The following is a 72,089-nucleotide window of genomic DNA, read 5'->3' as shown; positions in this document are numbered from 1 at the left end:
TTAAAATATTAGTTTTCCGGGGTGCCTAGGTGCCTCAGTTGTTAAGCGTCTGCCTTTGGCTCAGGTTATGATCACAGGGTCCTGGGACTGAACCCCTCATCGGGCTCTCTGCTCAGCAGGAAACCTGCTTCTCCCTCTCCCACTCCCCCTGCTTGTGTCCCCTCTCTCACTGTCTCTCTCTCTGTCAAATAAATAAATAAAATCTTTAAAAAAATATATTAGTTTTCCTTCCCATCACAGATATAAATTCCACAGTAGTAGGAAAGCATTGACAGGAGGAGAAATAAAAATGCAAGTTATCTTTGAGTCCAGTTGCATTTAGAATGAAGCCCAAAATCCTTAGCAGGCCAGTAAGCTTTTGCACACTTTCTCACTGGCCTGCCTTTCAGCATCATGTTGCCCCACTACCCAGTTCTTCCCAATTCCAAGGTAATGAGCATCACCTTACTCCTTGAATTCACCATGCCTTTCCCATCAAATGGCTCTTGTTGTTCCTTCTTCCTGAAAGCTGCCTTCTCTACCTCCTTTGTCTTGCTAACTAATACTCAGTTGACAAGTAGTACTTCTTGGCAAAACAGTAAACACTCAATAAATATTTTTTTATCTGATATAGAGTGGCTAATCACTCAAGTGATTTGTCCTGCTTGACTATTGATCTTTAGGAATTGAGCCTGATAAAAATGCCCTTCAAAATGAGGCCACAAATTAGGAGCTATGCCCAGTCCCAGGGGGATTAGAAGCCTGGGGAGGCAGATAGCAGGATTATATCAAAGTATCTGTGGGAACCGGCTGCATTCAGGATCAATAGGGAAGGCCATCTTGGAGAAAATGTCCATCACTCCCAAAGCCTGACATGAATGAAAATATGAAAAGAAATGTCCTGTAAAGCAAGGCCATCTCAAGGGGACACAAGAGTCTCTTCATGGTCCTGCCAAAAATATCAGAAGTGGTGTTTTTATGCCTTCATCTGTAAAGTGTAAAACCAACAAAGCCCCATTTGGATCATTTGTGATTCAGCTAGCCAGATGGCATCATGGCATAGTCACAGTGCCTGGGTACAGTATCCAGAAGAGACACACAGACTCCCACATTTGAGACTAGCTCACCTCCCTACTTGGCTCTGGCCAGCTGGCTGCTGTGAGGCCCTGGTCCTCCAAGCAGCACTCTGTGTGGAGTTACCTGCTTACGCTGCCAAGCTGCAAAATCTCAGAAGACAGGGCTGCTGAGGGTGCAAGTGTCTGCTGGAACCCATGGCACTCTCGATCCCAGCATAGAACATGTCTGGCCAGGAGTTTAGGCTGACAGGGAAAGGATGATAAGGTGTTCAAATACTGTATCTCCGGAGCGCTGTGAATGCCCCCGTTTCTCTCAGCTGCCAAGCTTAGGTGGTCTGCATGTCTTGTCCTGGCATGCTGTGCCCTCTTGGGGCAGACTTCACACCGCCTAGAGGCAGTAGTAGCGGCTGTCTCCTCATGAGATAACTGGCCTTACATGTGCCCAGTTTCCTAAGCCTTGGGTCAAAAAGCCAGGTCCATCATTAATTAAATGCAAAGGCAAGAACCAATTACCCAGAATTCCATGATGCATTGGTTCCTATAGCCAGGACCTAGGATGTGGTACAAAGTTTGGGAATGTCAAGTCCTGCATCAGAATGAACGTCCACCCATAGACCCAGCACCCTTGGAGGAATTAGTCTGCCCACTGGAGTACGTGCTTGCCACTGGGATTTATAGTAAGTAGGAAAGTGGATGGGCCAGGGGTCCCAAGACTGTAGCCAGGGAATTGTGGACATGATACCAATGTGCTTCACTATTTGCAGTGAATATATCTATTCCGAAAACCTCAGGGCCTCAAAAACCTGATCTAATGAACCCAGTGAGACTTGAAGCTGGCCCATAGATAGTGCCAGTCAGCCAAGCCCTGCCAAGGTCTGTGGATGGCATTGTTAAACATCTGCATCAGGCCAGCCACCAACAGATTGCTTGGCTCAGGCTGGAGGTCCAGTTGTTTTCAAGTAACAGACAAGAACTGGTGGGGAGGTCCTACCCATTCCTCCTTTCCTACAGGGCAAGGACCTGCCATGCTCAACTCCCATGTAAACTTCTGCTTGACCTTCATACATGCAGTAGGGTTAAACAGATCTAGAAAGGGTGGTAAGACATCAGTGGGCAAAATGGGAAATGTGTCCGTTGAGAACCACCAAAGCCAAAGTAGACAGTGCCCTCATGTGGAAGAAAAAAATTTTTAAGGAGAAAATTCTCCTATGGGTGACCTGTTGCTATTGAGTATTTTTCAGAAATACGCAGGAGGTTGATACACTCCACCAACCAAGGGCAGCCCGCCGCTACTCCTCCATGGATCAAGATGGCTGAAAATCTGAAGCCAAACACTACATGACAAAATACGACACACAAAGAACAAACGATTAACTTTAGCATATAAAATTTAAGCCCAAGAAGTTGTATGGACTTCAACAAAACCAGACAGCTTATTTTTACTCTAGAGAAGTAAATATAACATCTAGCTAATAGAAAATTCATTTCTCCTGTCCCACTAAATAAGGGTGAAGTTGTTGTTTTTTTTTTTTTAAGGGCAGTTTAAATAAGTGTCCAATTATTCATCTTCCCTGAGGAAACACTTGCTGGTACTGGACCCTAAGGCATAGCCCCAGGAAGGGAAGAGCAGCAGGGTTTCACAAGCTCACTCCTGATTTTTTTTTTTTTTTTTTTTTTTTCTGGGAGAGGCAGGAACAGTGGCGCTTGAGAGCACTGGACACGGAGCCAGATCTTTGCTCAGTCCCCTCATCCCAGAGCACCTGCAAGAGGGGTGGCGGTGCTCTCTGAAAGGGGAGGCCATGTTGAGAGGAAGAGAGAGGAGGGTTTGAACTTGCAGGGAACTGAAGTCTTGTGCTGGTCTTCAGGAGTGCCAGAGTGACCTGCCAGCTACGTAAGTGTGATAGGAAAGATAGAGATAGATAGATAGATAGATAGATAGATTAGATAGATAGATGATAGATAGATAGATAGATAGATAGATAGATAGATAGATAGAAAGAAAGAATATAGTACCTCCATGGAAAGCAGCAAACCCTACAAATGAGGGGTTTTCTCCTGGAGAGCTGGCTGTTTACCAAAACACCACCGCTCCTATTAATTAGTCTTAAGCTCTCTTGCACTTTGAGTCCTGCTACCTTTGCTATTCATCAGCTCTACACTTGTATTCCTTTCCTCTGTCCTGTTTGCCTTGTGCAGACACCTCCTTCCATAGCCAGTAAGGACTCTCTGTTGCTTGCACTGTTAACTACACAGTCCTACCCTGTCTACAATTTCCCACCTATGAATCCATCGAATCTATGCCTTTTTTTTTTTTCCTACTTCATGGCGTCCAGTGGCATCCAAGCATTGCTGGAGAAAATGTCATAGCCTGAGTGTTGGTATCATTGAAATCTGTGGTATACAGCTTCACGGTCTCCTCGGTGCTTCCTGGAAATCTACTTGTACTTGACCAGCTTAGTTGTGGTGCACCGTACACCTAATATATGTTGCAGTTACCCCTCCTTCCCATTCTGTCATAGGATGAGGTATTGAATCATCTGACATGACGATGGTTATGTAGTGACATTTAAGATTCTGGTTGACACGGGGCACTGGGTGATTCAGTGGGTTAAAGCCTCTGCCTTCAGCTCAGGTCATGATCTCAGGGTCCTGGGATCGAATCCCACATCAGGCTCTCTATTCTGCAGGGAGCCTGCTTCCCCCCCTCTCTCTCTGCCTGCCTCTCTGCCTACTTGTGCTCTCTCTCTGTCAAATAAATAAAATCTTTTAAAAAATTTTTAAAAAAAGATTCTGGTTGACATATATTGACCAACTGCAAAAAAGCAATTATCTGAAACAAAATGATTATTCATTCCCTTTTTTAATGAATCTCAGAGCCAGGGGTCTGTAATATAAATCCTCATCAACGAAAACATGTACCAGCTTCTACCCAGGTCTGTTTTAGCGAGCCAGGTAGCTTTCTCCTTAGATTAGTCATGGGCTGTTTTACTTGCATCCTAGTATATGAACACAACAAGAAGTAATTGCTATAGCATATATTTTTCCTTCACTAGTTAAGAATAATTCTAAGGCTATGTGACTATCCACAATAACTCTAGCTAGTGAACTTAAATTTAAACTGGTTTATTATGCGTCCAGAGACAAAGGTGTATAATTCATAAGTTTTACTAAATTTTGACATTCTTTTTCAGTTGTGCTTTTTTTTTTCTTTTGAACTGTGGGAATTGTAACCTATGTAGTATGCGTAAAGAGGGAGGTAGTTTTCCTTATAGGAAATTTTTCCAAATAACCTGTGCTTGCTTCTCTTTACAGATTTCTGGGCATTATTTTCAAGGAAGCATGATTTCCTAGTACTTTTAATTTTCTGAAAATCTCTAACAATTATCCTCAATACACAGGTTACGTTAGCATGTGGCAAGCAGGAATATTTCACATAATTGTACTCTAACAGAGACAGATTATACTGAGAGCATAAGTATAAATTAATACAACAGGACCAGGCAAAATTTTTGTCTCTCAAATTGGGCAGATTCCTTGTGTGGAGTTAAACGGTTCCTGCAAAGTAGGTGCATCTCTGAAGAGAACAAAGTTGTAGGAAGAATGGCCTTAATATTAGTTCTTATTTTTGAAAGGCTGGGTTTTGCTGATACCATTATAATGATTTTAGCAAAAGCATTTTGCAACAGTGAGGTCAAGGTTTAATTTTTACAAGACTAAATAAAGGTTGGGATTAATGATGTGAGGAAAATTTAAGTTATGGAAGATCCTATGAAAAATAATCTACCTGTTGAAGCGTTTGAAAGAATGGTTATTAAATTTGTTGGCAGACAGTTAAATTCACAGCCTAGCTCTGAATTTGTGTCTCAGGTTTAATAAATCCAAGAAAAACACATCAGGAAGTTTGTTTTTTTTTTCTTAAGTGGCAAAAACCATACAAATCTAAAATGATAGAGTAAAGATAAGGGCGATTGTACTGAGTGCGAAGTCTTTTAGTTAGTTCATAGAGGATATCAAACAAAATACAATAGTAAGTAAGATTGATGGTAGAGTAAAGGAAAAGCAAATGGGTGATAAAAGATTAGAAAATAAATCTTTTGGGGGCACCTGGGTGGCTCAGTCACTAAGCATCTGCCTTCAGCTCAGGTCATGATCTCAGGATCCTGGGATGGCACTCCACATCAGGCTTCCAGCTTCGCAGGAAGCCTGCTTCTCCCTCTCCCACTTCCCCCTCCTTATATTCCCTTCTCGCTGTTTCTCTCTCTCTCTGTCAAAAAAATAAATGAAAACTTTAAAAAAAAAAAAAAAGAAAAGAAATCTTTTCTTGGGTGGAAGCTGCTTTTTCTGTAATTATGTTCTGTCATCTTGGGTAAAAAATTTCTGTAGTCAGAGGCTTCTGGAAAATTCCTTAAAAATATAAATTTAAGGTCTCTGAATGGAAAGGATATCAAGTTGTCAGAGGAAAGTAATACATGTCTTGTAAGTTGAGATCAAAACCTTGGAGTTTTACCAGGATGTCAGTAGTTAACATTACCAGGTAAGGTCTATTCCACTGGAGCTTGAGGGTAGTTTTTTCTCTAATGGCTCCTTTACAAGACCAAATATCCAAGATTCAGATCATGCAGAGTCTACCTAGGTAGATGTTTTAGAAATATAGCTTGTTGATAATTAACCTGGAAGCATCAAACAAGCCTCCAGTAGTGTTCCGTTTTATCAGCTTATACTGGGTTAGAATTTGGGAGGGAAACAATGCCCAACGGCTTGATGCAAACTGGTTTTAACTCACAGGGAGATAACTTACGGTTCCAAAAAGGAGAGTCATTGTTGCTATCACGGCTCATGGCAAGAAATCGGCCTTGAAAATGTAAGGTTTCTTCAAACTTTGATAGTTATAGTTTTAGAATTCCTTATGTTATCGTCATTTTTCCTGAGGTTTGTCAATGATAAGGATAGTGGAGATTCTGAGTAAAAGATAAGGCTAGAATGGAGTGAAACTAAAGAGGATTTCTACCCACTGTGAAAACTAAGAGGCTAAGAAAGTGAGCTGACCAAGAGAGATAAGGAAGCCACGTGCTGACAAAAGATATGGGAAGAGTCCAGTTTTTGCTTTCAGGTCTAAGACCCATCTATATTACTACTCACAAAACACCCTGTATTTTCAGAATAATTCTTCCTCCTCCCTTTCCTTCTCCTCTACTTTCTTCTTTGCCTAAGTAGGACTGGTTTACGTTACTTGCTCCTCTTGACTAAAGTTGGGATAATTTGACTGTCAATTAGAATAATAACTGCAATGATCCAAAACACATACTGTATGTTTAAATTCTGAGCACATATGAAACTTGAAAAATACTAATTGGTCATTATAGGAGGATGTTATAAAGCAACTAACTTGTTTGAAATGTTTAAATAAAGACGAAAGAATAAGCATTTAGACTCCTTCTTCCTATTTGAATGATATTACTCATTGCCCAATATTAGATGAGAAATTTTTCTTTTAAAAAGCATTCCACCTGGGGCACCTGGGTGGCTCAGTGGGTAAACCCTCTGCCTTTGGCTCAGGTCATGACCTCAAGGTCCTGGAGTCGAGCCCTGCATCGGGCTCTCTGCTCAGTGGGGAGCCTGCTTCCCCCTCTCTCTCTGCCTGCCTCTCTGCCTACTTGTGATCTCTCTCTGTCAAATAAATAAAATCTTTAAATAATAATAATAATAAATAATAAAAGTAAAAAGCATTCCACCTAATAAATTTTATTTTATTTTATTTATTTATTTGACAGACAGAGATCACAAGTAGGCAGAGAGGCAGGCAGAGAGAGAGGAGGAAACAGGCTCCCCGCTGAGCAGAGCCCGATGCGGGGCTCGATCCCAGGACCCTGAGATCATGACCTGAGCTGAAGGCAGAGGCTTAACCCACTGAGCCACCCAGGTGCCCCTCACCTAATAAATTTTTAAATGAATGATACAATATCACCATTTTCAAGCCCTAATGAATTATCAGACCTAGATACTAAGCTTTAATGGCACCTAACATCATATACACACACACACATACACACACACACACACACACACACAAAGAGACGACTAGACATTATATGCCTCTCAATGGCAGAAAATCACCCTACCAGTGAAGTATCCTTGTTATAAAAGTTGAACCTGAATCTGATAAAGCCCCTATATACAGAAACTACAGGGGACAAAGAAGCATGTTAAACATGACAACATGTACATTGCAATCAGCAAAAACCAACGAGACTCTGAAAAACAAATCTGCAGTTTTTTCGATAAATGAATTACAAGAATGAAAAAGCAACAGTGAGAGAAAAAGAGAGTGATTATCACAGATTAAAAGAAGTTTAAAAGATATCAACTAATCACCATTTTGACCCTCATTTAGATCTTGATTCAAATTGTAAAAAAAAAAAAAAAAAAAAAAGTTAAGATTGGACATTTGAATAGTTACTGATATTTTATGATCTTAAAAATTATTATTGAGGGGCGCCTGGGTGGCTCAGTTGGTTAAGCGACTGCCGTCGGCTCAAGTCATGATCCTGGAGTCCTGGGATCGAGTCCCGCATTGGGCTCCCTGCTTGGCAGGGAGTCTGCTTCTCCCTCTGACCCTCCCCCTTCTCATACTCTCTCTCTCAAATAAATAAATAAAATCTTTAAAAAAAATTATTATTGGGGTATCTGAATAGCTCAGTCAGGCATCTGGCCCTTGGTTTTAGCTCAAGTTATAATTTCGGGGTCCTGAAATCAAGCCCCGCATTGGGCTTCCACACTTAGCAGGAACTCGGCTTTTCCCTCTTCTCCCACCCTCAGTCTCCTTCCCCCACTCACTCTCTCTTTTTTTCTCTCTTTCTCAAATAAATAAAATCTTTAAAAATTTTAATTATTTTTAAGGGTGATAATTATATTGTGATTATTTTTTTTAATAATATAGTCCTTATATTTTAAAGATGCTTGAACTACTTATGGATGAAACACCATGCCTGTGATTTATTTCAAAAATAATGTATGAGGAAAGAAGTAAATGGTAGAGATGAAACAAATTGTCCATGAGTTGAAAATGATCAAAGCTGAGAGATGAGAGTTCATTAAACAGTTCTGTGTAGTTATCATATGTGTTTGAAAGTTTTCCATAATTTTCAATTATACTGGATCAATTGGATATTCATGTAAAAACATTCTTTTAAGATTTTATTTATTTATTTGAGAGAGATAGAGATAGAGAGTTGTGGGGGAGGAGCAGAGGGCGAGGGAGAGAGAGAATCTCAAGCACATTCCATACTGAGTGTGGAGCCCAGCACAGAGTTCCATCTCAGGACCCCCAAGATCATGACCTGAGTCAAAATCAAGAGTCAGATGCTTAACTAGCTGAGCCACCGAGGCACCCCTCATATAAAAACATTTTTTAAAACACTTAAACTTATTTTTTTAAAGATTTTATTTATTTACTTGACAGAGAGAGATCACAAATAGGCAGAGAGAGGGGGGAAGCAGGCTCCCCACTGAGCAGAGAGCCTGATGCGGGGCTTGGTCCCAGGATCCTGAGATCATGACCTGAGCCAAAGGCAGAGGCTTAACCCACTGAGCTACCCAGGCACCCCTAAAATATTTAAACTTTTAAAGAGGAATTAACACCACTTCTTCTTGAACTCTTCTAAAAAATGGAAGAGGAGGGAACACTCCCAAATTCATTTGAAGAGTTTTCTTATAGTGCCCTTATCTGATATTAAGGTCAGATAAAGTACACTACAAGAAAAGAAAACCAGTATCTCTGAAGAATATAGATGCAAAAATTTTCAACAAAATGTTTGCAATCCAAATTCAACAACAAATTACAAAGACTACATACCGTGATCAATGGGGTCTATCCCTGTGATGCAAGGAAAATTGAACATACAAATATCAATTAATGTGATACACCACAGATTGAAAGAGAAAAATCATATAATCCTCTGAATAGATGCTGAGAAAACACTTAACAAAATACAATATCTTCTCATGATAAAAAAAAAAACCCTCAACAAATTGTGTATAGAAGCCTCAACATAAAGGCTATATATGACAAACTTGCAGCCAACATTGTACTCAAGGGTGAAAGACTGAAAGCTTTTCCTCTAAGATCAGGAACAATACAAGGATGCCTAATCTCACCATTCTTACTTGACATCTTACTGAAAGTCCTAGCTAGAGCAATCAGGCAAGACAAAGAAATAAAAAGAAAATAAAGAAATTGAAAAGGAAGAAGTAAGTTGTTGTTGTCTGCCCATGGTACGATCTTATATGTAGAAAATCCTAAAGACTATAAACACACACACAAACTGTAAGAACCAATAAAGGAATTCAACAAAATTGCAGAATACAAAATCAAGACACAAAAACTAATTGCATTTCTGTGTCCTAACCATGAACAATCCAAAAAGGAAATTAAGAGAATAATCCCATTTATAATAGCATCAAAAAGGGAAAAAAAAATAGGAATAAATTTAATCAAGGAGTTTAAGGACTAATACACTGAAAATTGCAAAACACTAATGAAATTAAAGAAGACAAAATGGAAAGACATCTGGTATTCATGGACTGGAAGACTTGGTATTATTACAATAATTGTATTACTCAGAATGATCTACAAATTCAATACAATCCCTATTAAAAACCCCAATGGCATTTTTTACAGAAATAGAAAAAATGATCCTAAAATTCATATGGAGCCACAAATCATGCCAAATGGCTAAGCAACCTTAAGAAGAAGAACAAAGTTGGAGGTCTCATATTTTCTGATTTTAAGACTTATCACAGAGCCACCATAATTAAAGGCAGTACAGAACTGCCATAAGAACAGACATATAGAAAATGATACAGAATAGAGAGCTCAGAAATAAACCCACACAGTCAGTCAATTGGTCTTTGACAAAGGTGCCAAGAATACACAATGGGAATAGGATAGCCTCTGTAATAGACGGTGTTGGGAAAACTGGGTATCCACATTTAAAAGAATGAAACTGGAACTTTATCCTACACACACACACACAAATCAGGTCAGCATACAGCTCAGAATGTATTAATGCAATGAGTTCTACACTTACTGTAAAATTCATAAAAGAAAATATTAGGAATCTTCATGACATCAGTCTTGGCAATGATTTTTTTTTATATGATACCACAAGTACAGACAACAAAATAGAAAATAGACAAGTGGAACTATACCAAACTAAAAAGTTTCTGCACAGCAAAGGAAACACTCAACAAAAAGAAAAGATCACTTATGGAAAAGGAGAAAAATATTTGCAAACTGCATATCTGATAAAGGATCAATACGAAAAACACACAACATACTCCTACAACTCAATTGCAAACAAATAATCCAGTTTTTAAATGGGCAAAGGTCTTGGGGCAGCTGGGTAGCTCAGCCAGGTAAGCATCCAAAACTCTTGATTTTGGCTCAGGTCATGAACTCAGGGTTGTGAGATCGAGCCCTGTGTGGGCCCCATGCTCAGCAGGGAGTCTGCTTGAGATTCTCTCTCTTTCCCTCCACTCCTCTTCTCTGTCTCTCTCTCTTTTTCTCACTCTCAAATAAATAAATAAATAAATCTTTTCTAAAAATAAGTTAATTAATTTAATTTAATGGGCAAAGGTTTTGAATATACTTCTCCAAAGGTGTCAACAGGTGTGTGAAAGATGTTCAATGTCACTAATCATCAGGGAAATCCAAATCAAAACTACATTGAGATATTACTACACACTGGTTAGTACAACTAGTATTTAAAAACAAAAAACAAGGAAGCCTGCGTGGCTCATTTAGTTAAGCATTTGCCTTCAGCTCAGGTCATGATCCCAGGGTCCTGGGATTGGGCCCCACATCAGGCTCCCTGCTCAGCTGGGAGACTGCTTCTCCCTCTCCCCCTGGCTTGTGCGCTCACTCTCTCTCTCTCTCTCTCTCTCACACACACACACACACACACACACTCTCTCAAATAAATAAGTAAAGTCTTTAAAAAAAAAAAGCGTTGGCAAAATTGTGGAGAAATTGGAACTCTTACATATTGCTGGTAGGAATGTGGAATGGGAGAGTGAGTATGGAAAATAGTATGACGGTTCCTCAAAAAAATTAAAAATAAAATTACCATGTGATCCGGCAATCCCACTTCTGGTTATTCATCCAAAAGAACTGAAATCAGGATCTCAAAGAAATGCACGTGCTCCATGTTCATAATAGCTAAGATTTGGAAACCACCTAAATATCCACCAGTGAACTTACTGGATAATATGGCATAACCAGTTTTAATTTTTTTAAGAAACTCCATACCATGGTCCACAGTGGTTACACCAATTTACATTCCCACCAACAGTGCATGAAGCTTCCTTTTTCTCCACAACCTTGCCAGCACCTTCTTTCTTGTCATTTTGATACTAGTCTTTCTGACTGGTGTGAGGTAATATCTCATTGTGACTTTGATTTACACTTGCAAGATAATGAGTGATGTTGAGTATCTTTTCATGTGTTTTTTGACCATTTGTATGTCTTCTTTGGGAAAATGTCTATTCAGGTCCTCTGCCTATTTTTAATTGGATTCTTTCAAGTATTTTAGTGTTACGTTGTATAAGTTCTTTACATATTTTGGGTATTAACACCTTATCAAACGTACCATTGGCAGAAATCTTCTCCCATTCACTGGGTTGCCTTTTTGTTTTGTTGATGGTTTCCTTCACTGTGTAAAAGCTTTTTATTTCAATGTAATCCCAACAGTTTATTTTTGCTTTTGTTTCCCTTGCCTGAGGAAACACATCCCTAAATATGTTGCTAAGGCCAATGTCTAAGAGATTACTGCCTATGTTTTCTTTTAGGAGTTTTATGGTTTTAGGTCTCACATGTAGGTCTTTAATTCATCCTGAGTTTATTTTTATGTATGGTATAAGAAAGTGGTCTTTTTTTTCCAAGTAGCTGTCCAGTTTTCCCAACATGATTTATTGAAAAGCCTGTCCTTTCCCCATTACATATTCTTGACTCCTTTGCCCTTAAAAAAAAAAAAAAAAAAAGGCATTTCCAGTAAGCCAACCTGTAGAGCTAATTTGGCTAATAACACTTGACATTTGGGAGCAGGACCCCATGTATGTTGCAACCCTCTGGTCCCAGAACAAGGTTCCCATCATAATAAGTACTAAAAAAAAATAGACACCAAAAAATGAAAGTACAATTAGGTACATATTTTATGGACGCATTTCCATAATAACTTTTTTTTTTTAAAGGAAAAGGGAACTCACTCAACGGAAAGAGTGATACTTTACTTATAAACATGACTTTACAAAATTTTGTCAGCTGAGAAATTTTGACATAGGTTGGCTTAAAAATGAATATATCCATCACTTGTAACAAGAATGAATGAAAAAATAGTTCTATAATAAGAAGGAGGCAATTTCCAAAGGATATTTGACACAATTCTTCTACTGACATGAATCAGTAACTCATGTCTCACTAGAGGGAGCTCAGAACCCACTGATCAAGGGCAAGAGAAGCTGAATAAAATGCCATTTCACTTCTGGGGAGAGTCTGAGTAAACATGACATTGATTTCCAGAAGCTGGTAATTTTGCCAGTTATTAACTTCACTTTTTAATTATGTAATAGGTAAATAATACAAAGCCTCCTAATAATCATTCAATGAATTTAATAAGCTATTATTGTAAGTGGGGTGTGGATCAGAAAGAGATATGACATTATTCTTGCCTTCTTAGGGGAAAAAGTCCTAGTATTCATGGAAAAAAGAAAATAATATAAGGCAGTAATGAGTATAGGTACCCAGAAAGACTGTTTGGAGAAATAGAGTTCTTGCTGTCTCACTTCTCTTTTCCTATCAACATGGGTAAACCTGTCGACCATCTTTCCCTTTAAAGTTGTGCCTTCTTGGGTACCTTTGGGGAAGGGGTCTTTCTCACAGCCACACCAAAGCCATATGCTCAGCGGTCTGCTTCTTCCCCTGTCACCCCCTACATCTTCTCTGACACTCTCACCTGAGAAATTAAAGAGCCACCATCCCTTCCTCATCTCAAAGGGGCTGCCCCACTGTGACCTCAACTGTCGAGTCCTTCATTCCCAACAGCAGTGTTAGCTCAAGACTTGGTGGAGCAAAGTTTCACTGAAGGTTTGGGGAGAAACAGCATCTTCAAAGTCCCTTGTCCCACAGTCCTCTCACCCCCACCACTGGGGACTTCACACTGAATGTCATTTCTCCTCAGATTTCAAAACCACTGCCACCCATAGGTTGCAAAACCTTACTCCACTTTTCGAAAACTTTCACACCTTTCTTTACCCTAGACTAGAGTTCCAATACGTCGTATTCGAATGCATCCCAAATATTGGATGTAACATACTTATACTAAAAAAAAAACCAGTTCCTTGTGTATCTGAAATTCAAATTTTACTAGGCATCCTATAATTTTTCTAAATCTAGCAACATTACCCTAAGAGCCTGTACTCTGCTTCCCCTAAGATCAGAGAAGGAAATTCAGGATTCCTCCCTCTTTGTTAAATGAGTCCTATTTTATCTTCTCCCATTCACACAATAGTCAGAAAAAAATAACCTATCTCACTTCTCTCCCTTGGGACATGAATTTGGTTTATGTTTTAAATAGCTGAGTTTTTCTTTCCATCTGATAACTTGTGTCCAACAAGTTAAAGGGATTTGTTTCCAGGTTTCATTATCATGATTGAAGAGAGGCGTTTCAGAATTGCCTCATCCACACATTTAGTTCATGGAATTCACTGTTAATTCAATGTATACGGTGCATTAGACACTATACTAGCTAGGTACAGAGATATCAGGAGAAAGAGAAGGGTCCTGTCTGGCACAGGAGTAGAATTTAAAATGAGGAAGTAAACAACTACTTCATATCAGCTGATGGCTCAGAACCCAGCTGAAAAAGTGAAGTCTGCCTACTGTTTTAACATTTTGACTAGACATGGTCTTTGAGTTGGTGGCTTTTTTTGTTTTTTGTTTTTTGTTGTTTTTTTGTTTTGCTTTGTTTTGTTTTTTGAGTTGATGGTTTTTGAAGGGAAAGGGCAGCCTTCTGGAACACCAGCATTATACTTAGGTCATTCTTAAATAAACTGCTTCCTTTGTAAGCATCACTGGGAGTGAATTCTGTCCTGCTGACCCCCTTTCAAACTAAGACAAATGCTTAGAGCAATTTTGGAGACAGGTGGAGAATCCTTCTTGAGAAAGTGTAGACACCCATCCTTATGGTGACTGACTACTACCGGTAGATTAACTCATTCAGTATGAATAGATTCTTAGTAGTTTTCCTCTTTGAAGATTATTTAGTTTACGAATTTTGAGGTACATAATGGCATTTGCCATTTGTACTTGTTACAGGTACAGAGGTACTGTAAGGACCTATTCAGCCAGAGCAGCCCCACCCCGATTGAACTGCCATTTTGCTGTAAAACTTAAATTGACCTTGCCCCCCACCCCCCAGGGGAACTTATTTAAAAGCAAGTCCGGGAAACCAGTCCCAGGTAACAAAGTCCAAATACAAGGGTGGATCAGGCCAGGTGGAGGTATTCAATCAGTGGGGGCGCATACTGTCTCCTAGCTACCAAGGAGTATGGGCCCCGCCCTTTGGGCACCTTTTGGGTGCCAATTCTGAACTAGGTGATAGGCTGATTCAAATGTCTACTAGGGTAAATTGTAATTCAATTGGTCACCTAGCATCACTGTGGAGTTTCCTGTGTGTGTTATAATCTCATTGGCCACCTACGCATGGCCAGACCCAACCACATGGCCTTTGCTCTATAAAAGTTAGTCTGGAAAGCAGGGAGGGGTCATCCTCTGTAAAGGGCAGCCCCGCCCAGTCTGTTTGACGGCCAGTTTGATTCCTGATGCTTGGTACGAAATAAAGCTTTGCTTGACCTTCACTTTGTATCAGTCGCGCTCCTTTAATCACGGACCCATTATTGGGGAACCCAATTTTGGGGGGACCCAACAGTACGAACAGGTACATCTGTTACAATTTGATATGAAATTCATCAATTATTATTAAAATATTTTTTAATATCTTAAGGGTAATTAATTTTTCTTCATATCTGCCATAGGACCTTGCTACTTAGAGTGTGGTCCTCAGACAATCAGCTTTGGCTTCTCCTAGGAACTTGCTAAAAATGAAGACTCGGGTTTCACTACAGATCTGATTAATCAATGTCTATATTACCACACCATTCCTAGATTATTTGAAGAACACTGGATTTGAAGAGCACTGGCCTAGGGCCTAGCATGGTGCTTGGACTAGTCATTGCATAATAAATACTAGTTGAACTGTATAATGCATGATCATCTTTCTTTATCTACTGCATAAAAGAACACTGACTTTCCTTCTAATCACAATCATGATCATCTTACCTCATTCTCTTCACCATTTTAAAGTCATAGTCAAGGGGCACCTGGGTGACTCAGTCCCTTAAGCATCTGCCTTCAGCTCAGGTCATGATCCCAAGGTCCTGGAATAGAGAGCCCTGAGTGTCAGGCTCCCTGCTCAGTGGGGGAGTGCTCCCTCTCCCTCTGCTCCGCCCCGCCCCCCGCCCCCGCCTCCCGTGCTCTCTAACTTTCTCTCGCACTCTTTCTCTCTTTCTCAAATAAATAAATAAAATCTTTAAAAAATAAATAAATAAAGTTATAGTCTACTTACTGGTTTTCCATTAACTGCTTTGTAGCATAGTGTGATCTTCCTCTGCTTAAGGAGAATAGAACAGCACTCACGCAGGACTTGGGAATTCCACATGGATAGCTGGTATGCCAAAAAGCACTGGGCCAAAAGAGATAGTCACTGACACCCCATGCTCCACCATCAAGCTCTGGAGTTCTTTCTAGCTATAAGGAATGCTTGGCCCTTGTGCTGGGAAGCTCTTCTTTTAGATAATACAAATATCTCCATTTCCAATTATTTGCCACTACCCTAATAAAAAGTGTTTCAGACAGTGCCCTAATTTTATCTAGATTTTTTTAAAAGCTCTTTTTAGAAGTCATTAATAAATTATGAATAACTGATAATACTTCATTATAGCATTTCCTAAGTGTGTTCTGGAAAGTACATCGAGATGAGCCAAGGAAAGGAACCACATCAGTCAGGGAAATTCTCCCTATTCCTTGTCCCTTGGGTGGAATGTAGTCAGCAGTACAGTGGTAAGTGATTGAAAATTGGCTTTCTGGAAGGAAAGTCCTGATCTCTGAGATCTGTATGTTTCTGTGGTATGAATACTCCCACCATGGCTGATTTCAAGCTACCAACATGGCGTCCCTGACAGAGCTGGTAATGGATACGTAGGAGCACGAGAGTACACAGTATTTCCACTCGACAGATACCATGGACATAAATAACCTCAACAGCAGAGATAGCAGAGAAAGGTTGTAGGAATTGGGAGGTGGTGAGTTTTGAGTACTTACTACTCTTATTTTTACATACTTCATTTGATTGCATTTCTTTAATTCCATTTTTAATGATGACTATGTCTAACAATGGGCTCGCACACTGCCTGAACATTTTGCAACCACCTGTCCAGCAGACACAGGAGCTGACCTCAGCTCACCACTGGAAGAGCTGTCTCACAGCTCAGACATTCCCAGGCTGCGGTTCATGCCACACACAGAGAAGGAAATGGGGCTCATTCCCAAAGCTAATATCGTAGAGAAAGAGTCTACTTGGTCTACCATGATTGGGTGTCTTTCTGATCCTGCTACCCTTGTCCCAGGAGGTGGACATAGCTATAGAAACCTGATTTGGGATAAAGGGTAGATTTCTAGAGGAGAGTTGGCTTATTGGTAGGTGCATCCCTTAAAATGCACAGCAATGTCTATTTTAGCTATGGCTCTACCCTTCAATCAATTATTGATTGATTTTTAAAGATTTTATCTATTTGACAGACAGATCACAAGTAGGCAGAGAGGCAGACAGAGAGAGAGGAGGAAGCAGGCTTCCTGCTGAACAGAGAGCCCGATGTGGGGCTCAATCCCAGGACCCTAGGATCATGACCTGAGCCGAAGGCAGAGGCTTTAACCCACTGAGCCACCCAGGCGCCCCTCAATCAATTTTTTAAAATTATAATCCTTATGAGGCTTCCCAGGCAAGAAGTGGGTTTTTTTCTGTTTTGTTTTGGGTTTTGTTTTGTTTTGTTTTGTTTTTTAGCAACTGGGGTTTCCACAATCAGTAGAAAGAAGCTAAAGGTGGTATAGTCATCTGTGATGGTGAGCTTCACACTTTTTTGCTTGTATATGCCTTCAGAAGTTTTAAAAATCCATTATCTCAGAACACTTTCAAGTATACATTTATGAGTTCTCATCATAAATTTTGGCAGTTGCCAAGGATGTAATTTCTGGTGTATTATACATATTGGCACTTCTAAAATATTTATTTATCTTTTTATTTGAGAGAGTGAGAGCCCTAGGGGAGGTTTGGTGCAAGGAGTGAGAGAGAGAGAAAGAATCTGAAGCACACCTCCCCACTAGGCACAGAGCCCAACACAGACTCGATCTCACAACCCTGAGATCATGACCTGAGCCAAAATCAGGAGTTGGATGCTCAACTAGCTGAACCACCCAGGTGCCCCAGCACTTTTTAAATAGATGTGTTCTTGGGGCGCCTGGGTGGCCGAGTGGGTTAAGCCTCTGCCTTCAGCTCTGGTCATAATCCCAGGGTCCTGGGATCGAGTCCTGCATCGGGCTCTCTGCTCAGCGGGGAGCCTGCTTCCCCCTCTCTCTCTGCCTGCTTCTCTGCCTACTTGTGATCTCTGTCTGTCAAGTAAATAAATAAAATCTTTTTTAAAAAAATGAATAAATAAATTAAATAGATGTGTTCTTGCTGGTGGGAATGCAAGCTGGTACGGCCTCTCTGGAAAATAGTATGGAGGTTCCCCAGAAAGTTGAAAATAGAGCTATCCTAGACCTAGCAATTGCACTACTGGGTATTTACCCCAAAGATACAGATGCAGTGGCCCAAAGGGGTACCTGCACCCCAATGTTCATAGCAGCAGTGTCCATAATCGCCAACTGTGGAAAGAGCCAAAATGATGAATGGATAAAGAAGATGTGGTGTGTGTATATATATATATACACACACAATGGAATATTATTCACCCATCAGAAAGGATGAATATTTACCATTTGCATGAATGTGGAAGGAACTGTAGGGTATTATGCTGAGTGAAATAAGAGAAATAAGAGAAAATAAGAGAAAAACAATTATCATATGGTTTCACTCATATGTGAAATACAGGAAACAGCACAGAGGATCCATAGAGGAAGGGAGGAAAAATTGAATGGGAAGTCATTAAAGAGGGAGAAAAACTCCCTCTTTAACTCTTTAACTCTTAACTATAGGAAAAAAACTGAGGGTTTCTGGAGCTGAGGTGGGTGGGGGGGATGGGATGCCTGGGTGATGAGCATTAAGGAGGGCACAATGATGTGATGAGTACTGGGTGTTACATGTAGCTGAGAAATTGTTGAACACTATATCTGAGACTAATGATGTACTATATGTTGTCTAATTGAATTTAAATTTAAAAAAATAGATGTGTTGTGTCATTCATTTAAATGTATCTAATGTAATCTAAATACCAAACTTATTTAATACTTATCATCCATTTGAAAAATTCACAAACCTTTTATATCATTGCTTTTTCTCTTCCAAGTTATATTTTTATCACCTACAACATTTCATCTAATGAAATATAGTTTATGTTTGAAAGTCTTTTATTGATCAATGTATACTTCCCTATAAAAGTAGGTATGGTGTGTATATATTATATATGTATGTGTGTGTATTTTATATATATATTCTTTATATTCTATGTAGATATATATTCTATATGGATATATATTACATATGGATATATATATTCTTGTGATTACAAAGCTCTAATTTTTTTATCTTGGATTGAGTTGTCTTCATAATTTTAATAATGAGAAAGTAAAAACCGACTCAGCTGGAAATCAAGGCCACACTGCAACCGCAAGAATTACTTCTGAGTGACTGTCCATTTCTTATTAATGACACTCCGACCCTAGAGTCTCCTTCTGTTCTTTCCTCTTCTTGAACAAATTTACAAAAAGTACCCAACTGCCAAATGGTCCCAACTTGACATTATGCAATCCAAATCTGACCCTGCTTCCCTTAGCTCTCCTTAAAAATCTCCTAGCACAAAGCAAAGTAGGTCAGTCAGAGAAAGACAAATACGATATGATTTCAGTCATAAGTGGAATTTAAGAAACAAAACAAACAAACATAGGGGGTACAAAAAGGAGACAAATCAAGAAACAGACTCCTTTTTTTTTTTAAGATTTTATTCATTTATTTGACAGAGAGAGCGCACGTGCATAGGCTGGAGAAGCAGGAAAGGGAGAGGCAGCCTATCCACTGAGCAAGGAGCTCTATGTGGGGCTGGGGTCCTATTCGGGGCTAGATCCCAGGACATGGGATCATGACCTGAGCCAAAGGCAGACTCTTAACCAACTGAGCCACCCAGGCACCCAAGAAACAGACTCTTAACTATAGAGAACAAATTGATGGTTACCAGAGGGGAAGTGTATAGGCAGGTGGGTGAAATAGGTGATGGGGATTAAGGAGGGCACTTGTGGCGAGATCCACTATCTTATAAAATTATTGAATCACTAAATTCTACACCTGAAACTAATGTCATACTGTTTGTTAACTATATGCTAACTATATGTTAACATACTATATGTTAACCATACTATAAGTTAACATATAGTTAACTATATGTTAACTATAACATACTATATGTTAACTATATGTTAACTATGATATAGTAATCATACTATATGTTAACTTGAAAAGAAAAAAAAATCTAGCACAAACCCAAATCCTGTAATAATCTCCACTCAACTCTCTCTTACTAAGAAACACCATAGTTTTTTTGGTCTGTGTTCCTTTGTTGAGACAAACTAAATGAACTTTGACTTCGTGTCCTCCTAGTAGCGTTTGGGGGGGTGGGCTTCAACACACTTGATCAACACAACATAAATACAACAAAATAAATCTCAACTTTTCTGACAAAAAAAAAACATTTTTGTTGGGAATGCATCTCATTATGACAGTCTTCCCACACACATTAGTTCATGCACCCACAGACCACTATTACTTGTTGCCAAAATAGTATAATGTCATTGTTAATCGCATTATTATACTTTTATATTATATAGGCACTGAGGAAACTTTCCACATAAGAAGGGATATATTTACCCCTATTCTTAGTTCAATTCTTAAAACTCCGAACTCTATGCAAAAATCAGTGATTCATACTCAAAACTTATTTTGAGTGGCCAACTGAAAGCTGGAGTTGGTCCTCCCATTTTTACAGAAAGCAAGACATTGAAAACTGTCTGATTTCCAGCAGAACTGTTGAGTTTAGAGGTATTTATTCTCATCCTGACAATAAACTTTTAGATGGTGCAGGAGTTTTTACACATGGGTGTAGGTACTGTAGTGCATTCAGGAAGAACAGAGAATTATGTCTCTTCTTTGTAAGAAGGGGAGAGAAAACTACATTGGCAGAGCGCTGCATGAATGAAGGGGTTCTCAGGCAGCTACATACAGAGGGAGGTGAGCATCTGGAAACTGATCTCTTAAAATAATCCTTTCTATGAACCTCTTGGAAAGTCTCCCTGAACTTTAAAGCACGAACTGAAACTTTGTGGAGCATGGGGCCAAACTCAGCAAGAGAATTTAAATGAACTGAACGGTTATTTGCTTCAGATGGATATGGTCAGAGGCATCCAAGTAAGAATGGGCTTTACCAAGAAGACCAAGAACTGAGTCCATGGTGAAGGCTTCCTCTCTCTCAACAGTGCTTAACGGATCCAGTCCAAGTTTCCCAAGGTTTTTGCAGTCCTTTACCACCGCTCGACTTTCTAAACAAACCCCCCTTTTCTCGGATACACATTTTTTTCCTGCTGGGCCAAAGCATTTTTTTATAAATGTTTTTCTTTTCTTTTTTAAGATTTTATTTATTTATTTGACAGAGAGAGACGCAACAGAGAGGGAACACAAGCAGGGGGAGTGGGAGAGGGAGAAGCAGGCTTCCCACCTACAGGGAGCCCGATGCGGAGCTTGATCCCAGGATACTGGGATTATGACCTGAGCCAAAGGCAGCTGCTTAACGGCTGAGTCACCCAGGTGCCCCTGGGCCAAGGTATTTAACCAGGCTCTGTTGAAAACTTGCCTGAGAGCAATCATTTGATTTTTGCTTACTTGTGCATCTGTCATTTATGTGTAGATTTTACTGTTTAGCTTTCAGAAGCAATCTCTCCAAACACACACCCTCTTCTGATTTTTTGTTTTAATTCTTGGTTGGAGAAAATTTTGCTCTCTCCGCGGCACTCAGCTCCAGCAGCCTGCCGGACTCTTTCCACAACGAATCGCCGCCACCAGCACCACCTGGCCTCGGAAAGAGAACGCTTTGCATCTCCAGGCCCCGCTCCTGAAACCGAGCTCCATAGACCAGATCGAAAAGGACAGAGCACGCATGCGCAGGGCGAAGAGGGAGCGGACGGCGCGCGGAAAGCATACCGCCGCCTCACGGTACAAGCGGGAGCGCGCGCCGGCGTGGACGCCATAGACCGAGCAGGCGTGGGCTGGGAGAGAGTGTGCGCGTAGCACCCGGACCTCGGCCATGGCTCATAGGCCGAAGAGGACCTTCCGGCAGCGCCGGGCCCACTCTAGTGACAGCGACGGCGCGGAAGAGCAGTCTTCCGAACCTGGGGCCCCGGAAGAGCAGACGGCCCAGGGCCTTACGGAGGAAGGGCCGCCCTCTGGAGGGGGACGCGTAGAGGCGACGGCCCGGCGTGTTCGGGGCCGGGGCCGGGGCCGGGGTCGGGGCCGGGTGTGGGCAAGTTCCCGACGCTCGGCGGGAGCGGCTACGCGCACTGAAGGCGGCTTGAGCGTCCCAGGTGAGGCAGGGCGTGGGGAGCCGGAGGTGACGCGGGATAGGAGGGCGGGGAGAGGCCCCCGGGATTCCCCGGAGGTTCCTGTGTCCCGCTGCTGACCGCGAGCAGTCGCGGCGACCATGAGCAAGACAGCCCGCCTTCGAGCACTCGCCCGCTGCTCGCAAGCCCATGTTCGGGGTGGGGGGTTCGAATGGGAGACCAGAAAGAATCCTGTACGATGTGTGGCTCGTCTGTGTTTGCATCATCAGGAGAACTCCGACCAGTTGTAGCTTTAGAGCAGTACTTGCTGTTGTGAAGAACCTAAGTTGTCCCGGAGGTTTAAAAAAAAATCCCTAATACTTTCAGATAGGGGAAAGTTTTTGGAAACATCCCCAAACAATCAGAACAGTACATTAGACGAATCTAGGTGACAGACACTTGGGACGTTTTCATTTGTTTTGTTTTTCATCAGTTATTTGCAAGAACGGAGATTAGAATAACGCTGTTTGTCCCAAAGTAGCATAATGGGTTGACGACCCTGTAGACTGTACCAATAATGGCGTTAAGTACAATGTAATAGTATTGAAGTACCCCTTCGTTTTTAAATACAGAATTTAAGCAGCATAAGGTTGTTTACATAAAATGTGTTTTAGTTTGAATTGGAGCTTAAGAAAAATGCAGTTTTCGGTGTAGTATTGAGGTTAAAAAAATTATCTTCCACTATTTTTAGTACAAGTGATTTTGGTGATTTCTTAATTATGACCTTCTGTTTGTCTAAAGCTTTTTGTACTTTCCTACTCTGAAAGTCACCTGTTCAAACTTTAATAGGGAGAACAGAGTCCAGGAGTTGCCCCCACCCAGCTTTTTTTTTTTTTTTTCAAGATTTTATTAGCACAAGTTGGGGAGAGGGAAGGCAGAGGGAGAAGGAGCCCCCACACCAGCAGGGAGCCCCATGGGGACTCTCCCAGGACCCTGAGATCATGACCTGAGCCTAAGGCAGCTGCTTAACTGACTGAGCCACCCAGGTGCCCCCAGGAGTTCCTTTTTGCTTACATTCTAAAACAGTGGTTCTCAAAATTTTTTGGTCTTAGTATCCCCTTTATAAAGGTATCCCAAACAGCTTTTGTTTCTGTGTATTATATTTATTGATATTTACCATGTTAGAATTTAAGATAAATTTTTATTCATTTTTTTCCTAAATTAAACCATTACATGTAAGGATAAATAACATTTTGTAGGAAGAAAACAAAACAACTTTTCCAGAAAATAGAGTGACATTGTTTTCAATTTGCAAATCTTAAATGTCTGATTTCGTGGAAGACAGCCAACTTTTCAAAGCCGCTTCCACATTCAGTCTTTTGTGATGCATTGTTTCATTTGAAATATGAAAAAAAAACCCAGGTATTTGGTGTAATGGGAATACCTAATAGCCTTTTTAGATCATTGAGGGTGTTCTGCTTTGGTATGACAAAAAAGGATCAACAAATAGTAGCTTGCTTCTTAAAGGTAGTTTGCAATGGCAGCTGAAACCGTATCTGTCAGTTTTTTTATACTCCATTACATTAAAATCCATTGGTCTGTTTTGCACTTTCAATGGAATCTTTTATTCATGCATGATTGGTAACATCATGCATTGACTGTTGGAAAGTATTGGTTCACTGAATTTGCAAATGTTGGTACATTTTGTTACATAATATCCCAACAAAATTTTGTTAATGTTACTGTGTTACTTCTGATAATGATCAGTGGTTTAGTGATGGAAAGATACTAACTTCACAGTATAGGATGTAACTTTTCCAAAACTCTAGTTTTCACTTGAAATCTCTAATTCTTGAAGTGATAGGCATGCCTTTGCTCATTTTTTAGGAAATTTGTTACTTTCTACATGTAGGAATAACTGGAGTTTGTCAGTCGCTCTCTTAAGTAAAACAGTGTTGCTCCTTGAAGGCAGTGGCTAGTTCAACTTGCAGCTGATAGTACAAATGCTTTTCAGTGAGGTAACCATTGTGTTTCAGTATGCCCCAGAAGTGCTGTATACACACTTCCATTTTGTCCCACAGAATATTTAAAAGATGTGTACTCCAAGGTCAAAATTTAATAAAGTTAATAACTTTGTATTGCTTCATTGAGGATGGTAAATACAACTGTTTTTTGTTTTTGTTTTGTTTTGTTTTGTTTTGTTTTGTTTTTCCTGGCATTGCATGGTGAGGAATACATTGGCTGCCAGTACGGATTGCTGTCACGGCCTCGATTCATACTAATAAACCAGTTACACCCGTCACTGCTTTTACTGCATTATGTAAATAGCAACAGAGTAAAAAGGGCAAATAACATGATAATATGTGATGAAAGTAGTTTTGAACTCACACACCCTCTGAAAGGGTCTAGGGATTTCCAGGGCTTGGTGGACCATGATTTTGAGAACCACTGCTCTGATGTTAATCCACTTTGAGAACAGGTAGGAGTTGTCATAAATAGTAGCAAAGAAAGATGTAATCTGTAGTTATATTACTTTGTATTCTAAGTTTTGATCTTCAGATTTTTTTAATTCTATATAGGTATGTTAATTAAGGTACATTTTTAAGATAAAAAGTACTATTTATGTAAACTTAAGTTTTAAAGTCGTTCTTAAAAAATACAAAATAATTAAAAACTAACCAGTCCTTTCTTGTCAGTAATACCATGAATTCTTTCACATTTTGTTTGTTCAATTCTCACAATACCCTTATGGGTGTTATGACCTAATGTTATCTTTGCTTAATAGAGTATGGACAGACCATCCTTCCCAAATCAAGTAGTGGAAACAAAGAGATCCGTGATTTAATGGAGACCACAGTGCTCATTACAGTACTATTACCACTAGCCGCTGAAATATAACATAAATTTCAGAGTTGAATGAAATTAAATTGAAAGCCCTGCTTCTCCACTTGATAACTTTGCGACCCTGGGCATGTTATTTAGCCTCTCTAATCCCTAATGTCCTCATCAACAATAGCATTTACTTTATAGAATTGTGAAATTCTGTAATTGTGTGAAATAGACCTTGTTAAACAGATTAAAGTGTGCCTAGAGTTATTAAGTGTACATCAGTTTTTTTTTCTTTTTGAACTTATTCACTACCTCTATTTTTCTTCTTTGTTTTAAATTTTCCTTCACTTTTTGATGCCTTTTTCTCTGCTATTCCCTTCCCTTTTCTCGTTGCATCTTTTAAGAGAATATTAGGCAAGTAGATTGTATAAATAGGGTCAATCTGTGCATTTATTAGATCATCCACAGGTTTCAGAAAGAAGGGAAATGGAGAAAGATACTTAAAATACATGGAGAGAAATTAAAACACTATACATGTATAATGCTATGTGTTGTGTAGAATTTCAGTTACTAATTCCACTGTCTTGACTCTTTCTTGTTTTATTCAAAAAATGTCCTATTAGAATCCAGAATAGTTGATCTTTCAACAGATGAAGAGGATGAAACAGCTCATTCCTTAGAAAATAAGGATGATCAGAGTTCATCATCCAACAGCTCTAGCTCTCTGGAAGAAGAATTTTCATCAGTAGGTTGGTAAATTTTGTAATTGTGATTAGCTTTATTTCTAATATCGGTATTTTCTATGCCAGTGATTCTTAATTATTGGTAACACAGCTATAGTGAAGTATGGAGCAAGTAAATCATTACCAATGATTGTCAAAGTGTCAAAATTGACTGCTTTTTTTCCATTATATGACATGTGCAATGTCAGACACTTTTTAAGACCCAGAGCTAGGATTCAGACTCAGGTAGTCTGGTCTAGAACCTGTTCTTAAGCACTGTGCTGTACTGTACTGGGCGATTCATGCCAGTATTTGAAGAATGGTAAGAATTTGTTACTGAGGATGTTTTGGGTATAGGATATAGCAAATGTTAAACTCTAGGGAAGTTAACATAGCATATGCAGAGAACTAAAAATACTTATTGGGATCAAATATTTAGTTGGAGTTTAAGAAGGAAGAACAACAAAAACAGACAAATTGGAGTCAGATAATATAGAGTTTAGGAGAACTACTGAAAATTTTTTGCAAACAAATGACATGACCATTTTTAGAAAGATCAGTCCAATTCAGGGGTTAGCAGATTACCACTTGTGAGCCAAATGTGAACCATCACATGCTTTTGCAAGTAAATCCTTATTAAAACACAGCCACTCTCATTCAATTATGTATTGTCCACGGCTGCTTTTGCATTACAGTGACAGAGTTTAGAAGTTGTGACAGATACTTTATGGCCCACAAAGCTGAAAGTTTTTCTCTGGGCAATTATTTAAGCTAAAGGTTTTGTAACTTGTTTTGTGCTTTGGACTTTTGTCAGTCTCTTGAAGTCTGAGACGCGTCTTGAGAAAAATATGTAGCGTTCTAAAAGAAACAAATTAACTTGAAATATAATTGTTAAAAATACATTTTTAGAGACTTGTAATAGGCCACCTGGATGGCTCAGTAGTCTGCCTGCAGCTCAGGTCATGATCCAGGGGTTCTGGGATCAAGTCCCACATCAGGCTCCCTGCTCAGCAGAGAGTCTGCTGCTCCCTCCAACCTTCCCCACTTCCCATAATATCTCTCTTTCTCTCAAATAAAATCTTAAAAAAAAAAAAAATAGACTCATAAAATAGTGAAAGTGCTTTATTAACTTATTAAATAAGAAGAACTAGTAGCTCTTATAATTTTTTTCTTATACAAGTTCACAAGGTACAGAAGTCCTTAGTGATGAAAACAAAATTAAGAATCGAAGCCTGGTAGATGCATGATGCCTTGTCTAGGCTCTAGATATGGTGCTGTCCAATAGAACTTTCTGCAGTGATATAAAAATTTTATATTTTCATATAAAGAAGAGCTCTTGAAGTGTGGCTAGTGCAGCTAAGGAACTGGATTTTGAATTTGGCTAAATTTAAATGGTCACATATGGCCAGTGGTCACTGTATTGTACAGTGCTGCTTTAGAAGATGAATTAGACAGTATAAACCAGTAGTTGTAAAGTGTTGGCAGCTTTACATGCCAAAGGAGAGAAGACAGTGTTTGGCAATGTGTGGGATAGTTTTTAATTATTTTAATTATTTTTAATTATTGTTGTGACTGAGGTGTTGCTGGCATGTAGTGCCTGGAGATAAAAGATTATAAATTTCTCAGAGTACAGGACAGTTCAGCACAGTGAAGAATTGTCCCTTCCCAGAGCTCATTTCAGAAGTAGTGAAAGTTGAAAATTTGTCCTGTTTTTCTTTCTTCTGGAGAAGAAAAGATGAAGGAATATGAGAGGTTTGGGGATTGGTTTGTGGATCAAGGAGTGCATTTATTTTTTGTTCAAACAGTGCAACTATTAGAATGATCCAGTAGTGGAATATCTGCCTTGAGATGTTGTAGATAGTGCATGTTACACGTGGGGCATGACAGTAACCTGTACTGCTTAGATGAGATGATGTATATGAAAATTATTTAACTTACAAATCTGCATGTTTTTATTATAAAGCAGTATGCTAACTTCATTCATTCATTCCATGTTTGGGCAGCATCTGCTACAAGGTAATGTTGGATATAGATAGGACAGAATAATAACTCTTCTCTTGAACTTTTTTTTCTTTATTGTAGCTTGAGAGAGAATTAGCTTTTTGTAGCACTGGTATTTTACTAGTGAGTCCATTGCCTGTGATTTATTAAACCCCATCAAGTCATTTGCAGATGAATCCCTTACACTTCCAGAATTTCTGCTTTCGTGTTCATACAGTTGAGTATTTGAACCTCCATGTATCTTCCTCCTGATTTTACATTAAAAGTTCCTAGAAGGCTATAAAAACATAGTGCTGCTCAGCTCCACCTCAGATCAACCGTCCGAATCTCTGGGATGGGGAGCTTTGGTACCAGTAGATTACCAAGCTTTCCAGGTGACTCTGGTGTGCAAGAAGCGTCAAGAAATGCTAGTGGAACCTGTTGTGAAGGTTTTGAGTCTTAATTCTGCTTTAGGTTATATGTAGCTGTCCCTCCCAGCTTTAAAGACGTGTCTTTTTAGCTTTGTTCACATCACATTAAGATCATTAAACCAGGCAAGACAAACCACAGAGCCCATAACAGATCCCTACGGTGCTTCATAATCAGCATATTTTTTTGGAGAAATAATTCAACTAGTTAAGAATCCAGTGCGCTATGTGATTTTCCCCACACATTTTAACGTTATCCACAAGGAAAACATGCAACTGTTAAATTCTTTGGAAGGATGAAGAAACATCTCACCTGCATCATTTCCCTGTACTAATCTATAAATTTGTACTAGGTCCATAAAAACTAAGTCACTTGATTTGATACTCCTTGTTCTTTTTTTTTTTTTTTTTAAGGTTTTACTTATTCGGGAAACAACGCACACGAGAGGGGACAGGGAGAGGGAAAATGAGAGAATCTTAAGCAGACTCTGCACTGAGCACAGAACCCAATGCAGGCTTGATCTCACAACCTTGAGATTACGACCTGAGCCAAAACCAAGAGTTGGACGTTTAGCCTGTCGAGCCACCTAGACACTCCTGATATTCCTTGTTCTTAATGAACATACGTTGGTTTTTAGTGATCACCTGCTACTGTTTCATAATTCAAGGGCTTGTTTGCCTTAGCACCAATGTCAACATCTCCAGGCATAAGACATCTTTTTATTTCTCAAAGAATTTGGAACAGTTTATGGTAAAGTTTAGAACATTTTACTTGGGCCTTGGTAGCTTAACATCCCTAATTATCATTTTGAAGTGCTTGAAATAGTGAAAATTTCCTTTACCATTTTGTTTACCAAGTATTTTGCTTAAGAAACTATTTTTTTCCAGAAAATAAAGATAAATTTCAGCTTAGATCATGTATAAGAAAATTGTTTTGAATTAGAAGAGTACACATTAATATGGTTTATACACTATAAAGAAAAACTAAAACAAGGATGTATTAAAAGATGTCACTTAAATAGTTTTCACCTGGTAAATGAACCTGATTATTTTCTTTACACTTTTTAACTTTTTACATTTATTCATGTGGAAATCACCACAGGACCTTGGAGATTGATTTAGCTGTATGCTGGTTTTAGTCACTTTCTCACTCTCTCTATACCTGGATGCCCTAAGGGGAGGGTCATTCTCTCCCTCTTCTTGAGTCAGACTAGCCTGTCCCCCTTCATCCTAACCTCTACAGTTCTCACTGACTAAGCCATCCGCAACTCTCTCCACATCCCAACCCTCACAATCTCAGAGCTTCTAGAAATAGAAATAGTCCTCAACAAAAAGCAAGCAACATCTGATGCATAAGGGAGCTAAGAGATAAATTGAAGTGATATGAGTACATTTTCTGATAATTCTAGATTAGATTCATTTTCTAATTTTCTATTTTAATCTCTATAAAAGTAATTTTCTTTCATTATTGATGTAGTTTTTGAGCTGTGCAGTTACATTCGTATCAGAATATGAAAAAAATTAAATACTGCCTTTTTTTCTATTTAAATATGAGAAATATGTATTTCTGTTACTGTTTGGTTTTCATTGTCTTCTTCTTTGTTCCTTTCAGTAAATATCCCTGATGCAGCTTTTATTCAGGCAGCCCGCAGAAAACGTGAATTGGCCAGGGCCCAAAATGACTATATTTCTTTGGATGTAAAACATACCTCTGCCATCCCTGGGATGAAGAAAAACAGTGGTGACGATCCTGAGAGTGAGCCTGATGACCATGAGAAGAGAATAGCATTTACTCCAAAGTCTCAAACCCTTAAACAAAGAATGGCTGAAGAAACAAGTATATACTTAATTTATTTACAGTGTATTAACATTAAGGGATTTTTCACTTGAATATAATACTATGTTAAAATCTCCATAAAAACATAATGTAGTGTTTACTTTAAAAGTGTTAGAAGTTGTTTTTTTTATTTTATTTTACTTTATTTTTTATAAACCTATAATGTATTTTTATCCCCAGGGGTACAGGTCTGTGAATCGCCAGGTTTACATACTTCACAGCACTCACCATAGCACATACCCTCCTCAATGTCCATAACCCCACCCCCCTCAACCCCCCTCCCCCCATCAACCCTCAGTTTGTTTGTGAAATTAAGAGTCACTTATGGTTTGTCTCCCTCCCAATCCCATCTTGTTTCATTTACTCTAAAAGTTGGTTTTTATTTAATACCAGTTTGGCCAGTGACATAATAGTCTCTGAAAGACATGTCTATTAAAATATTTATCAAATAATGTGTAATAACGTTTACTGTTATCTGACCTCCACTTGATCTTTTTTGGCAGATTAAGAAAAATTGTACAGTGTCTTATTTTTGATATTGAAAACTTTCATTGTCACCTTTATAAAGATTTTTTTAACATGGAAGCATCTACAAGGATTTTACTGTCATTTATTAAAATCTTCCCTGCTCTAATAAAATATTTCCTCTACCGATAATCCTTAGGTCTCAAAGGACTTTTTCACACTTCACATTTATAAACAGTATGTTTTACCAAAACTTTTGTTATTTCAAATAGGGATTTTTCAGAATGAGACTTTTGGTTTCCTTATAACCCAGAAATTATTTTTCAGTATTCAGATTCTGAAGTAGAATTTATAATCTCTGATAAGGAATAGTAAATGTTTCTTTTTCCCAAGTTTTTTTTTTTTTCCCATATGTGAAACTGTAGTGCTTTCAGTGGGATGGTTTGGTGATGAGTACTGATTCCAGGATTCAAGACTCAGCTTCAGCACATTCCTCAGACAAGTTATTTAACCTCCTGATAGGAGTTCCCTCAGTATTAAAAAAAAGAGTGATAATAGTGCTTTCTTCCTAGAATTATTGTGAAGAATAAGTTAACACATATAAAGGTACTAAGCCAGCATGTTATAAGCCTCCCAAAAAGGTTACCTGATGCTATTAGAATGGAAAAATATGGACTTGAATTTTTTTGAATTTTTTTCCTAGCACCCAGAAATGAAGAAACAAGTGAAGAAAGTCAGGAAGATGAAAATCAAGATATTTGGGAACAGCAGCAAATGAGGAAAGCCGTTAAAATCACAGAGGTAATAATTTTTTATACCAATTGTGTTCATTTTCTGTTGCTGCTATAACAAATTAATCACAAACCTGTTGGCTTAAAACAAGAAACATATATTCTCTCCTAGTTGTGGAAGCTAGAAGTCCAAAAGCAAGGTATTAGTAGGGCTGTGCTCCCTTTGAAAGCCTAGGGGAGAATCTTTTCTTGCCTTCCAAATCTGGTCACCCCAGATGTTCCTTGCTTTGCAACTGCATAACCCCTCTCTCTGTCTCCTTCTTTATATGGTCTTCTCTGTGCCTCTACTCTCATTTTGTAAGAAAACTTCTCAATGCACTTAGGGCCCAGCTGGATAATACAAGATTTCTCATCTTGCAATATTTCACTTAATTAAAACCTTTACAAAGACCCTTTTTCCAAATAAGGCCATATTCACAGGTTCTGGGGGTTGGGACATAGACATATCTTCTGTGAGGCCACTCTTCAACTTACTATACCTTTTATATTATGTTCTTTTCCTCATAGATCATAAACACCTTCCACATTTTATAGGCCATTTGAGGGGACCATATTTTATCTTTAATTTTATAGTAACTGTGACATGGTAGGTACGTAAATGTAAAGTTTAAACAAATAAATAGATTTAAAACAAAACTAATTAAAAAATACTGTTCTTGAGGTCAAAAGTCCTAGAATTGGGTTCTTACTGTACCACTAAAAATATATGCTCCGTGAGGTCAAGAATTATTAACTATTCAGTGTTTTATTCCTCTGTACCTAATATTATGAGTGCTCAATAAATATTTGCAACTTTGAACAAATTAGTTAGTCCTTTTTTTTTTTTTAAGATTTACTTATTTTAGAGCACACACATGCCTGAGCAGAGACTCAGGTAGTTGGAAATGGAGAGGGAGAGAATCTCAAGCAGACTCCATGCTGATCATGGAGCCTGGCATGGGGCTTGATCTCCCAACCCTGAGATCACTACCCAAGATGTAACCAATAGTCGGGCATTCATATGACTGTGCACCTGGGCACCCCAAATTATTTCATTTTCTAAATATGTTCTCTTATCACTAAAATGGGAGGATAATGTTACCTGCATGAGTAGGTGGCTATAGGCTCAAAATCACCTTTTTTTTTTTTTAAGATTTTATTTATTTATTTGACAGACAGAGATCACAAGTAGGCAAAGAGGCAGGCAGAGAGGAAGGGAGGAAGCAGGCTTCCCACTGAGCAGAGCCTGATGCGGGGCTGTATCCCAGGACCCTGGGATCATGACCTGAGCTGAAGGCAGAGGCTTTAACCCACTGAGCCACCCAGGTGCCCCTCAAAATTACAATTTAAATCAAAGCACTTACAGATTATTTAATATTCAAATACAAGGTTTTATTTTTTAATCTGTTTAATGAGAATGTTTTGAAAGATTGTTTGCTCTTTTAGGTAAGGAAGTATTGTTAAAATCTCCATGTTATTAAAACTAAAAAGCTAAGTAAAGGTAAACGTTTGGTTGTAACAACATTTAGAAATCTCTGACCAGAGAAATGGTTTAGAGGGCTATTTTTATAATGTAAAAATAAGAGCTGTAGGTCTCCCTTCCTCTTTTTAGTAAAATCAGTATAGCTAAACAGCATGAAAAAAATGCTTTGAGAAAAAACTTGTCATAGTTCTTACTCCGACTGCTCAAGTTTGCATAATTCCTTTTTAAGTATTTGTTTAATTGCAGTCATAGTATATATTAGAAGGTCCCAGACTTCCCACTCAAGGAACCCTCATTGTCAGTAACTTTATCCTGGTTCCCCCAGGCCCAAAGAAGTAGCAAACAATTCCATTTATGAAGTAGTTACAGTCAAAGAATTCAATAACATTTGTGTCCTAATAACTTAGTAGGCTTTCGGAAAAAAACATAGATAAAGTGAAGAAAAAAATCTGTTAATTTCATTTTTAAATAATCATAATTACTTACTAATGGGCAGCACCTATTGGGCTGCATGACATTTCAAGCCTTGGAATCAGACTTTCATTGTCATTCTCACCTCCTTTCCAAATTGATTTTCAATCACTATTTCCTTTTTATTATAGCCACCAAGAACCTGCCTTCATTAATAAGACTTTATCAGAGAACTGTAGCACTACCTGTGAACTAGGAAAAACTAGTAGTCCAACAAATGATGAATATGTATTCCCCTAAAATATTTAAAATATTTATATTTAAAATGTATATTTAAAATATTTCACAGCACCCCTTTGAGTTCACAGGGATGCCTTGCATGTATTTTGGGAACTACAGTATGCATACAATTTTAACTTCTGGGTTTTTTGCTTGACATGTTATAAATATTTTCCCCTATTTCTATACATAGTCATCATAGTAACTAATTTTTTAAATTGCATAATATTTACTAGAGTCAGTGAATCATAATTTTTTAGCCATTCTTCCTTTTGGCAAACATTTTAGATTAACTGTCTGAATCTTTTTTTCTATTATTAATAAGAAATAGAAGGGTCACCTGGTGGCTCAGTGAGTGGAGCATCCAACTCTTGATCTCAGGGTTGTGAGTTTGAGCCACACGTTTGGTGTAGAGATTACTTAAATAAAACTTTAAAAGAAATAATAAGAATTGGTAAATATTTGCTTTCCTTTTTTTCCTTTCTTTTCTTTCTTTTGTTCAGATGTGTGTTATCTTAGGATAATAGGATAATAGTATTATCTTAGGATAATGGCCAAGAGTAGTATTATGAATAAAGGACATGAACATTTTTATGGCATTTACTACATTTTTCCCTATTGCTTTCTAAAGAAAATTTAGATGAGTCTGTAATGCCACTGATATTATGAGAATGTTTCATAACAGTCTTGCCAACTTAGGTGCAAGATTAGTTGCACTTAAAAAATGGAATCTCAAGCTATTTGATTTGCATTTTTTATTATTAACTGTGGGTATATTCACTGGTTCCTTTATTGAATCTCTACCACATGCTACTGTGTTCGTTTCCTGTGATTGCTGTAACAGATAACCACAAGTGTTGTGGCTTAAAACAACAAATTTATTTTCTCATATTTCGGGAGATCAGAAGTCCGAAATCCAGGTATTAGTAGGGCTATACTCCTTCGAAAATCTCTAGAGGATAATCTGTTCCTTGACTGTTCTAGCTTGTGGCAGCTGTTGACATGTAGCTACCTCTCTCGGTCTGCTCCATCTTCACATCACCTCCTTCTTTGCACCCCAGAACTCCCTCTCCCTCTCTTACAGGATATGTGTATTGCATTTAGGACTCATCTGGATAATCTCGAATAAGCTTCTTCTCTCCAAATCCTTAATCACATCTTTTGCCATGTAAGGTAAAATTCACAAGTTTGGGAGATTAGGACATGGACTTATCTTTTTGGGGTTGCCGTTCAGCTGCTGCGCTGCTTAATCATGATAGACACTAGAATGTACAGTCTTTATAGGGGAGAAACAGCTAAACAAAATAATTGTGGTGAAATCTTAGAGGTTGTCTGACAGAACCTGTACACGGTCCTGAGATGGCACATAAGAGCCAGTGAGTGGTCAGTTTCACAAGTGAATAGGGAGACTTGGAAGAGCTGCTGCAGAAGTCAATCATATTTAGATGGGTCTTTGAAAGATGCTTCTAATGTAAGGGATTTGAGACAATATATCAGGATATGAAGACATAAGATGTGAAATAGTCTGACTAGTTTGAGGATTTGCAGGAGTGATAGGAGCTGGATGGGATGTTTGGTTAAAAATTAACATGAAAAATGATGATGCCTTGTGGAAAACATAAGGATAGTTAAGTCAGTGATTTGGCTAATTATCTGGTCTACTTCTTTGCATATCCTTGTCTAAAACACATTCTTCAGAACTCTTTTCAACGTTCTGTGTATGGTGGTGATAAGTAATGATTAACCAGAGGACAGTAATATGAAATGTTATGAGATGTACTAACTAGAACATGGTCCTCAACTAATAATAGAAAACCCAAATAACAGTAATAGCTTAAACAGAACTAAAAGCTTTACCCAGAAATTCTCCAGAAGACTTCCATTTACTTTTCTCTGACTAGAGCAGTTAAGTGGATACTTCTATCATGGAAAACATAATTTTCTGGGAGTACATTAGATCATAAACAAAACTACCTTCAAAAACACTGAGAAGCGGGGCACCTGGGTGGCTCAGTGGGTTAAAGCCTCTGCCTTCAGCTCAAGTCATGATCCCAGGGTCCTGGGATCAACCCGCATCAGACTCCATGCTCAGCGGGGAGCCTGCTTCAACCCTCCCCCCCCCAACCCCCACCTGCTTCTCTGCTTGCTTGTGATCTCTGTCAAATAAATAAATAAAATCTTTAAAAAAAAAAAAATGAGAAGCTTTTGTGAAAAATAAGATTTTGTAATTTGCCTCTTGCATGCAAAAGTGGCATTTTATTTAATTATTTTTTTTTACTTTTTTTTAATATTTGAAAAAGTGTGAGCGGGAAGTGGGGGACCGGGGCGAGGGAGGGGGTGATAGGGTGGTGCAGAGGGAGAGAATCTTAAGCAAACACTGCCCTGAGCCCGACAGAGGGCTCAATCTTGTGACCTGTGCCAAAATCAAGAGTTGGATGCTTAACCGACTAAGCCACCCAGGCGCCCCTAAAATTCTGTATCTTAAAAGTGAGAATTGTAAAAACATTTCGTTATAACTATAAAAACCATCAAAGGCATGGAATTTTGAGCTGGTGAGACACTGGAATACCCAGTCTGTTTTCATGCTATTAATGTTTATAAGATTAATGAGTCTTTTAAAACAATACAAATTTTCATATTTTTAGGGACGAGACCTAGATCTTTCCTACAGCAGTGAACCTCAAACAGTAAAGAAGTTTGATACTTCGATTTCATTACCACCAGTAAATTTAGAAATTATAAAAAAGCAATTAAATAATAGGTAAGTAATTGATTTTAAAACACATTTGTCCTAGATGTTTAATAGTGGGAAAAAAACACTATGTTCTTCCTAATTAAGTACAAATATTAATATTAAACAGATTTGTAGGAAAAAAATAGCATCACCTGTGTTATCACACTAGCACAACTGATTTTCTTTTCTGTATGTGTCTTTTTAGTCTTTATAATAGATACATGCTACATAGTTAAAATCAATAAATATCAAATTCTGCTTTTTTTCTTACTATTTTATAACCCTTTATCAGCGTTGTTAAATGGCCTTTAATTCTTAAAAGTAGTAAGTTGGGAGTGATATCAGGAAGATGCCAGACCTCATTTCCCGTTAGAGATACCAACTTACTATACAGTCTAAAAAGCCTTTTTAAGAATTCAGAAACCACTTAGCTCAAAGCCAAGAATAGCCACATTGAAATGGGGGAGAATCCATTTCTTTTTTTTTTTTTTAATTTAAATTCAATTAATTAACATATAATGTGCTACTAGCTTCGGAGGTACAAGTCAGTGATTCATCAGTTTTATATAATACCCAGTGCTCATTACATCACCTGCCCTCCTTAATGTCCATCACCAAAGCCATTTCATTTTAGCCACATCAACCACTCTTACAAGCCTGTACTGCTTGTGAGAGAAAAAGCCCAATTCACAGCTTCTCCATTGAGAGGAAAAAAGAGGAGTGGAACAAACCTCCAACATTTTGGCTTTTGGAGGGACTGCCTGAGGGACTGTTTCTGTCTCCTCTGTCTCAGCTGTAATGGGGAACTGTCACACCTTGGATGATGGGGGCCACAAAGAGCAAAAGACAGCTCTGTTGTTGCAGAGCCAGAAAGCCTGCCATACTACAGATGAGCACCAGAGGGACCAAGTGACTACGAATGCCTTATAAAAGGAACCCACAACCCTTCTAATAGGGAAATTTCATATAGAAGCCCGAAGAAGATACATCCCCCACAAAAAGATTTGAGGATACCTTACCCTGCCCCCCAGGTCTCTAGCCAGGCTGATTGGTGATGTCCCTTCCCCATCTGAAACTATTTCCCTTAAGTGCATTTCCAAATGCGTAAGACAACAACAAAAAATAACAGGAGGCAGAAACAAGGAAAACCTGGCCAAACCAAAGGAGCAAAATAATTCCCCAGAACCAACCTTAAAGAAACACATCTATCAGTTACTTGGCAAACAGTTCAGAAAAATCTGATAGAAGCTGAAAGTGCTATTAGAGAGCACACACAACTGAAGAAAATTACAGAAAGTGTATATAAACAAAGTGAAAATATCAGCAAAGAGAAACTATAAAAAAGAACGAGAGATTCTGGAGCTAAGCAATTTAATAAGTGAGCTGAAAACTTCACTAGAGGAGATCAGCAACCTATTTGATCAAGCAGAAGAAAGAACCAGTGACCTCAAAGACTGGTCATTTAAAATTATCAAGTTAGAGGAACCAAAAAAAAAAAAAAAAAGATGAAAAGTGAAGAAAGCCTAAGGGACTTAGAGTATCTGTCAAACAGAACAACGTATACATTATGGAAGTCCAAGTAGAAGAAGAGAGAGTGGGGCAGGGAGCTTATCTGAAGATATCATGGCTAAAAACTTACCAATCTGAGGAAGGAATTGGACATCCAATTTCAAGCTTAAAAGATTACAGGAAGGTTGAACCCAGAGAAGCTCACACTGAGACACATAATCAAACTTTTAAAAGGCAGAAAGAGAAAATTTCAAAGCCACAAGACAGAAGCACCTCATCAGATACTAGGGAGCCCCATAAGATTATCAGTAAATTTCTCAACAGAAACATAGGCCAGAAGGAGTAGAATGATATATACAAAGTGCTAAAAGAAACTCCCACACAAGACTATTGTAACCAATAAAAATTGTCCTTCAAAAATGAGGGAGAAATAAAAACTTCAGATAAAAGCTGAGGGTGTACATTACCATTAACCTGCCTTACAAAAATTACTATCAAAAGTTCAGATTGAGAGGAAGCCAGCTGGTAATAGGAACCATGTCAGAACAAAGTATAAAGCTGTCTGGTAGGGATGCCTAGGTGGCTCAGTGGGTTGAAGCCTCTGCCTTCAGCTCAGGTCGTGATCCCAGGGTCCTGGGATCGAGCCCCACATCCAGGTCTCTGCTCAGCAGGGAGTCTGCTTCCCTCTCTCTCTCTGCCTGCCTCTCTGCCTGCTTGTGATCTGTCTCTCAAATAAATAAATAAAATCTTAAAAAGAAAAAAAAAGCTGTCTGGTAAACATAATATATAGACAAATAGACACTCAGGTTCTACTGTAAGGGTGATGTGAAAATCAGTTTTAGTTCAGGTATAGACTCTAAAAGATAAATACATACAAAAACTGTAATGCTGTGAATACAAAATTTTAAAATGTGATTTGTGACATCAATAAAAAGAAATGGAGGAAATAAGAAGGAATAAGTACAGTTTCTTATATGTGATTGAAGTTATTATCAGTTTAAAATATATTAGAACTATAAGGTATTTTTTGTAATCCCCGTGGTGTGTACACACACACGTACACACACGGAGAGAACCTATAGAAGATGCACAAAAGAAAATGAGAAAAGACTGAGGACATGTCCCTATAAAGAATCAACAAAACACTAAGGTAGCAAGAGAAGAAAAGGCAGAAAATAACTACAAGACAGAAAACAATTTATAAAATGGAATAAGTAAGTCCTTCTGTATTAGTATTACTTTAAATATAAAAAGATTAAACTGTATAATCAAAAGACATAGAGCAGCTAAATGGATAAAAAAAAAAAAATTAAGATCCAGACACGTACTGTCTGCAAGAGACTCGTTTAGATTTAAGGATACCTATAGACTAAAAGTGAAAGGACTGAAAAATATATTCCATGCAAATAGTAAACTAAAGAGCAGTAGTGGCATAGTTAAGAACTATTACAAGAGACAGAATGACATGGTGGTATATAAAGAGATCAGTTTATCAGGAATTATAATAGTAAACAATTATAAATAAATATGCATCTTAACATTACAGCACCTATATAAAGCAAATACCAACAGCTGAAGAGAGAAATATAGCAATACGGTAATAGAACGAGACTTCAGTCTCCCACTTTTCTATAATGGATAGAACATCCAAACAAAATCAAGGAGCAAACAGTGATCCTGAACAAAATGGACCTAACCATACAGATGGAACATTCCACCCAAGTGCAGCAGAATGTACATTGTTTTCAAGTACACATGGAATACTATTCAAGAGCGATCAAATGTGAGGTAACAGAAAAGTCTTAACAAATGTTAGATTGAAGTCACACCAAGTATCTTTTCCAAACACAATGGAAGGATGATGTTCATAAAGAACATTTTCATTGCTTTTTTTTTAATACTTGGGAATTTTTTTCTAATACACAATAGTACATTCCAAATTTTCTTCCTCTGTATCTTTTGTATAAATCAGCTTAAAGTAGTTTCATTCCATAATCATATTGCACCTAAGAAATATTGGTCATAGTTTCTCATTTAAATGGTTTGATGTAGAAAAGGACATTTTATAGCATTGTATTGTAAAATAAATATAAACATATATAGATGTACCAGTTTTAGATACTCGGCTATCTATATTATAGGGAGTTAGCAAACTACCAGCTCACTGCCTATTTTTGTAAATAGAGTTTTATTGGCACACAGCCATACTTACGCCTTTATGCATTGTCTTTGGCTGCTGTTGAGTAGTAGCAATAGCAACCATCTAACTCCAAACCCTAAAATATTGACTGTCTTGACCTTTAGAGGAAAAGTTTGCCAAGCTGTGTTCTAGGTCACTGTTTTTCAGTGGTGATATTAAATGAAGATTACCTTGATTCAAGACTCTTTGTAATAACCTTACTATTATTTGCTGTCCTTCTGATAGTCCCTCCTTAATTGGAAGAACAGAACTAGAATTATACTCATTGCATCAAAAATTACATATAACTCAGGACTTGGAGGTTTTTGTTTTTTGGCTTTTTTGAAATTGTGTTGGAGACCGTTGTCTTGCATGAATTATATAATAGTAAAAAGGTAGCAGACCATTGATAGAGATTAGCATTTCACTTTATCTGGATAGGTTTTATTTTTAACTTTAGTGTATTTTTTTTTAAGATTTTATTAATTAGAATGTACAAGAGCAAGGGGAGGGTCAGAGGGAGAGGAAGAAAGAAACCCAAGCAGAGTCTGCTGAGAGTGGAACCTTACACAGGGTTTGATCCCATGACCCTGAGATCATGATGTGAGCCAAAATTAAGAGTCAGATGCCAATCCAACTGAGCTGCCCTATTTTATTTTATTATTAATTGGGGTTTTTATTTTAAAAAGAAAATATGTTTTCATGTTCCAGAGACTAAAGACAAAATCAAACAGTACAAAAAGATACACAGAGAAAAGGAAGTCACCTTCCCCAGAGGAAACCATCCTCCCAGTTTCCTATGTTTCATTCCAGAAGTAGTCTGTAAATCTATACAAGCACATATATACTTAGATATTGCCCATTTTTTAATACAAAAATGAAGCACACTGTATACCCTGTATACCTTGCTTTTCTCATGTAATATGTATTTATGAGCTTGTTGTTATAGCCAATAATATTCCACTCAAAGCATTTTATTCATAATGTTTTCTGTCCATTATTGTCTTATTTCTTAACTGTCTCCATTCTTTACATAAAGCAAAGAAAAACTTTGAAAGACAAACGCATTAGTCATTGTTCCAGGGAAATGGATAGATGACATTTGGCCTAAGCAAGTACTTACTGACTTCATTATACAGCAGGTTAGCTGGAGGAGTTGAATTTTTGGGGAAAAAAAAAGTTCAGTTGAAGACCACGTACTACAAATTTGTTACTTCATTTGTAGTTAATTCTCTAATTATAATCTATTCACAGTGTTGAATATTAGTGGAAAACACTCCAGGTATTTTTAACCAACTGACCCACCAAGGTGCCCACATTCCAGATACTTTTAAAGAAAGAGTGTTTCTTACTCCTCTGCTGTCAGGTGCATGGGGAGATAACTGAATTTTAAAAAATAAGCAAACATTGAATTGTATTTGACACTTTTTTTTTCCACGTTACATCAATTGATACATGTGATAGTCACAAGTTTGAAAAAAGGCTGTCTTATCAATAGAAAAGTGTATGGGGGGCTACATCAAAAACAGGAAATGAAATATGCCTCAGAGGGGTGCCTGGGTGGCTCAGTGGGTTAAGCCTCTGCCTTCAGCTCAGGTCATGATCTCAGGGTCCTGGGATCAAGCCCCGCATCAGGCTCTCTACTCAGCAGGGAAGCTGCTTCCCCTTCTCTCTGCCTTTCTCTCTGCCTACTTGTGATCTCTCTGTCAAATAAATAAATAAGAGCTTAAAAAAAAAAAAATATGCCTCAAAGAACATGAAATTCTAATGGCAGATAAAACCATTGAATCACAAAACACATTATACCAAATCATAACATGCTCAAATGGTTTTAATACCAGCTTATTCAAATGTTCTAAGAAAGACCACAAATTGTTCTTACAGTAACTCCTGATGGACTCCTGAGTTTCACATAAAAGACTTTGGATTGTTCTAGAAACTCACCAGTTCTGATCAGTCAACACTTAACAGCTTTCACCGTAAAATTAACCTCTGATTAGCTTGAGCACCTAAAAACCTATAAGTGTCCTTTCATACCTTTTCCTTTGAGACCTCTTTCATTGTGCCCTTCTCCTTTGCACAGAAAGTCTCATAGACCCAGGTTTATATGATTGTCAGTTTCCTTGGTGGTCTCTGTAAGGTAGCTTTGAAAAAATTTCATTAGACTGCTGTTTACTGTAGTAGAAATAAAAGTTGGAAAAACAGTTTTTAGTTTTCATTTTTCTTTATTTTGTTTACTTAGATTAACATTGCTACAGGATACTCACCGCTCACACCTGAGGGAATATGAAAAATATATACAAGATGTCGAGAGCTCAAAGAGTACCATCCAGAACCTAGAGAATTCATCAAATCAAGCTCTAAATTTTAAATTCTATAAAAGCATGAAAATTTATGTGGAAAATTTAATTGACTGTCTTAATGAAAAGGTAATGTGGTTATAAATACAGTATTTCCTTTTTTATATAGAAATCCCCTCGCCACAAGATTTTTTATTTAAAAGTAAATCCTACAATTAAATTCTTTCCTCTAGGGTTTTCCTATACATTTTTTACATACTGCAACATTAAGTACCCCCTTAATGTTGGACAGTTAAGTTTTTTGCAGTTATTTTGGTATTATAAAGTTTTGTATATAAATTTTTGTGTTAAAATTCCATCTGTTTAAGAAAAATTTCTAGAAGGGAAATTATTAAGGCAGTATCTAAATATCCTTAAGGCTTATTGTTTAGTTATTCACCAAAAGGATTGTACCAGTTTTATTTCTAGTTTATTTCATTTAAAAAATGGTTGTTTTTACATATTTTTTTCTCATTCTTTTCCTTTTTTAAAAATTTAAATATAATTGATTAACATATAGTGTGTTATTAGTTTCAAAGGAAGAGTTCAGTGATTCATCAGTCTTATACCCAGTGCTCATTACATCACGTGTCTTCCTTAATGTCCATCACCCAGTTACACCATCCCCAACCCCAACCCCCTGCAGCAGCTCTCAGTTTGTTTCCTATGGTCGAGTCTCTCGTGTTTTGTCTTCCTCTCTAATTTCATCTTACCTATTTATTTTGATCTGAAACAACCCTTTGTTTTATTAACACTTGTAATCTTTTCTTTTTGCAAATTATTTGTTGTGCCCTGTTGTCTTTTTAGTTCGTAGTGGGGATTTTTCTTTTTCTTTTTCTTTTTTCCTTGTATGGTGAAAATTTCTTACTGCTTAGAATTTTTAGATGTTTTATCCTACTTGATGTAGAAAACAGTTTGTCTTTTGATTTCATTTGCAGTGGTTTTTGTTTTTTTTGACATCCTAATGTTTTGAAATTTTTGCATTAATCAGATCTGTGAATCATTCTTTCCCTTTATAATTTCTGTTTTTATTCTGTACATACTAAGTTCTTAAATTAGGGTCTTGGGTTGACTTTTTTTCTTTTTAAGTTGATGAATCACTTTAAAAAATACTTTCTACTTTCTTCATTGCTTTTTATTTACATTTAAAATGTTACCAAACAATTGGATTTTTTTCTCCTGTTGTTTCAAATTTACTTTTTACTGTCCCTTAGTAGTTACTTTTTGAAGTATTTATTGCAGTACCACTTTCTTCATTGATCCTTGAAGAATGACACTGTTAAAATCTCTTGGCCTACACATTGATGTACCCGTGGCTATGAGCTATTATGGAACATCATTGGATGGGGGGGAATTGTTGCCTAAGAAATATAAGAAACACTGATTTTAAATAATCACTTATTTCTGCTTAATAGCTTCTTTATCTGTCTTGTTAGGTCTCCTCCATTCTCCATTTTTTCAAATTAATCAGTTTCATCAGTGTTCCTCCTCAGCTGATGAAAAATAGCTGTATTCCTCATTTTCTCCTGCTCCTCATATCTCAAATAAAGAATCCTGTTTCTTATCTATCCATTCTTAACCATGTTCCTGACTCTAGCCCATTTGCTTTCATTATTTATGATATTTATAGCTGTTTCAGTACTATAAGTTGATTTTCTGGTTTTACCAATATTAAAAGCATTGGCAGCCACATCTGTATCTCACAATATTTTTTTAATTAAAATGTGGTAGTATTGAAAATGTTCCTTTATATAAGAATGGGGCATAAACACATGCTTATGTATTACTTTTTATAATTCATTATTGATGACCTACAAAATGTTACTTATATGTGTATTTCAGATTGTCAGCATCCAAGAAATAGAATCATCCATGCATGCACTCCTTTTAAAACAAGCCATGACCTTTATGAAACGCAGGCAAGATGAATTAAAACATGAATCAACGTATTTACAGCAGTTATCACGTTAGTGTTTTTCATGTTCAATATAATTTATTATTCATTAAGCTGAATTATCAGCTAAAGAATAAAATATTTTTATTCCTGTACAAAAATATGCTTTTTTGTGTATCTTCCCACTAACCTTTCACCTACCCTTTCCTAAAAACCTCAAAATATTTAGAGCCAGGGCTTCAAAATGTCCTAAATTAAGTCTAAGACAAAAATTATAACTTCTAATCACTTAGTATTTGAAATAAGACATATGGTCCGATAATGACTGTTTTGAGAGGAGTTGATGTAAACCTATAAGCCTGTAGGCTTACAGAAATCTGACTTATTAAAGATTTCATGGTCCTTCCACAGATTAGTTGTGGAGGTTAAAGATGTTTTGGTGGGTTTCGGTGATTATCTGTGAGATCTCAAATAAGATTTGGATGCTACCTTTTAGTTCTCATGCTGGTTTCAGAGATGGCTTCTTTGGATTAAAGTGCAGTCCAGGGAATAGTGAAAGAGATGAGATCATAACCAAATAGCTGATGAAAGCAAAGTGACTCTCAAACACATGACCTGTAGTTGGTTATAAATTATGGTACATTCTAAAGTAGAAAATAATATGAATAATGTATTGGTAATACAAATAATTGTAGCAATTTAGGGATAGAAAAAAACTGGTGAAAACTACTGAAAAAGAATGTGAGAGAGAGAAACTTGGTAGAATTTCGTCAGTATTCTCAAGTGCTGAACTATATTCACCAGCCAAGGTATCAGGCTAGCAAGCTCAATGCCTATTAATATTGTGATAGGGAGTTAACATTGAAATTTCATTGTATGATGAAATACACAATTTAAACATATTAAGTGTATTTATATATATCTGTATGTATAGACACCCAAGATACAACTTTCGTTTAATAGTTTCTCACTATATTTCTTTTAAGAATTTACAGTATGAAATCAATTTTATTCATTAACAGGCAGAACTGAGACATCAACAAATGAAAGCTTGGCTGTAGATGAAAAAACTCAATGGATTTTAGAAGAGATTGAATCTCGAAGGTAACTATATAACCTGAAGACTTAAAGCATCATTGAGCAATTATTTTTCACTACTTAAATATAGTTAACCCATATGGTATAATTAACCATAACTGAATGTTACCTTGTGAGAATGATATAAAACCAAAATTGAGTTAAACGGTCCTCACCCCCCAGGATTTAAAGACACACTGGTGTTTTAGGTCAGTCAAAAGGAAAAGGTAAGATGACTTATATTGGCCCAGGAATTTCTCATAACTACAGCCAGTCATTATTATATTGTTACTCCCTCTTTAAAGTCTGGGTAGCCCAGGACGCCTGGGTGGCTCAGTTGGTTAAGCAGCTGCCTTTGGCTCAGGTCATGATCCCAGCATCCTGAGATCGAGTCCCACGTCGGGCTCCTTGCTCATCAGGGAGCCTGCTTCTCCCTCTGCCTCTGCCTGCCATTCTGTCTGCCTGTGCTTGCTCTCTCTCCCTCTCTCTCTCTAACAAATAAAATCTTTAAAAATAAATAAATAAATAAAGTCTGGGTAGCTCATGGGAATGTCCTATAAGAAAAAGAGGGAGAACCTCCAATTCAGATTAATCAAGCTGAAATGCCAAAAATATTAGCATAAAATTGTGTGATGTATATTCTGGGCATTTCTTTTTGTTTTAAAGCATTTCTTTTTAGCAGGAACTGTTTGTTTTTAATTTGTTTTTGGTTTATTGCAAAACATAGATCACGAAGAAGACAAGCAAGGGCACTTTCTGGGAATTGTGATCATCAGGAAGGGACATCTAGTGATGATGAACTGTCTTCAGCAGACATGAATGACTTCCAAAAAACCCAAGGTCAGTTACCAAGTTTCTAATATGTCTTAATTTGAAATATTAAAATGGTAGGAAATGCTTTACTGTGCTTCCACTTAAATACATAAGGGCAATATATATATAAAATTGTTGGGAAATTTCAGGAAAAAAGAATACATTTTTTTCCTCTTTTTTAGACTTTTCTTGGGGTACCTGGCTGGCTCAGTAGCACATGACTCTTGATCTTAGGGTTGTGAGTTTGAGCCCCTACTTTGGGATTAGCATTTATTTAAAAAAAAAAAAAAGACTTTTTCTACCTCTGAAAAAATGGGATAAATGGAGGAACGTTGTGAGTGTTCTGCATCTTTATAGTTTTTTCCCTTAGTCTTCCTCATCTTTTACAAAGGAACCATGGACATTTTGGTTTCGTTTTTTTACGACATACTTTCTATATCGTCATTTTTTTTTTTAATATTGTATTTATTTATTTGACAGAGAGACACAGCGAGAGAGGGAACACAAGCAGGGGGAGTGAGAGAGGGAGAAGCAGGCTCCCCACCAAGCCGGGAGCCTGATGCGGGGCTCGATCCCAGAATCCTGGGATCATGACCTGAGCCGAAGGCAGACGCTTAACGACTGAGCCACCCAGGTGCCCCTCTATATCGTCATTTTTAATTGGAAAGTTAAATTTAGGGGCTCCTGGCTGGCTCATTCACTAAAGCATGCAACTCTTGTTCTCAGGATTGTGAGTTCGAGCCCCACATTTTGGGTAGAGGTTACTTAAAAATTGTAGTGATATGAGAAGGTAAAATATTGTGTATTTGTAAGAATTTGGGCCTTAGAGTTAAATAGGTTTGAAGAAGGACTGTATTCTGTGTGATCTTAGGCAGATCCATTGACCTCCCTGAATCTCATGTTGCTTGTTTGCTTGTTTTTTGTCTGTAAATAGGGTAGTAATACCTGCTTTGTAGAGAAGATAGTTATGATGCTAACGTAACAGGGATTCTATAAGTGGTGGAGTTCCTTAGTGTCGATATGGCTATTAAAGCGTTTTTCTTAATAAAAACTAATTTATGTTAATATCAAAGGAAAGTTTTCAGCTCAGTTGATCATATACATCGTTGTACGTGACTGTTTATAGGAAACAAAGTTCACAAACTTAAAATGTATTATATACAGAGACTCATTTTGTTTACAGATGACATTTCACAGGATCATAAGAAGATTTTTGAAGATGTACATGATGATTTTTGTAATATCCAGCATATTTTGTTGAAATTTCAACAATGGCGAGAAAAGTATCCTGATTCTTATTATGAAGCATTCATTAGTTTGTGTATACCGAAGCTTTTAAATCCCTTAATCCGAGTTCAGCTGATTGATTGGAATCCTCTTAAGGTATTTAAGCTTAACATATAAAGGAAATAATTCTGTTGTGTTCATTATTTAAATGCCCTTGTTATCAGGTTAGCTTTAAAATACATAGAGTTGGAATTGATAATTAGTGCTTTGGGGTAATAGTTTGCATTCATCTTTTTTATTTTTGGTTCCCCCTTTATTTTTAAGGCCGAATAGCACTAAACATCTGCAAAGGAAACTTTTTTGTTTTTTGTTTTTTAGCTTCTTCTATGATAAGTTTAATATCTTTTTAAATGACTTAAAAATGTAAAGGTAGTGTTAGCTTTTGGCCTGAGGAATTTGACATACGTACCAAGAATTCTGAAGTTAGAGATGATATATTGGTAATAATTTGGTTTGGAAAGCTGCATTGAGGAGGGGGAGTGGAAATGAGGATTGGAAGAATAAAGAAGATTTAAACAGGAGACAAAATTTTTTTGTAAAAATGAATAAGGAGAAATCACAGTTCAGGAGCTAGAGACTACATAGAGATTCAGATCCTAAATTAAGAGATAGGAACTTATCTTGGTAAATAATGGGAGGAGTAGCATTATGAGAGTAATGTTTCAGGAAGCCCTAGCGGCAGGCTAACTTGGAGAGAAGGGAAATAAGAGGTGGATATAATACTGAAAGGCTACTGCTCTACACCAAGTCCAAGGTAGTAAATTCCTCACACAGAATGGTAGTGACAAAGGAGAGAGAAGGGTTTATTATACAGAGAGAGAAAGAGACACTGAGAGTCATAACCATGGAGAAGAAACTGATGGTTACCAGAGGGGAGGGGGACAAGGGAGTGGGTGAAATAGTCATGAGGATTAAGCAGTGCACTTGTCCTGATGAGCACTGGGTGATGTATGGAGGTGTTGAATCACTATATTGTATACCTGAAACTAATACAACTCTATGTTAACTATATTGGAATTACAATGAAAGAATTAGTAAAATACTGAGAATAACTCTGACACATCATCACATCAAAAAGTTGCCCCAGTGTTTTGATTCTGTATTATTAGAGCAGTGGTAGTTCCATTAATAGGAATGGGGATTTTCCAGAGGGAAAAAGATTTTGAAGGAAGTTTTACTGATAGTTTTATTAATAGTGGAACATCCATGTGAATATATCTAGTAAGGAAACAAATGAGAAAATGAAGGAATAGAGAACCAAAGATAAAGATTGAACAAATTAAAGGAGACAGAGCCATGTCCTTTTATCTTTCTCTGTCCTAGTCTTGCATGCCTGTTGCTGTGTTAGGTTCAGGTCCATGCAATCTTCATAGTACAGGAGCTAAGCTTATCCCTAAGAAAATAAGTAGTTGGTTGAACAGCAGCATAGGTGTTAACCGCTCAGCTGATCTGTTCATGCATTCAACAAATAATAATTTGCCATCTGCCACTTGCCTATTAAGCTAAACCACCTGTAAAAAACACATTTGTGCCTATGAGAATTGAGGGAGCCAGAAATGAATTTTGCATGAAGTAAATGAATTTTTATAAACAAATTCCAGGTTATTTTAAGTACTATTCTTACAAATGTATATTTTGTTCCCAAAAGTAAAGTGTGGCAGGTTCTGAACACTGGGCATTTTCGGAGAATTTGTCATACAAACAATGGATAGAATATAGTTTCTTGTCATACGTTCAGACATCAATCTTAGTCATGTCATCCTGCCTAGTCTTGGTGTGCTAAATACAGGGGCTTAAAATGTGGAATTATTCTTTTTTGATTCTCAGAAAGGTTCCAGTGATTACTCAAAAATATAACTATTTTAAAGTAATGTTTAAGAATGTATTGATAATTTTGATAATTTTATTTATAAGTGTGATGCCATAGGTTTAAAACAGATGCCGTGGTTCACATCTATAGAAGAATTTATGGCTAGCAGTATGGAAGATTCAAAGAAGGAGGATAGTTCTGATAAGAAGATCTTGTCTGCTGTCATCAACAAAACAATTATTCCTCGACTTACAGGTACTACTGCTTTGTAATCTTGGTAAAATTAAATTATTCTCTGGCAGAGTCTAAGATCATTAATTTCTGTTATATTCACAGATTTTTTTTTTTTTAGAAGTTTTTGAACACAGGGAAATGTAAAATGCAGTAGAAATCAATAGATGTCATAATTGAAGGTAATTAAGGAGCGCTTCTTTGCACAAGTGATTGGCTACCAGACTGCTAGTATTCTTCAGCCTTTAGCCTTTAGCATTTATGACATTAGTGTTACTTTTATAACATCTGAGTCATTTATTAGTGTTATACTTTCACTCCTACTACAGTAGGATTTCTTCCTTTCCCTTGACTTCACCCCATTTCTTATTATTTCTTTCTTTAAAAAACCTTACTACATCTCCCTCACATCTGCACTTAGCATTGATGCTTATTTGCTTCAGTCTGAAGACTTGTTTCATCTGAAATTGTACTTGATAAGGAACTGTTTCACCATGTCCCTGAGAACAGATTCGGATAGCAAAGGCTGCAGACTTCTTAAAAAGTGAAACAACTACTTTTGTATTGCTTCTTAGCCAATTTGGCTAACTTTAAAGATTTTCCTCCGTGTATCGTGCAGTACAGTCATGGTTGTATTAGAAAGTTACTACTTTTACCTAGCTCTGTTAATGGTAGCACAGACTATGTATGCCTCATATAAGTACTCTTTTAAAAACTCCAAATACAGGGGTGCCTGGGTGGTTCAGTGGGTTAAGCCTCTGCCTTCGGCTCAGGTCATGATCCCAGGGTCCTGGGATCGAGCCCCGCATCGGGCTCTCTGCTCAGCAGGGAGCCTGCCTCCTCCTCTCTCTCTGCCTGCCTCTCTGCCTGCTTGTGATCTTTGTCTGTCAAATAAATAAAATCTTTAAAAAAAAAAAAAAAACCTCCAAATACATCACTTAAAATTAAACAGTCCCTCAAATAAGTAAAATTATGAGAAATTAATATTATATATTTATTCTTGAGCTCTGTCCTGGATCCTCTTGTACTCTTCATGAGCCCCATGGGTAATCTCATGCACTCCTTTAGTGACATCTGTATCTGTGCTGTTCCGTGTGGTAACCAGTAACTAAATGTGATTATTAAAATTTTCAACTAGGTAAAATTAAAATTTACTTACTCGGTTACATTAATGACATTTTAAATACTTAATAATTATATATATGTAGCTCATAGCTATCTATATTACAGATATAACATTTTTTTTCATCATTCAGAAAGTTGCTTCAGATAGCGCTGCTCTATGCAATTTTAAATCCAAAAGAACTGGAGGAAGTCCAGATCTCTCTTATCAAAGTACCTTCGAAGTATATCTACTTGGATGTCCAGCAGTCACTTGCAGTGCACATGTGAAGTCATACTTACCATCTTTGCTGCAGATGTACTCCTCTTGTGTTCCTTGTCGAGAAAACAGCATCTCCATCTACCCATGTATTCAAACCAGAATTTTCAAGTTATTCACCCTTTCCTTTTTCTTGCTTCCTTATATAAGCAATAGCCACATCTGGTTTGGGTCCCCCCAGCCATTTTCTAATCTATTTTCTGTACTACAGCCAGTGTAATTTGTGAGTCTAAAATGTGAGTCTGGTTCTGTCATAACTCACTTAAAACACTTTCATCATTCTTAACTCCCCCTTGGGATGAAGCCTCAACTCTTTAACATGGCTTTCTTGGCCTTTCAGAATCACATCTCTGCTTAGTAATTCTCTAGCCCCATCTCTTGCTAAGCTCTATTCCTTCTTTTCCTCATCCTTTCCTCTACTACATTTTAGCTATATTCTTCCTAGGCCTTTGTATCTTCTATGTTCTATCCATTTGGCAAACCTCCCAGCCCCACCTCTTCCTCCTAGCTAATTCCTCTTCATCTTTCAGGACTCAGTATAGACATCACTTTTAGGAACTGGTTTACACATACCTCTCTGGGTTCCTGTAGCATTCTGAACTCGTACTTACGGTAACACCAACACATTGAATTATAATTGTTTTTATAAATGTATTTGCCATTAGACAAAGTTGTTCAAAGGCAGCTACCTACCTAATCTTATTCATTGCTGTGCCTTTTGTATTGAACACTAGGCACATAGTAGGCTCTCAGTATTAGTTGACCAAATTTTTCTAAGGTTATTAGAAACCTAAACTTCTAGGGGCTCCTGGGTGGCTCAGTCAGTTAAGCATCTGCCTTCAGCTCACGTCATGATCCTGGGTTCCTGGGATCAAGCTGTACATCGAGCTCCCTGCTGAGCAGGGAGCCTGCTTCTCCCTCCTTCTGTAGCTCCCACTGCTTGTGTTCTCATGCACTCTCTCTGTCAAATAATTGAATAAAATATTTTTTAAAAAGAAGTCTAGATGCTTGAGAAGTCACTGTTTTATTTTTGTCTTTTTTTTTCTTTTTACCTATTTCATTTTTTCTATTATTTAACTTATATTTTACAAGGGTCTGCCTGGTATCAGGCACTGTTATTGACTCAGCACATACATTAGTGAACAAAATAATAATCCCTTTCCTCCTGGAGCTTACATTCTGCAAAAAAGACAGATAACAAATAAAATCTAGAAAATGTTAGTTATGAGGGCTGAGATGAAAAAGTAAGAGAAAGGGATACAAATTATCAAAGAGGAGTGCAATTTAAAAAAGATTGACCAAAGACGGCCTTCCTAAGAAGTTCACAATTGAGTAGATTATGAAAGGAAGAAGTGGGCCCTAAGAATATCTGGGGAAACAGAATCCACGACAGTGGGAACAGCAAATGCAAAGGACCTGAGGTAGGAGCCAGCCTGATTTCCTTGAAAAATAGCACATAGGTCATTGTGGCTATAGTGGTGTGAGGATGGGCAGAGAACAAAGAGGTTAACAAGATGACAAGAGCTGGGGCACTTGGGTGGCTCAGTCGGTTAAGCCTCTGACTCTTGGTTTCAGCTCAGGACATAATCTCAGGGTCGTGGGATCGAGGCCTACTTCGGGCTCCACACTCATTATGGAGTCTGCTTGAGATTTTATCTATTTCTCTCCAAAATAAAGATCTTTTTTTAAAAAATGACATGGGGGGAGGCGCCTGGGTGGCTCAGTGGGTTAAGCCTCTGCCTTCGGCTCGGGTCGTGATCTCAGGGTCCTGGGATTGAGCCCCGCTTCGGGCTCTCTGCTTGGCGGGGGGCCTGCTTCCCTCTCTTTCTCTGCCTGCCTCTCTGCCTACTTGTGATCTCTGTCTGTCAAATAAATAAATAAAATCTTTAAAAAAAAAAAATGACATGGGCTACATTATATGGATTCTTATCATCATTTGTAAGGACTTCACTTTTTTTTTTTTCCTAAAGATTTTATTTATTTATTTGGCAGAGAGAGATATCACAAGTAGGCAGAGAGGCAGGCAGAGGGAGGAGGAAGCAGGCTCCCTGCCGAGCAGAGAGCCTGATGCGGGGCTCGATCCCAGGACCCTGGGATCACAACCCGAGCCGAAGGCAGAGGCTTTAACCCACTGAGCCACCCAGGCGCCCCAGGACTTCACTTTTTATTGTATGTGAAAGAGTGAGAAGTAATTGGTCTGCCTAACATTTTAACAGAATCACTGTGGTTATTGTGTTGAGAATGAACTGTAGGCAGACCATTTAGAAAGCCTTTGCAGTAATCCAAGCAACAGATGATACTGGCTTAGGCTAGCGTGTTAAATGTGGAGGTTCTGAAAAGTGGTTGAATTCTGCATACATTTCGAAGATAGCACTAACAGAATTTTCTAATGGATTGGTTATATGGAGCAATGGAGGAATTCAAGAGTGACTGCATGGGTTTGGGCCCAAGCATTTGGAAGGACAGAGTTGCCATTTCCTGAAGTGGAAGAGACTGAGGAGCATGTTTAGAGTGAGGAGGTCTTATCAGGAGCTTAGTTTGACAAATGTTCAGTTTGCAGTGCCTGTCATCCCAGTAGAGATGTCAACTAGGTTGTTGAATACATGAGTCTAAAGGAGAGGGCCAAGTAGCAGACATAAATTTGTAATTTATCAGCACATCAATGACAGAGCCACAAAACTGACTTTAAATACTAAGGGTATAAATGTTGATAGGAAAGAGAAGGTAAGTGACCTGAGTCCTGAGGTACTCCAGCATTTATTAATCAAAGAGATGACAGGAAGCCAGCAAAGGAGACCACAGAGATAGATGGGAAATCAGGAATGCTATCCTGGATGCCAAGAAAAGAAATGTTTATAAGGGGAGTGGTGAACTGTTCCAGTTGTTGCTGATAAATCAGATGGGGACTAGAATCAACCATTAGGTTTTACAAGGTGAAGGTCATCTCCAATGGTAGCAATAGTTTAGGTAGAATGGTTGGAGATAAGGCCTAATTGAAGTGAATTCAGGGGTTAATAGGAGGAAAGAAATTAGACAGTTTTGACAGTTTTTTGAATTTTGTTGTAAAGTGAAGGAAAGAAGGCAATATTAGAAGGGAAAGAAGGGTCAAAGGAGGGATTATTTTTAGTATAAGTGAATAATTGTTTGTAGGCTGATGGGAAAGATCCAGTAGAAGTGATGGCAAGACGAAGTTAAGAGGGCAGAATTCTAGGAACAGTATCTTCCAGCAATCCAAAGGCATTGAGAAGAAAATGTTGGCCTTCATGAGGAGCTTGGGAGCTTCAACCATAAGAATGGAAGACAAATTAAGAGTATGTGAGCATGGATGTAGGTAGGTGTGTAGATTCTGCAGTAGTTTATGGAATTTTTCTTCTGCTTTCTCATCAGTTGAGGAAGTCTCAACATGAGGGTGAGAGCAAGGGAAGAGAAAAGAAAAGGTAAACAGTTGTCTGGAAGAGTCAAGTCCATTAACTGAGAGAGCAAGGAGGAAAAAAAGGACAGGAAATGATCATCTGGATAAGAGAGAGGAGGAATGGGCCAGAGAAACATGATTGCTAGGCATCATGAAGGGCTCACTGGAGTTTCACAGTGATAAGTTTAAAGTATATTTTTTTCCAGCCATGATATAGCGACGTGGTTGGAGCCCCAGACTCGGTGACAAGTAGTTTTAATTTAACTAGGTCTGTGGTTGAGTTAAACAAGTTTAACAGAGCCCAAAAGGACAAGGAAATTGAGGATGTATGCAAATACATAATGGTAATGATTGGCATGGATTTTAAATTGCATATGATGGGAGTCTTAGCTAAAGGCCTCAGCTGTTTATACGTGAAAAGCAAAGCAATCTAGTAAATAAATTGTACACTACTGAAACTTTTGTTTCAGACTTTGTAGAATTCATTTGGGATCCCTTGTCGACCTCACAGACAACAAGTTTAATAACACACTGCAGAGTGATTCTTGAAGAACTTTCCACTTGTGCAAATGAAGTTAGTAAAGGCAAACAGGTAATAATTTCTAGAGTTAATAAACGTCTTTATTTATAGATTAATGTAATTTTGTTCTAAATCTTTGTTTACAGAAGATGCAAATGAAGTAATTACCAAATAACAATTTGGGGAGAAATAGATTTACTTTTCTTCTTTTTGATAATAAGATGAAAGAATATACCTTCATATTTATGAACACTTTAACAGGGATGACAGTCATTATTAATTATAGGATACACATACACGTAATAAGACCCAGATTATTATATTATTAGTTTATTCCTCTCTGTTCAGTGGTCTGATTTTTGTTCCCATGGTCCAGCCAGCCATTTTTCAGGTTTGTGATTATACTTTGCACCTGCAGAGATGAACAGGCATAAATGCATTAGTGCAAATTTGTTCCTTCTAAGAGGGAAAAATAATTATTTACTTTTTTTTTCAGCAATAATCTGGTATTATGGCTTCACTTTAATAATAATTTTAAAATTAGGTAAACATTCATTATATTAACTAGTTACTTGTAATTGGCCAAAGTTAAGAGCAGTTATCTCTTTAAGAATTCCAAAAGTTCAGTGAATATGGAGCACCTGGCTGGCTCAGTCAGTAGAGCTTGTGTGTCTTGATCTTGAAGCCTGAGTTCAAGCCCTATATTTTGGGTGTAGATCATACTTAAAATTTAAAAACAAACAAACAAAAAAAAACCTTAAAAAAAAAAAAGTTTAGTAGGATAGATTTTCATCTTATCATTATTTAGAATTGAGTTTTGTTCAACATAAGACCTAAGGAGAGATCTTTTAGAGGCTTTGGTGAGAATGTGTTAAATCTTATTTTATTGTGGTACTCCTTTTTGTCATTCTGTTTTTTGATGAGAATGTCACATATTCATACAGGTAAATCAAATATATGTTGAGCTTTAAGGAAATTGAGAGAGATGGACAGTCTGGAGAGCGTCCAGAGTAGAATAAGCAAAGTGGTTGAGAAGCAAGGAGGCATGTCCCATTCATATTCTGAACACCATTAAATTTTAGCACTGGGAATTATTATGAAGGAGGAAAGCTGTAAGAAGAGGGAGAAGAGGGAAACCAGCATGATTCTGTCTTCAAGCAACATGTGATCTTAAAGGAAATAAGATGTGCATAAATTGTTATTTAAGGGGCGCCTGGGTGACTCAGTTCGTTAAGCTCCAACCCTTATTCTCTGTTCAGGTCTCGGTCATGAGTTCAAGCCCCACGTTGGGCGTGAAGTCTACGTTAAAAATGAAAAAATAATGTTATTTAAAATAGGAAGTGAGAAGTGGGGGAAGACAAGGAACAATTATTTAATTCCTGCTATGTACTTCGAAACTCTCTTGGACCTTGTTCCTGTGTCATCTTAGTTCTAACTGCTCTATTAAAAAATGGGTGATAGCTTCATTTTACAGTTGAAGATACAGTCTCAGAAATTGGTTCATAGTAATACCTTGAATTAGAACTAGGATTTGAACCTAAATCTTATTTTAAAGCCTAAGCTCGTGTCACTGACCACATTGCCTCTCCTCCCCTCCCCCAACCTGTGCAGCCCAGATAAAATACTGTGAAATGTTTAAGGTGGCATTTGAGCCCAATGGAAAGTAAAGGATTTGAACATATAGCAACTGTGATGGGGGTGAGAGCATCTTCACCTTGCTCCAATAGGATAAAGACATACAACTTGAAAATCATTTCAGAAATAAGAGCTATTTAACTTAGAAAAAGATACACATGAAGATTCTTTATTTGAAGAAGGAGTGGGTTTATTCTGTGTTGTTACAGAGCATTGAATCAGGATCTGTAGATAAGAGCCACAAGGAAGTAGATATGGAGTCTTATATCTGCTCTCTGTATGGGACTATGTAAGTGTAACCTAAATATAAATAGTGCTTTACTATTTATTAAACACTTTCACATTGTCTCATTTGATCTTCACAACCTTGTAGAATGTGTTGACTTTAACTCCATTTTACAGATGAAGAAGCTGGGGCCCAGAGGGCCATGTCCCTTATAAAAGGTCACTTGGGTCTTAAGCGGTAGACCTGGCACTTTGTAATTTATAATAACTAAAATCTTTCAAAAGTGTTACAGATCCACTCATGAAGTTCTTATACCAGCAATTTTTATTCTGGAAGTGCTCCCACAATGAATGTGGAAAATGGGTTCTTTGTGTAATTAGTAAGAGACTGGACTGCATCAGGATTTTTCAGCTTCAACAGTCTTGGCATTTGGAGCAAGATAATTCTGTGGAAAGTTGTCCTGTGCTCTGTAGTGTGCTTTGCAGCTTCCCTGGCCTCTAACCACTAGATGCCAGTAGTGCTCTCTACTCTCCACAACCAGAAATCTCTCCAGACACTGTAAAACACTCCCTGAGTGTGGCATAGTCACTCGTACATAAGAATCTCTGAACTATAGTGTTCCTGGCTACTGAGACAGTTTGCCTTGCCAGTGAGATCACTCTGTTTTTTCAGTGTTGTGTAAGAAATTGAAGAGAATGAAAAAGATTCTAGAATAATGGACTCAAACAGCATAGTTCTTGTTTTCAAAGTAAGCAGCAAATGATTCTATAAGCTAATGTCTGGTTGAGAGTAGTTTTGAATCTTGATAAGATTCTAAAATAGATTATTACAGAGGTAGATTATGAACACCTAAAAAAAAAAAAGTAGTAATTACTATAATCTGTCACTGATAGGGTTCCTAAATGCAGGTGATTGCTTACTGAAGCAAAGTGTCCCATATTATCTCAGTTACTTTCACTGATGAGTAAAGTACTGTGCAGGTAGAGTAGGTATTTATGTTATAATTGTTCCTGTGGATTAAATGGGGAAAGAAGCTTAGCAATGTACAGTTAGGTACAAGAAACTGGTAAGAGTATGGCTATAGAATACAGGACCAAGAGGAACGTGGCTACCTTTGGGGGAAGTCTTAGTATTAGGTATCTTCTCAATATTTGCCCTGTTCAATATTGAACTGGATGAAGTTGTAAAATGCCTGCTAATAAAATTTGTCAATGGCACAAAGCTAGGAATTCTGCGTAGACTTAGAGATAGTAGAATAGTATTCAAAGGGATTTCAAATACTGAGAAAATGGACTAACTCTCAAAGTATACAGTGTGAAAGGAATATATATTATGTCCTACCCCTGTATTCAGACATTCAACTGCATAAATGAAAGAAATGGACTTGAAGCACTGTAAAAACTACTAGCTAAAGCTTTCAGAGTCTTTTCAAAGCTAGTTTAAAGAATGTATATGGAGTGTGTTTGTATGTGTGTCTGTGGTCATTAAAACTTTACTGTTTGGAGAACTTTTTCCCCCTACGAAATAATGTATTTGAATACTCGAAAAAGTTAATGAGCTCAGAGTTTAAAAATATATGAGTTTGTTTTAAACAAATTTTTGGAAATAATGTCAAATTACAGAAAATTCTCATGAGTAAAAATAGCATACTCATAGGCCCTTTACCCAGATTCACCTGTCATTAATATTTTGCTCTATTATGCTTTATTATCTGCTGTTCCATTGTATATATATACAGTTTGTTTCTCCTGAACACTTTGTGAGTAAATTGCTTATTTGTTAAGAATAAAAAGTCTGGGGGAAAAAAAAAAAATATGTTTGTTACATAATCATGGGACACTTACCATTTTCAGTAAACTTCATATACTTAATCTACCATCCATATCCCACTTCCAACATTTAACTCAATAATGTCCTTTATAGCATTTCTTTTTAGAGAACTGTTTTTAAGAAACACAAATTTAAACAATATGGAAGTATTTGTCAAGGCTGGCATTCGAAATGATGTATTTTAAATGGAAAAGAACTTTTATACAGTATTGTGTGTAATATAGCTCCTAAACTGGAAACACCTGAATATCCCATCATTAGTATTCATGTGACAGAATATGCCCTACAACAATGAAAATGCACTAGCTACAGCTGTATGCACCAACATGGGTGAATAAAGTTTTCTTGTTACCTCATTGATAGTGATTTTAACACCTGATTCTGTGTTACAGTATAGTACAAATTTGTACTATACTTTTAAAATTACTACTTTTGGTAAGTAGACTTCTACCTATGGCTATCACTGATACTTTTAAGTTTTTGTATAATAGGACTTACTTAAATCCGTTGTTGTGAGAATGAAGAAAGCAATAGAAGATGATGTTTTTATTCCTCTGTATCCAAAGAGGTAAGAGCTTTTGATTTTTCGATTATATGAAATAGCTAATCATGTAACACAAATTTAAGAATGTAGTGCAAAAGAAACTAAATTAAGTGTTCTCTAGGGGCGCCTGGGTGTCTAAGTGGGTTAAAGCCTCTGCCTTCGGCTCAGGTCATGATCCCAGGGTCCTGGGATCGAGCCCCGCATCGAGCTCTCTGCTCAGCAGGGAATCTGCCTCCCTTCCTCTCTCTCTGCCTGCCTCTCTGCCTACCTGTGATCTCTGTCAAATAAAATCTTAAAAAAAAAAATTAAGTGTTCTCTCAAATATACATACACCTAATAAGGAGCAAATTGGGATTTCAGCAAAATAATTCAATTTTTCATGCCATGTATGATACCTGACACACTTGGACTTAGGTGTTTTTTGGTTATTTTTATGTTAAGAACATGGCAGATGGCATCGCAGAGTGGTTAAATCCAGATTCTGGAGCCCAGATTTACTCTTACTAGATATTTGACTTTGGGCTTGTGTGCATCAGTGTCTTTGTATGTAAAGTGAGGTATTAATGCCTACTTCACAAGACACTGTGAAGATGAAACACATGCTCAGAACAGTGCCGGCACGGAAAGCTAGAAGTTCTACTCTGTGAATTATGGATTTACTTTAGGAAACAAGTAGGGGTTTTTTTTGTTTTCCTTGCCTGAGGAGATATTTTTACTAGATGAAAAATGTTGCTGTGGCTGTTGCCAAAAAAAATTACTGCCTGTGCTCTCTTCTAGGATTCTTAGGTTTTCAGGTCTCACATTTAGGTCTTTAATCCATTCTGAGTTTGTTTTTTTTGTATGGCAGAAGAAGGTGGTCCAGTTTTCCAGCACCATTTGTTGAAGAAACTATCTTTTCCCCTTTGAATATTCTTGCCTTTTTTTATTGTAGAATCAATTGACTATATAAGTATGGGTTTATTTCTGGGTCTTTATTCCGTTTCATTAATCTATGGGTCTATTTTTGTGCCAGTACCATACTGTTCTGACTACAGCTTTGTAGTGTATCTTGAGATCTGGAATTGTGACACCTCCAGTTTTGTTCTTTCTCATGATTGGTTTGACTGTTTCGAATTTTCTGTTGTTCCATACAAATTTTAGTATTATTCTAGTTCTGTGAAAAATGCAGTTGGTATTTTGATAGGGATTGCCTTAAATCTTTAGATTACTTTGGGTAGGGTGGACATTTTAACGGCATTTGATCTGCCAATCCACGAGAATGGAATTAAATTTCCTTGTGTTTTATGTTGTCTTTAGTTTCTTTCATCTATGTTTTATAGTTTGCAGAGTACAGGTCTTTCACCTCATTGGTTAAGTTTATTTCTAGGTATTATATTCTTCTCAGTACAGTTATAAATGCAATTGTTTTCTTAATTTCTTTTTGCTACTTCATTATTAGTGTATAGAAATGCAACAAATTTCTGTATATTAATTTTGTATCTTGTGACTACTGAATTCACTTATTAGTTCTAGTAGTTTTGGTGGAATCTTCAGGGTTCTATATACAGTATCATGAAGGAAGTAGTATCTGAAGCATATTTATACATTTGCTAAAAAGACATCAGTTTATAGTACTGGATCATGAACTAAAGCGAGCGTTCACAGGATGGAAGAGCTTCTGTGGAGAGAAAAGAAAGGAACTTCTGAGCTTTCTGGCTAATTTAATTGTGAAGAGATACCTGCATGTAAAAATTATGCCCTGTTAAAGTTTGTGGTATAATGTTTAAATAAGAAATCTATTCATATGGTTCAGAAGTATGAGTAGTAGGAGTATGTATATTTTAATTTATATTTAAAACGGAGTCTTACTCCCTCCCCTCCTGCCCTCCATCCAGTTTTTGCCCTTCCTCTTCCATACACATAATAATCACTTTTAGTAATTTTTTTACCTTTCCATAATTTCGTCATGTAATTAGAATTAAATACTTATATATGCTGTAATCTTATTCCCACCCCATCATTCTATAGCAGAGAAGGTACATTTGTAACCATTGTCTTGTACCTTATTTTGACTTCGTATATCTTTGAGATCACATCATCACAAGAGTAGTTTCCTCATGTTTTAAGCTGCATAATTTGCCTTCATATAATGTAATGTAACTGGTGGGCATGGGAGTGAAAAACCATTACCAACAGTGCTGTGAATAATTTTATAGACCCGCCAACCAGTACATGTGCAAGTATACCTCCAGAAGGCATTCTCAGAAATGGGGTTGTTGGATCAAAGTGTACATGTAATTGTAATTTTGATATCAGAGCACTCTACTTACATTCTGTTAATGTGTTAAAGTTTAATTTGGTTAAAAAAAGAGTTTTTTAAACCCTGGTTCTGTAAGATTAACAGTTTGCATTTTGTTCTTTCTTGGTTTCAAATTAGCACTGTAGAAAACAAAACATCACCACATTCAAAGTTCCAAGAAAGGCAATTCTGGTCAGGTATAAAGGTAAGCAGAAAAACTACAAAAATAAAATTTTTCTCATTTACTAGTATGTGGTAGAGATTATCAAACTTCTGTAAAGGACCAGATAGTAAATATTTTCTGCTTTGAATGTCCGTTGAACTATTCAGCTCTCTGCCTTGTAGTATAAAAGCAGTTATAAACAATATGTAAACAAATAAACATGGTTGTTTCAGTAAAACATTACTTACGGACACTAAAATGTCAATGTCTTAAGTTTCACATGTTACAAAATACGTTTTTTTTTCCCCCCAATCATTTCAAAATAATAGGTCATTCGTAGTTTACCGGCTCTGCAAAACCAGGCAGCAAGCTAGATTTAATCCACAGTCCATAGTTGGCCGACTCCTAGTCTAAAAGGTGAAGTCATTACTAAGTCAGTGGTAAGAGGGAGAGATGGTAAAAAGTTGGGTTCAGAAGATACTTAGGATGGAGCACTGAAAAGACTTGATGACTAAATTATAATTACATGTGAAGACCAGGGTGCTAGCCAAGTTTCTGATTTTGGCAGCTTGGTAACTTGGAGGGAATACAGGAAGAACAGGCTTGAAGGAAAGATAAAGGTCTGTTTCAGATGGTGACTTGAAATCTATGGGGGGAAATATAGGAATAGATAGAAGTCTGGATTGCAGGAGGCAGATCTGAGTTGGAGATTGAGAAGTCAGCCACATGGAGGCAGTATTAGGAGGAATGGCATGAAGCATGAGAAGAAGGCTAACAACACAACCTTGGGAAACGGACATGAGGCAGGCAGAGAAAGTGAAGTCTTCAAATAAGCGTTGGAATTTATTGTGAAACTTAGAGTGGTCAAAAGAGGATGGCATCATGAAAACTAAGCAAAGAATTTTTTTTTTTAAAGATTTTATTTATTTGACAGACAGAGATCACAAGTAGGCAGAAAGGCAGGCAGAGAGAGAGAGAGAAAGGAGGAAGCAGGCTCCCCGTGGAGCAGAGAGCCCGATGTGGGGCTCGATCCCAGAACCCTGGGATCATGACCTGAGCCGAAGGCAGAGGCTTTAACCCACTGAGCCAGCCAGGTGCCCCGTAAGCAAAGAATTTTTAAGAGTGAAGACAAAGTATTAAATACCACCCAAGAGACTTGGGAGAAAGACTGAAAATGTTTACTGGATTTGACAATTAGAGGGTCTTGGGTGACCTCAGCAAACTTAGTTTTTAATAGGGTGAATCCATATTTGTTAGGTGGTTGAATCAGGGAAAACACTTTCCAGAAAGAGGGAACAACGTCAGTAAGGACACAAAGTGTAGAAAGATTGCATGTTAGAGTAATAAATATAATACTGGAAAGAAAATGGAAATCAGGGCGCCTGGGTGGCTCAGTGGGTTAAGCCGCTGCCTTCGGCTCAGGTCATGATCTCGGGGTCCTGGGATCGAGTCCCGCATCGGGCTCTCTGCTCAGCAGGGAGCCTGCTTCCCTCTCTCTCTCTCTCTCTGCCTGCCTCTCTGTCTACTTGTGATCTCTCTCTGTCAAATAAATAAATAAAATCTTTAAAAAAAAAAAAAAAATGGAAATCATAAAATTCACAATGATATGGATTTAGAGGAAGGAAAGGCAACTAATGTTAGTTTTATTAGAATATCATGTTTTTTAATCTTATGTATCGGAGCAATGACAGTTTCTCAGAATAACACATTAGTAACAGTGACACTGACTTTAACAGCAGTCCTTTATGAATCTTTGGGTCCTGCGGTCTTGCACCCGATGACCCCAGACTCTGGGAGTGTGAATCGAGGAGGAAGATTATTGATCTGGAAAGGGTCCAGTGAAGATTGAGATGATGTTGGGTGATAGTCCTAAGAAATATGATGAGCAAATAGATGGAGGTTGTAAAGAACTGGTATTTGTTCAGAAATGTTTTCTAGTGATTGTAAAAATGATAGACCAATGTTTTATGTTTGTTGGAAACTACTACCTTTTTCCTTTAGGGGAAACAGCTGCACAGTCACTTAATCTTTATTTTATTTTAGCTCTTCCGCAACATTCTTCTTTGGAATGGACTCCTCCCAGATGACACCTTGCAAGAACTAGGACTAGGGAAGCTGCTAAATCGTTACCTTATTATAGCTCTTCTTAATGCCATACCTGGGCCAGATGTTGTTAAAAAGTGCAACCAGGTCAGTGTAATTTTATTTTTTAAAATTCAATTAATACAGTCTGTATTGTGGGGCACCTGGCTATCTTAGGGGGTAGAGCATGTGACTCGATCTCAAGGTCATGACATTGGGGTGTAGAGATTACTTAAAAAGTTTAAAACCTATTTCGTAACAGAATAATTAAAATTGTTGTGGTACTCATAATAATTTAATAGACTAGAAACCCAAAAGCAACCAACCTCTCAGTATTTAAGGATTTGTATACTAGTTTGAATTATCTCCAGCAGGGAAAAGAAAAATTACTTAATAAATGGTGCTGGGCCAGTTGGTTAACTCTTTACAAAAAGAATGTTAAATCCTCAACTTTAACTAAATACCAGTATAAATTTCAGATAAAGTATAAAAAAGAAACTGTAAAATACTGTACTAAGAGGATAAATGTATCTTTTTGAACTTAAAAGAGAAGAAATGGTGAAAAAATTTAATGAAAGTATAAAACTTCAGTGAATTTAAAAACATTTAAAAGATAGCAAGATTATTTGATCATTGTTAAAACTGAAGGAGTTTCATTGGGGTGACCAATTATTCCTTCTCCTTTTCTATAATTAAAAGTTCAAAGGAAAACTGAGAAAAGTTATAATCCATAGAAGGATTAACATCCACCTGTTTAAAAAAGCTCTTTAAAGTTAGTAAACAATTCAGAGCAGATATTCCAGTTAAAAATAGTCAAAAGATATGCAACAGGAAATTCACCAAAAACAGAATATGTAAAAATAATTTCTAAACTCATGGAAAAGATCAACAGTACTAATAAGAGAAATGCAAAATAACATAGTAAGGATATTATTTTTATCAGTTATGCTGGCCAGGGGTTTTGTTTGTTTGTTTTTTGCTGTTATTTCCTAGTTCTTGTCATAAACATGAGGAAACAATTGCACATTATTTCTGGGGCACCTAGAATGGGTGATGCCAGGGTTCTGACAGTCTTCACTGGTGGAATGAGGGCTAGAACTCGATAGAGTTGGCACAATGGGTACAAACCTTTAAAGTTCATACCCCTTGACTTAGGATAAATTCCTTAAAGTAAAATTGTTGAGTTAGAAATCAGAGATGCACATGTAAATTTGTGAGAAAATGCAATGGAGTAAATTTGAGATCTAAGTGGCTTTATTTAAGGATCTGTGACTCAGGCAGCATTCCATCTAGCAAGTAGAGAGATCCTCTGAGGAGTTGTACAAAATGAAAGGGTTTCATAAGAAAGAAGGTGAGACAAGAGAACTGTTAGCAAAAGAAAAGGATTATTTCAGGCTGGGACAGGGTCTTACTGGGGAAAGGAAAATGGCATGGTTTTTATTATACAGACCTCACTATAGTGCCTATGCAGAAGTATGTTTAAAAGTGATATTCCTGGGATGAGTTGAAACTGCAGTTCAGGTCTTGGGTTTGCTATTGTAAGGAGCAAATGACCCTATTCGGGGCTTGTTTCTTTATCGGAGTTTAAGTACAAAGAATATTGTAGCATTATTTATAATAGAGAGTTGGAAACAACTCTCTATCCAAAAACATTGTCTATTCATCAGATAAGTCAGTTTTAAGAATATAGAAAAACGTTTCTAAATTTAAAAACAACATAAGAAATTAGACAGCAGTTCTTAACCCATCATGATTTTTTGGGCTATTGTTTTTATATCACACAGTTCTAAACTGCATTATCTCCCAAAAATTGAATTCATCGTCCATGCTATAAATTTCAGGTTCAGTTTAGTCCTCTTTGACCATGAGTCTACTACCAGAAATAGAAAAATGGCAGGACATTCTCATCCTTTTAAGATGTGTAAACTTTGACAAAGAAAAATTCTCGAAATTTATTCTGCCATAACCATAAAAGGCTAAATGAGATGGACTGATGTTAGCAAAAAGCCTTAGATAACTGTTACTAAAAACTGACCATGTGTTTTAATTAACAGATAGCAGCATATTTACCAGAAAAATGGTTCCAAAATTCTGCCATGAGAACGTCTATTCCCCAGCTAGAAAACTTCATCCAGTTTTTGTTGCGGTCTGCACATAAATTATCTAGAAGTGAATTCAGGTAATTTGCATATTTCTATCTCCATAAGCATAGTTCAAGGATTCTATTTTACACTCAGCAATTTTTAGAAAAATTTGTACTTATTACTCTATTTTTAAAAGTCTATGGAGACTACCACTATAGAATTAGTATTTTCATGCACAACCTTTGGAATCACTATTTTATACTCACACCTCATGCCTAATAGTTCATATTTTTAAATGTAAATCTCTTCTAAAATAAGCAGTTCCAGAAAACTACCATAGGAGAATTTAGGAAACTATAAATCAGAAGCCTCTTACTAATCGTGTTTTTCATTTTCCTGGCCATTTTAAAATCTCAACTATTGTTTAAGTACAGGTCTGCAGCCTGCCTTTACCCAGCAATAGCGAGAATCTCTTCTGGATGTTTCATTAACAGCACTAAGTGTCCAGGGGCGCCATTAACGCCACTAGGTGTACAGTGGTGTTCTGGTAAACCACTTCTCCAAAAGTTTAAACATTTTTTAAATAAAAAACACAGATTTGTAGCATCCGTAGGTAAATATTCCCACGGAGGCTCCCCCCATCATAGTCCTTACAAGCTGATAGCCCCACACCCACCGTAACTTTAAATCTACCATGAGCTTTCTGATGGTAGATTTAACTGCTTTTTAATCATTCACATTAAAATTTGCCAGCATACATCCCCTAATAACTACAGCTGAATGCTGTATGGAGAAGGTAACGTCTGAATATTTTATGCTATTTTAGATACTGGGTTAAAATTTTTGTTTCAGATTAACAACTAATGATTCACTATGCTCTCAAACCTTTTTTTTTCAGGGATGAAGTCAAAGAAATAATTCCTATTCTAGTGAAAATAAAAGCTTTGAATCAAGCAGAATCCTTCATAGAAGAGTATAACCTAGACGATCTGAAATCAGTAATTAAAGAAGTTTGAACAAACTATGGGAAAGTACTAACATGAGATTTTAATATAATCATACTTGCCTCCTTTGCTTGGGGGCCAGGTGGAGCAGGACTCCATCCTTCAATCCTCCCCTTACCTTTTGGTATCATGAAAGGCTGCCCCCCCTGTGGTGGTTGCAGGAATTAAGCACACAGGAGCATTAAGAGTTTAACATAGTCCCTTTGATTCTTCTCACTTTTCCAGTTGAAGAGAGAAATTGAAGAAACCTTGCTGTCTGGGCTTTGGCGAGTCTTGAACTGCACCATAAAAACATCTGTTAGTTTTCTTCACTTTAACTATCTCTGTTTACAAATAAATTAAAATGTAAAACTTAATTGGAATGAAGTATTTGCTAAGTATTAACTGAGTAAAGGCATTTTAAGGTTTATTGATAACTACTGTAACAGAGGCCAGTGAAACCGCCCTCCCCCCCCCCACCCACAGGATAGGTATTACCTTTTTTTCTTACTCCATGCAGATTTAGTACCTATAAAAAATCTTATTTTAATTATTCATTTTGGCTATTAGAGATAAAGTACTTTTTTTTTCTTTTTGGCTATTTGTAATTTTTTTTTTTAATAACCCATTCATCTTAGGGATTTGTCAGAACCTTTTATATTTTAAAGATACTGTTTTCCCTGTCCTATGTTATAGTTTCCTCATTGCCATTTTTATTTTAATTTTGTGTATGATGTTTTTAGTGTGCTAAGGTCATCATAGTTGTTAGGTACTTGACTACTCTTTTGTTACTGTTTTTTCATTGGTGATAGGCTTAGATAGGAAACAGTTATTTTAAATACTCAGAACAGGTTATAAACTTCCTAATAAAATATTGGTGTAATTGAAAAGAAATTGAAAAAATTACTAGTAAATTCTCATTTTGAGAAATCTTTTCTTAAATCTATTTGTTAAATAACTCAAGAGCAACCCTGAATATGTATTTTATAAATTATTGCCCCAAAGATAATCAGGAAATCTTTGATTATATAGGATTTGAGCATGTGGCTTCTGCCATTATCACCTCTAGTTTTGAAGTTGGTGTATATTTTAACAGATTGATGTGTTATTTCTACTGCAGTGAAGACTTGTGATTCACTAGTAGGAATAGTTTAAATTTTCTTTTAGTTACACAAATTATATAGGAATGGAATCTCTTCTAGAAATTCAAACTATTAGAGGCATTTAGCATTCCTGCACAATTATTGTCCCAGAGGTGACTGTTGTTTTCATTTTAATGTTACCCTCTCAGACCTTTTCTCTACTTACAAACGTGTGTTAACATAAGTGACATTGTTATTGCATATGAAATTTCTAATTTTTATTAATAAAATGTGTATTTGGAAACTTTCCTAACACTTCTGCATTTTTAATTAAAGATGTCCTAGATATGTTCCCTTATGTTTTTTATTTGAGCAGAGAGATTTCTCTTTTTGCAAAATGGAAAATGTTAGAACTGCTTTCAGAAATACAAATTGATTTAAACTCCCAATAGCTTAACTACCTTTCATTATACTGGACTTCATTATACTTAGTGTTTGAACCTCAAGATTTTTATCCATCATATACTCTAATTGAGGATATTCAAAAACATATGTGAAAATTGCTTTTAATTCAGTCCCCAGGCCATGTTTTTTTCTTTGTCCCCTCTGACTGTGGAATGGATGGAATGAAAGGGAGGAACACAACTAGCAAGAACAAAATCTTGAGTTAGAAATTCATATCTCAATTCTCTCCCTGGGTTTTTTACCTTTTTCACAATAAAGACTGTGAAGTTTTTACAGAATCAGAAAGATGACTTTAAAGCTCTTGATTGTTAGGAACCCAAAAATGCCTTGAAAAAATACCTCAAAACAACTGATTTTTGCATTTCCTAGGCCTGTGACAAAATGTTTATGTAGCTGTATCAAATATACCATATGTGATAAAAAAAAACCTGAAAAAAATTATTATAGACCAATATTCTTCATGAACATATGAATAAAAGTCCTTCAGACATTAGCAAACTGAACCGAGCAGCACGTAAAAAGGATGATAATACATCTTGACTAAATAGGTATTCTTTTAGGAGGGCAAGGTTTAACATTAGAAAGTCTAGTCAGTAGGATCCATCTATGAAGAGAGTAACAGAGGAAACCATAAGATCATCTCAATTGCAGGAAATGCATTGGACGAAATTCAGCATGCCCTCACAATACAAACCTGGGAGTGTAAGTTCCTCAGTCTGATAAAGAGCATCTGCAAAAGAACATCTACGCTTAACGTCATATATGTCATGGTGAAATATGAATCAAACCAAGGATGTCTGCTCTCACCATTTCTGTTCAGGATTGTATGGCTACAGAACAACCAGTCAAGAAAAAAAAGCATAAAGATTGAGACATAAGAGTTGAATAATTCACAAATGATAGGACTGTTTACATAAAAAAAAAAAAAAAAAACCTTATGCTTTCCACAAAAAAAGAAAGCCAACAAGAATAAATGAATTTGGCAAGATCTTAGAAAATCAAAGCCCAGACCATGCTGGTAATCTGACTGGAAACAGATTTTTAAAACTAGCTTTTCAATAGCAGCAAAATCATAAATCACTTAGAAACAAATTTATAGAAAGATATACAAGAACTCTGCACTAAAAAGCAAAAAGCATTGCTGAAATGATGTTTTTAAAACAAAGGGAGAGGCCTAGCATGTTCATGAAGTGGAAAACGAACTTTGGTTAAAGTGTCAATTCTCCCTAAATGTATTTATAGTTAGCTATTCATATCAAAATTTCATTAGACAATTTTTTAAAAGATTTGACAGATCACAAGTAGGCAGAGAGGCAGGCGGGGGGGGGGTCAGGGGGAGGCAGGCTCCCCGCTGAGCAGAGCCTGATGTGGGGCTCAATCCCAGGACCCTGGGATCATGACCTGAGCCAAAGGCAGAGGCTTTAACCCACTGAGCCACCCAGGCACCCCATAATTTCATTATACTTAAAAAAAAATGGTTAATATTTTTTAAAGTTATATAGAAGATGGCAGTAAGATGGCAGAGGAGTAGGAGACTTAAATTTCGTCAGGTCCCAGGAATTCAGCTAGTTATCAAACCATTCTGAACACCTACAAACTCAACAGGAGATCGAAGAAAAGAATAGCAGCAATTCCAGGAACAGAAAAGTGACCATTTCTGGAAGGTAGGACAGGTAGAGAAGTGAATCCAAGGAGACATACGGGAAGAGAGACTGCAGGGGGGAGGGGCTGGCTCCCAGCAAGCGGTAGGGCAGTGGAGCACAAAATCAGAACTTTTAGAAGTCTGCTCTGCAGAGGGATGTTGCTCCAGCGGCTAAGCAGGGGGTGGAGCCCTTGCTGAGACAGTGTTGTCTTGGGACCTGCAGAGTCACAGAAACCAAGGGTGCCTGAGTGCGGCAGAGCTCCCAGGTATTGGAGCAGGAAGCCAGCTGCAGAGACAGAGCCAAGGAGTGGGCTCTCAGCTCAGGGATGCCATAAACTGTGATCCAAGGCACAGTTGAGCCACTATTCTTCAAACAGGGACCCCACCAGTGGCAGAAACTGGGAGACCCCTCCCCCAACTTCCTCCACTGGGAGGAGTGGCATAGGAGCCTACTGCAGGAATCTGCTGGATTTGGAGACCAATTGGGGCTGTGCACCAGAGATAGAAACGCTCAGTCACAGGCCAGGTGAGCTCGGAGCAAGCTGGAGACCAGGGAGATGGGAGGGATTGACTGGTTTTCTCTGAAGGCACACTGAGGAGTGGGGGCCCGAGCTCTTGGCTCCTCCTGGTGGACACTGGAAGGCCACCATCCTCTTTCCGGTCCTCCAAAGCTCTACGGAAAGGATTCAGGAAACAAAGGTGAGATCAAAACCAAGATTATTTAGCCTGGCCCCTGACAAGGGCAGTTCAATTCCACTTTGGGCAAAGACGTTTGAGAATCACTGCAACAGGCTCCTCCCCCAGAAGATTAGCAAGAACACCCAGCCAAGACCAAGTTCATCAATCAAGGAGAACCATGGAACTCCAGAGCTAGGGGAATGCAACACACAGAATTCATGGCTTTTTCCCCATGATTCTTAATCTTTCAAAAATAAATTTTTAATTTTCTTATTCTATTTTTTCATTTTTTCTTGTTTCCTATTTTAACCTTTTTAAAACTATTTTATCTTATCAATACCTTTTAAAAAATCTCTAAATTTTCATTGTTATAGTCATCTTCTATCCCTTCATTGTATTCAAACTAATTTTTTGTATACATATAAGTCTTTCTTTCTTTAAAATTTTGGGATACAGTTTCTTCTAACAGAAATCTAGCATATGGCTTTATTCTAGTTTCCAGGCTAATCACATTCTCTTTTTTTCCTTTTTTCTTTTTTCAGCCAACTCATCAATTCTTTTTAGAATCTTTTTTGATTTTCGTCTTTACAATCATATTCCATCCCTTCATTGTGTTCACCCTTATTTTCATATATATGTTTTTCTTTCTTTAAAATTTTGGGAGGCAGTCTCTTCTAACATACCAAAATACACCCAAAAATCAAGTGTGTGGCTCTCTTCTAATCATATATATGTATTTTTTTCTCTCTTTTTTCTTTCTCCTTTCTTCTTCCCCTGGGTTCAGGTCTCTTCTGATTGGGTTAGTGTATATTTTTCTGGGGTCATTGCCTTTTAGTATTTTGTTATTTAGTATTTAGTATTTTGTTCTGTCATCTATCTGTTCTCATCTATTCTTCTCTCACTCATCTATTATCTGGATAAAATGGCAAGGTGGAAAAACTCACCAAGAAAAAGAACAAGAGGCAGTACCAATGGCTAGGGACCTAATCAATACACATGTAGGATGTCAGAACCAGAGTTGAGAATGACAATTATCAAGATGCTAGCTGGGCTTGAAAAAAGCACAGAAGAGGGTGCCTGGGTGGCTCAGTGGGTTAAGCCTCTGCCTTCAGCTCAGGTCATGATCTCAGGGTCCTGGAATCGAGCCCCGCATCAGGCTCTCTATTCAGCAGGGGGCCTGCTTCCCCTTCCCCTCTGCCTGCTTCTCTGTTTACTTGTGATCTATCTCTGCATCAAATAAATAAATAAAATCTTTAAAAATAAATAAATAAAAGCATAGAAGATACTAGAGAATCCCTTTCTGGAGAAATAAAAACCCTTTCTGGAGAAATAAAATCTAACCAAGTTGAAATCCAATGAAGTTGACATCAAAAAAGCTGTTAATGAGGTGCAATAAAAAATGGAAGCTCTTGGGGCGCCTGGGTGGCTCAGAGGGCTAAGCCTTTGCCTTCAGCTCAGAACATGATCTCAGGGTCCTGGGATCAAGCCCCACATTGAGTTCTCTGCTCAGCAGGGAGCCTGCTTCCCAATTTCTATCTGCCTACCTCTCTGCCTACTTGTGATCTCTCTGTCAAATGAATAAAAAAATCTTTAAAAAAAAATGGAAGCTCTTTACTGCTAGGATAAATGGAGTAGAAGAATTAGTCATATAGAAGACCAAATGATGGAGAATAAAGAAGCTGAAAAAAAGGGAGAGAAACAACTACTGGACCACAGGGGAGAATTCGAGAGATAAGTGATACCATAAGATGAAACAGTATTACAGTAATTGGGATCCCAGAAGAAGAAAGAGTGTGGGGCAGAAGGTATATTGGAGCAAATTACAGCAGAGAATTTCCCTAGTTTGTGGAAGGGAACAAGCATCAAAATCCAGGAGACACAAAGAACCTCCCTTAAAATAGGTCCACACCCCATCATCTAATAGTAAAACTCACAAGTCTCAGTGACAAAGAGAAAATCCTAAAAGCAGCTCAGGACAAGAGGTCTATATATTCAGAGCACTAACTTAGAAAAATAAGCAGCCAAGAATACTATATACAGCTAGGCT

The 72,089-nt window shown here is 37.5% G+C and overlaps 1 protein-coding gene across 4 annotated transcripts; it reads left to right on the top strand.

Moving 5' to 3' along the window:
* The first annotated feature begins 21,728 nt into the window (after positions 1–21,728).
* Positions 21,729–66,747, top strand: LOC111148078 (GC-rich sequence DNA-binding factor 2). 4 transcript variants are annotated; one of them, XM_022504470.1, is made up of 17 exons: positions 21,729–21,996; positions 25,413–25,538; positions 29,532–29,756; positions 30,925–31,022; positions 35,810–35,925; positions 41,829–42,015; positions 43,768–43,891; positions 44,842–44,923; positions 45,624–45,736; positions 46,893–47,092; positions 48,911–49,061; positions 54,301–54,422; positions 58,533–58,609; positions 61,002–61,068; positions 63,070–63,216; positions 65,163–65,287; positions 66,091–66,747. In XM_022504470.1, exons 1-17 carry the CDS (start codon positions 21,729–21,731, stop codon positions 66,206–66,208), a joined length of 2,346 nt encoding a protein of 781 aa, XP_022360178.1. In that variant the 3' UTR covers positions 66,209–66,747. The 4 variants fall into 4 exon arrangements, with proteins under 4 accessions (XP_022360178.1, XP_022360179.1, XP_022360177.1 ...); XM_022504471.1 differs by having other exon boundaries at positions 21,729–22,005; positions 25,440–25,538; XM_022504469.1 differs by having other exon boundaries at positions 21,729–22,005.
* The last annotated feature ends 5,342 nt before the right edge of the window (positions 66,748–72,089 follow it).

The sequence above is a fragment of the Enhydra lutris genome, unplaced genomic scaffold, assembly GCF_002288905.1.
Source record: "Enhydra lutris kenyoni isolate GAN:26980312 unplaced genomic scaffold, ASM228890v2 scaffoldscaffold18, whole genome shotgun sequence".
Taxonomy (NCBI): domain Eukaryota; kingdom Metazoa; phylum Chordata; class Mammalia; order Carnivora; family Mustelidae; genus Enhydra; species Enhydra lutris.
Note: the sequence above shows the minus strand (reverse complement) of the source record. Positions and strands in the feature narration are given on the sequence as shown.

What these genes read in the sequence shown, in the direction of transcription:
- LOC111148078 (XM_022504469.1), top strand. Translation starts at nt 21,729, where the DNA reads ATGGCTCATAGGCCGAAGAGGACCTTCCGGCAGCGCCGGGCCCACTCT. An exon ending in GTATTTACAGCAGTTATCAC is followed by an intron (nt 43,892 to 44,841) that starts GTTAGTGTTTTT and finishes ATTCATTAACAG; the next exon opens with GCAGAACTGAGACATCAACA. An exon ending in ATTCCTCTGTATCCAAAGAG is followed by an intron (nt 58,610 to 61,001) that starts GTAAGAGCTTTT and finishes GTTTCAAATTAG; the next exon opens with CACTGTAGAAAACAAAACAT.